Source organism: Leuresthes tenuis, unplaced genomic scaffold (assembly GCF_036924035.1).
Source record: "Leuresthes tenuis unplaced genomic scaffold, fLeuTen1.0.hap1 SCAF_2, whole genome shotgun sequence".
Taxonomy (NCBI): domain Eukaryota; kingdom Metazoa; phylum Chordata; class Actinopteri; order Atheriniformes; family Atherinopsidae; genus Leuresthes; species Leuresthes tenuis.
Genome location: NW_027325356.1, coordinates 7,294,464 through 7,345,341, shown reverse-complemented (window position 1 = coordinate 7,345,341; position 50,878 = coordinate 7,294,464). Strand labels below are relative to the sequence as shown.

Sequence of the window (50,878 nt, the reverse complement as noted above, 5' to 3'; positions counted from 1 at the left end):
CGACATTTAAAGCCACTAAACTATGAGGACACCATGTGACAAGGCCCTAAGATTCAGTGGATTGACCAAAAGTGAGGCCACAGGATGTCCATGTTTAATGACAAGGCAGCTGAGGATTTGTATAATCGTGACAGTGTCAACAGCATGGGATATTTTAAAACCATGCACAACTTAGACCAATATGAACAACCTCAGTCACTGTAGTCCAGCTTTGTAATGTTCCAGCAAGACTCTCACAACAGAGCATTGTAAACCATGGTGATGCTGCCACTGGAGAGGAGCATTTGTGGGGGATTGTGTTTCAGTTTATTGTGAGTTCTGTGGGCTTGTTAGCCAGTCAGCTGCTTATCCTTCATCCTCTGAGTGCTGACGTAAAAATTCTCAACAGCGTTTTTCTAAAGATTATTCACCCATGTGATTGCTGTAAGAATACAATTATTAATTAAGTAAATTAGGTATAATCAGTATATTCAAATGTTGATTATACTTTGCATTTAGCGCCTCAGTTAGTAACTTACTTAGAGCTGCTAACCACAGAGAAAGCCCTACATCAGCCACATTGTATGCATCTAATTTCTAGGAGTGGAAGTGTTGTGGCCAAAATTTGAAGATAACAGATGGAACTAATACTTCTGTGTCTTAGCAGGAATTATCTTGCCAAAGAAGGGCTGGAGATGAGAAAAACAAACTGAATATTTAACCTGCATGTGGGAGGATGTTCACAAGCGTAGGAAGAATATAGGGGCGATGGATTGGTTAATATACACGCAGTGCTTCCTTTTTCTTTCTTTTTCAATAACTTATGAAAACAGAGCATTATGCTGGCTTATTGCAGGTCAGATGTGTCTCATTCGTGGCATTTCGTAAAATCTACTTGCAAAAAATTGTCATAGGTCAGAAGTATAAATGTAACACAGTGTCGATACCAACCAAAATTTTAAACTTCTTAAACTGTGAATGTTTAAAAATCATCCAGAGGTTTCATTGCTGTACTGAGGTATAAAAAGCTAGCAGTTTTTTTAGTACTTATTCAGTCTACATCTTAAGCCTTTTGGTTCTAGAAAGATGATATTCTGTTGCTGCTCTGCAAGCACCACAGCCCCAGGGAATGACTCTATTCATTTGTTGATCTGTAAACATATATATATCGAGGTATGTCGGCATCTTTGCCATGTGGTCACCTCCAGGTTTATGTTCAACCATTTGTGTGCTCTATGTCTGATTGGTGTTGTACCATTAAATGACCATTCCTGAGACTGATTTCCCTTTTTTACCATCTCTCCCTCTCAATGGGCCTGGCCTTTACATGAAAACAACAGGGAAAATACCAGGCTATAAAAGGCTGTGAAGAATTACTCTTCGTGAAGACCATTGTCCTGAAATGTCTGTAATTTGCATTCTGCCAGAGAGACAAATTCCTAATAGTCTACATAAAAGGTGTTGTACTGTATTTCTTATGTGTGCAATGTTTTGGCATGAGCTTTACAAAAACTACATATCATCACAGATTCTTCCTGGCAATTTTTCTTTTAAAAAAAAAAATTAAAATGTTGCATCCATCAAAACACAAACATGTTTTTATCTAATCTCAGTGTTTCTTGCAGATACTGCCTTTCCATTTGCAAAGAAAAGAACATTAGTCCAACTTTGAGTTTCAATTCTGAAATGTAAAAGTAAAAAAAAAAAAACAGATAGAAACCTGGAATACTCTCTCACACATTAATACACAAACAAGTTAAATGGAGAATTGGGAAAGACAGTATGTTTTAATGCATGTGATATTAATCTAAACATCCACTTTGCTCTGAAATGCATGTTGGTAGAGCTATTGTAAGAATAAAAATAACTGAAGTTCTCAAGTTTGCCAAGTAATTACTATGGCATCTTAATACTGTTGTGTTATTACATGGATCAGTATCCTTAATACATTATTTTAGAAGGGGAGGAACTGTGAAGTATTATAAGAACACAAACGGAAATGTCTGATGCAGTAGAACCAACAAATCTTATAATTCACAGACAACCTGCTTTTCAAACTCACTGGTGGATTTTCACTGCCACCCTGAGGTAACACATCAAACTGCAAGTCATCTCAAGGCTGAACACACTAACAAACCTTTGAAAGAAAATTCCACTGTTGTAATAGAATTTTAAAAAGGAGCAGTATGACGACAAGTTAAGGGACAAATAAGCTCTTTTGAAAACAAAAATGGGCCAACATTGGGCCAAAAATACATTTGTGAATTTTGTTAATATTGCCGATTTCCAAACTGCTGATCCATCTGAAAGTGGACGTGAGGCATCTTAAAGGCCCCACAGTGTTGTCTCTGTTGCACAGCTGCTGCCTGACCTGGATAAACAAGATGCTGCAAACAGCAGCACGAACAGCAAACTACTGTTATGTCATGTTATGTTATGTCTGCCAAGGACAAGAAAACAAACTGTAAAATGTATTGAAACAATCATCTTTTCACAGAAGTTTCATTGACTGTTATTTGCCAACTCAAAATTAGACCACACAGTTAATGGCATTAACTGGACTGAGATGTCAGTGCCTTTTGTATAGTAATACACACAACGCCATACTATATAAAAATAGATTATATTTGTCTTCTGTTTTCTCATTTTGTGGACAAAATCCAGAAAAGTCACATTGTGGTTAATAAATCGTGGAAATGGAAACTGAAAATGTTAACAAACTGTATACTGTAGCTGGCCAAGCTTGAATTTGTATTTTTCTACATCATTAAGCACAATATCTCAAAGACAACAGTTACAAAAAAGGGTAGAACTTGTTTAAATGACTTCTGAATGGCCAGATTAAAAATCCATGAATACATAGTGAACAATAAAAAGAACAAGAAATAAAGGTGTAAATAAAAAAGGCCTAACTCAGCAGCTATTGTATGCAGGAGGTAAAGGCAACGTAGTGGGATGCACAATTAATATGGGATTCACATAAAAAACTGCAGAGAGAGCTCAGGATGCATCATACACACATACCTCCATTCAATCACCTGCAGCACAAACCAGGAGGACACAGATGTGCAACTTTATCTGTGCATCTTTGACACAGCTGCATCACTTGACAAAATGATGAAGGCCAACCAAGTACAGCTGTGCTGCCAGCAGGGAAGATAAAAGACTGAACTAATGGGAGCCAACAGTTTTAACCAGCAGAACCAAGGTAACATGCTACAGTGACTTTAACTTGTGATTATTTTTGTCAGATCCTGTGTCAGTGGCAGCAAGGAGGGGATGTTGAGTGTGTTTAGTGTGAGCTTTCTTCAAAGACAAAAAAAAATCCTTTTGGGATCAAGAGGGTTCATCACTGAATAACTTTCCCCACAACCTAATCTCTGTTTCGAATATGGCTCGCAGTCTAATATAACATCCACCAGGTGTTCCAGCACAGAAGCTGGTTATTGGAGCAATGTGTGAAAGTTAATTTTCTAACCCTAAACAAATGCAGAAATGACCTAAATCTGGCTGCTGCTGTGTGAAATCTTGGCAGAGGAGATGACATACAGCACACTAATAAGATGCTCCATCCTCACTCAAAGCCTCTACAGTTTGGGTGTGTTTTGGAGTCCATAGAAAAAAAAATGTGTTGGTATCTGACATTGTAATAACCCAAATAATTAATACTAAAGTTAACTACCCAATTAACAATACTGTGACACTTGATAAGCCAACTTTGCCCATTTTGACAGGAATTTAGCTGTTCATTGTTACTTGTTAATTGTGTTACATTTACACTCTGCAGTGAACAGTTTAAAATACAATATCCTGTAGAGGATTTGTTGCAAAAATCCGTTGTCTCATTATTGAGGGAGTTGGATGTAAGTGGACAGAGTGTGAGGAAAATAGTGAAGGAAGTGTCAGATGAGGCAGTAAAGTCCAGTCAGTGGATTTGGATTAGAATAAGCAATAGTAGCTGGGGGCCCAACAGGGGGAGCACTTAGGGTAAACACTCTTGGAAGAAGCAAGGAAGAAATCCAGGATGTATTTGAGTGGAGGGTGTGTTTGTTGGGATTTTTAGTGATTGTAGGACTGTTTAGGTGTTTAGCATTCAATACCGTCGTCCCTCAGCGGCTGGTGGAAGAACTTGGAGACAACACAACATTGGTGGGCCTCATCAGGGACAATGATAACATGGCCTACAGAGAGTAGGTGGAGAAGCTGGTGGACTGGTGCAGGGTGAACGTGCACAAGACCAAAGAGATCATAGTCGACTTCAGGAGGAACCAGCCAGCCACGCTAATCTCCTTATCAACAACACGGCTGTGGAGGTGGTCAACTGCACCAAGTTTATGGGGATGTACATTACAGACACCCTCAGCTGATCTGTGAACACTGCAGCACTGGTGAAGCGGGCACAGCAGCGCCTGCTATGAATGAGGAGATCCCATCTGCCCCCACCCATCCTCACCACTTTCTACAGAAGCACCATAGAGAGCATCCTGACCAGCTGCATCTCTGTGTGGTGTGGAGACTGCAGGGCCTCTGACTGCAGAAACTTGAAGAGGGTGGTGAGGATGGCAGAGAAGATCATAGGGACTTCTCTTCCTCCCATTCAGGACATTGCATGGAGGTAATGTGATGCTTAACCAATCTGTCGAAGCACTTTATCATTGAGCCGAGCGAGGAACATCATCTGTGATGCCTCACACCCCCACCAGAGAGTGTTTACCCTGCTGGTCTCTGGAAAAAGGTTTGGGAGCATTCGTTGCAAGACCGCCAGGTTCCGAAATAGCTTTTTGCCCCATGCCACCAGACTGTTTAACATTAAATAATAAAGAAACACTACCTCACTGCACTCACCTCACGAAACTTTAAATTTTTTTTACACTGCTGTCATCGTCACTTTGACCTCTAGTTTTTCTTCTTATCTTCTGTTTATACACATTTTTACATTTTAAATTATTTTATGTTTATTCTGTAAAATAAACCATGTACCAACAACACTTCTCAACATTGCCTGTTGCTGTTTCTTTATACCGTTATTTTTATTATCTTTATGCTGTCTGAGCCATACATTGAAATTTCATTCTATATACTCGTATACCTGAATGACAATAAAACCTGTATATGTCTATGTCCAGGGTGCGATTTGCCGGTGGGGATGGTGGGGATACCCCCCCTTTCTGGTTTACACGTCCTACCCTCTGCTGAATTATTCTTATCCTCGGTAGGGAAAAGATTCACCCCCCCACCTAAAGTTGGGTACCATTAGACTGGTGTGCAGTTGGTGAGAGGCTGGGGTAGCTTGTGGTTGTGGAGGAAAAGATGGTTGTTGTGGTGTGAGGAGCAGTGATGGCTGGCATTAGGGGAGTGACTCTGGGACGCCAGTGATCACTGTCTAGCCTCCTGGAGATGCCATGGGGCCAACTAGACGAAACAGCTAGAGGATAGGATAGAACAAACCGTATCTCTGGAAAACTGACCTTATTTTTCTTTTTCTTTTTTATCTATGATAGCATTTGCCGATATAGTGATATAAATCCTATAACATCACTGAGTCTCATCAGTTGATGTGCTCATTTGGTCTCATATAATCTTTGCCAGAGTTAGCAGCTGTTCCAGCTCAGTTTGTCCACCAAATCCTGTTGATAGTTTGTTTACAGTTCGCAAACCAACAGGAGGGGACTCGTAATGCTACTTTAAAGATGGGTATTGCTTACAAAAGGTGGGAAGTACAAACAGGAGATTCACATGCAATTGCAATTATACAAATGTACGTTTCTGTCATAATGCAAAGACTGCAGAAAAAATGTGAAGCTTCTGATTTACTGTACCATCAAATGATCAACCCATGTTCATAATCTTCACCAGCTGACTAAGAAAAAGGATTATGGATAGAAGTGGTTGCAGTGGGCTTCCTCTAAAGGGTATCTGGGTTAAGCCACAGAAACGGGATGAGCTCACTACCTTGTTTCTGTGAGGAAGGGTTGATGTATTTGCTCTTTACGTATTCCTTTCTTATTAAATAAATTTGATAAAGCAATATTTTTCTACCACTCTCTGATAAAGGAACACATTATTTGGACATGCTTCCAAATTCTACCTAAAAAAAAACTGTGATCAAAGCTTATCTTGGTGTCATAGGTTGAATTAGGGTTTTATTTTCCCTGCTTGTATTTAGTTTTTCTCAGTTAGATTAAATAAATACATAACAGAAAAGCTTTTCATTGTTTTTTCGAATAAAATTATCTTCGCTTTAAAAATAACTCTCATTATTCCACCGTTTATTATGCCAAAATAAGCTTTGGATCTTAGTCTCTGCATGGATTCGATCTCAAATAAATCTTAATTCTTCCATAACTTATCACCTTTTAAACTGTAATACACGGTGTGTATCTTTTATGCTTCCATGTTGCATGAATCATGAAAAAATAAGTCTGGTTCTTTATCTAGCATTTTTTTTACATTAATTAAACCAGTCAGTTATCAGTGGTTCATTTCAGATGGCCCCTTCATAGCAAATAATGACTAAAGCGAACAGCAAAGAGAAAATAGTACAGATGTAACTGAAAAGCTGTTCATGTTTTTACACCAGTTATGTCGCAATTTAGGTTTGATTCATGTCTTGTCTCATCATTTCCTGTTTTATTTTGAATTCTCTAACTTCCCTCTCGTTTCAGGTATCTTGCTCTTCCTCCTGTGTCAAGTGTCTGATTGTCTTCCCTGATTCCCAAAGTGTTTCCACCTGTTCCTCAAGTGCTCAAATAGTCTGCGTCTCCCTTGTCTTGTGCCAGTGTGTTGTACTCTGTCCTGAGCCTCACTCTAGCATCCTTGATCCACAGAAAGCCACAGCCACAGAATCCTCGAGCCTGCAGTGCAGCGCTCCTCCTGCAGAGCATATCCTTTGTTTTGATAATTTATTCTTTACCTCTAGCTTAAAATCACGGTAAATTTCATAGTCTTTTGTTCCTCAGTTTTGGGAGTGATTTTGATTTGTAATCTTTTCATAAACACCTCCATTAGAGGAGCGTTGCGTTCGGTTTTGATTAATGTTTCATAGTGCCTCCACTAGCGGAGTGATTTTGTGTTTTGTTTTAGAGCTCTAGTCACGCCTTCGTTAAAGGAGAGCTTATAGTTAATTGTTAAAGTTTCATAGAGCCTCTGTTTTCGAGAGAGCTTCTTTTGTTTAAGTCCGCCTCATTTGGAGAGCGTGAAAGTTTATTTTGTTATTTTTTCATAGCCTGTTCTGTTTCTCTCCAAGAGTGGAGAGAGTTTTTGTTTTGGATAACTTTCATAGCTGCACCCTCCATATCCATAGTTATTGAGAAGAGTGCGTCAGGAGTTTTACAGCCTTTTTATTTGTTCTGTCTGGAGATCCTCAACCTGCTGATTATTACTAATAAACACTCTTACCTTGAAACTGACCCTGCATCTGTGTCCTGAGGCCCTGACAAGTTATTAGACAGTGACCTGTGTTGAGCCACTGTAAATGAAGGGTGGACATGAGATTTTCGCTACTAACTGTTGCAGCAGCATAATTTGGCATAAATTTTCTTGCTCTCAGGTTTATTATAAGCATAAACAAAACAAGTATGTGACATATAGCTACAGCCATGCATTATCAAAACAACCAATAAACCAACATCTTGAAACAGAAAACTTAAAAAATGTTTCTCATCCTGTTCCTTTCAGTGCCCCTCAACAGGAAGGGAATTCAATTTCTTATTAAAGAAATGTGGAGGACATTGAAGTATGGCTCTGGCAGTCCTCATATCTGCTGCTGTTTGGCTGTGACAGGTCCCAGTAAATCTGAGCTTGGCCCTTCAGGGTCCCTCATAACCTAAGTGTTGTGAAGTCAATCAGGTCCCCACAGTAGCTCTCTTTAGTGGTCAAAGGCCCATTTGCTGATATGGGGAAGGTAATACTTCAGCCAAGTAGCCTGGAGCAGTTATCATGCATTCAGCTGGTGTCAGATATGGATGATGCTTTGTGAGCACCATTCAGCCATGCTTTTTCTCAGTGCAATGAGGCAGAAAACACAAGTCCTTTGTTCCAACTAAGTAGACAGAAAAGAGGCAGTCAGCAGTCCTGCCCTCTTCATCAGCACACTCACACACAAATATGTTTAATCTTAATTCAGGCCATGGCTCATCAGCCACCACTTTGTTGACTTCCTACAACAACACGTTTGGTGTGTAATTTTCTACTCAATATTCTCTGTACAGGGAGAGGCCTATCATTCAGTTAATCCATAATTTAACTTAGGCTATAGTCACATTAACTCAGTGTATCCCACATAAAGTTTGGATGCTCAAAAAGTGAACATCATTTAAAAGCAATGCCAACAAAAGTTATATTTCATTTTCTACAAAATGCAGTAAATAGAATAAAAGCACAAACATAATGTTTGGTCTGACCATCCTTGAACTGCTGGGCTGTCCCAGGCATTTTTGAGAGCTATCCACAGCTCTGATATCCTCATATAATCCCTTTCTGACATGATGCTGAGATCTGAGCTCGAGAAACGACCTAGACCATCTGTTGCAGGACTCCTTGTTCTTGTAGCTAAATACATGTATATACCTAACTCTCTAGCTATATGTTTTAAGTTGTTATCATGCAAAAGAATTACTTTGAATACATTAAAATGGCTCCCTTTGGCATGTTGTTTTCATGATTATAAATCTAATTTTAAGATTATCACCTGCCCATTAAGGTCAATTCACCTATAACAATGTGGAGCTCATATTGACCATATATATACGAAGGTCCTTCCAAGTATAGTCCATGATTATCCAATAAAGCTTCTTCAGAAAACATGGCTGACAAGTAGGAAAAGCAGTATAAATTGTTCTAGTTTTCAAAGTTGAAAGTGCAGCTGATTATAATTTTACCTTTGCTGTCCCTTTTTGTTCTCTAGCACCACTGTAAGATTGAGATTTGATTTTTTTTTTTTGTAAAAAAGGTTGCCATGAATTCTAGTTCAAACAAATTTGTTGATGTTGGCATCCAACTCAAAACACCACTGCGTTTAGATTCAGCCTCACAGACTCAATAGCATGAGCATAGACTTGTTTTCCTCATTTTTTTCATTAGGGCTTCTTTATTCTGTATAGATGTTCTCTTAAGTTTACCTTTAAAGAAAACAAGCCAAAAACATTCTAATAGAATTCAGAGGAAACCACAAAGCTTCACAACAACTAAATAAAACCTCACAAAACAGAAAATAGTTTCTCATTTAAATGTTTACAGCACCATAGTTCTTTATTGTCTGCTGCCTCTTTAGCATTAATGAGTCTTTTGTGATAGTTTTCTTGTAAGATTTTCTTGTAAGATGGTTGAGCTGCCCAGGCTTGACAAAAAAAAAAGAATTAAAATTACCCAAGGATATAAAATTTCTCTACATTTGTGATCTCCCCAAAGTGACAATGATGAGGTCAACAGACCAGACTGCCTATTCAGAACCTTCACTAATCCTTTCACATGGTTATGTTGGAAAGTCCAAGTTTGTCATGTAAAGCTTGCAGGGTGATTAGTGCAAAACTCCTCTGATAACACGGTGCATTCCTGTTGCAATCAATCAATTGCAATCAATCGATTATCTATAGATCCTTTTTAACTTTTTAGACAGACAGTGTGGTGTACAGCACCAGCCACAAGGGTACAAAACAGGCATCAATTATCACAACTGAATGTCAACTCCCTCCCCGTTTCCTATCCCCCACCCACTGACCCCCAGGCCAACTCCACAAAGTCCAAACAAAAAGGAAGAAACAGAAAGGGAGAAAAAAAAAACCTCAAGCTTGTACTAATAGGCAGAATAAAGTCTTGAACTGTTGACATAAATTTTGACTAAATTCTCAGTGCCTTTGTCTGATCAAGGTACATAAAATTTGAAAATACTTCCGAAGATAACTACGATCAAAGCTTAATGGAGGAATATTTCAAAGTAATGATTGGTGTCATAGGCTGAATTAGAGTCACCGTGTGTAGCATCGCTGCATGCCATCACACACATGCGTAACTGGGAAGTACATTTTTTTTACAGTGTACAGTAAGAGATTCCTGTATGAGTCACACAAAACGTATCTTGATACTCTTACAGTCCTGTTCCTCATGACTGATTACACTGAAATGTGTCATCTACCATTCAAGCTTGTCTAATTTGTGAGTTTATGCAATTTCTGCCATCGTCTTTTTTTCTTTAATTTGAGAAACTGTTGGAAACATTGATATCAACTTACTTGTAATTGTTGTAAGGCTACTCTTGTCCTCACTAGAGGACAAAACTGCCATGATATCCTATTCAAACTATAATAACACTGTCAAGGAGACTAATGGGAATCATTATGTCTCTGATTACTCGGAGCGCTCATTTTAGCTACAGACCGAATGGACATTTTAAAGGGCCACACTCACCATATGCGGCACATACTGTCATTTTTCCTGCAATAAAAGAAAGTTAGATTATTTCCCAGACTGCCAAAATTCTCTATGTTAAAGTCCTTAAAACACACTGCCGAGTAAAATCTTCAGGCATGTTAGTTGTCTTGATTCTATATAAAAATAAAAAATAAAAAATGCAGTTTGTTTCATTAAAGAAATATCTTCAAAGAGAAGTCCTGAAACAGATGGTACAACCCCCACAGAACTCTGATCTCAACATCACTGAGTCAGTCAGTGGCTATTTTAAGAGACAGAAGTAAATAAGATGACCTGAATTGACCACACAAGAACTATAGAATGTTCACCAGGGACTGGATAGTCCGATGGTATGATTGCCACCTTTCATGTGGGAGATCTAGGTTCAAATCCCCTGCATGAAAGGTACTGTCTCCAGTAGGGGTCCTTAGGCAAGACCCCCTCACTCTGTCTGCCGATCTGTAAGTCGCTTTGGATAAAAGTGTCTGCTTTTTTTTTTTATGTTTATGTTTTTTTAAACATAAACAACCTTCCTGCCAAACATATTTTTAAAAAATGCACACACACATATGTGAAGTTTTTTATGAAATCCAGCTGAGAAAAGTTGTTGCAGTAATCTTAAACACCTTTTCTATGTTTAAAACTCAAGTTCAGAATTTTCTCTAATCTCCACTTTTAAAACAACAACAAATAACATAAAAACAAGAATATTCTTTTTTTGTGATTTTTGTCCAGCAGTTTCTTGCTTTTTTTCTCAATGTAAACTATCCAGATGGAGAATGAATGAACAATAACGGTTAAAATCACCCTCATTCTAACTATTACCAGGTGTGTGTTCCAGAAAGCAGGTTCAACACACTCCAAGCCTCTGTATTTCCCTTGCCTGTGCCTTATAACCCTCCCCAGATTGCTTGGCAGCTTCTCTGAGATCATTGCTGATGTCTTTCCTCCTTGTTACTGTGTTAACACACACCTGGATGCTCCAGACTAACAAACTGACAAGAGTTCTACTTTATAGAGGTGCTCACACTTCAGTTAATCAGTTGATCAGTTAATGTAAAAGCACTTTTTAGCACTACCAACACTCTTAATTCCTGTAAAAGCTGTTAGAATTAATTCTAAAAGAATAATGACATAATGCAATATATCATGTTGTCTGACGTTGTACTTGTCTAATTGTAGGACCTGATAAGGACCAGATGATTTTTTTCCTTCAGTCCTGATAGGTAAATCTTAGAATTAAAAGAACTTTGTTTTTCACATGGCTGCATCTCTAGGAGCTCAAGAGAGTTACAGATGTCAAGGTGTGGAATGAAATGTAAAGGCTGTTATTTGTTACAGAAAATCAAATAAGGTTGTTTTCTCTAAACAAGTTTACTGAGGTGGCTGCCTATTACTTCTCTGGCTACGGTAGATTTGTATCTTTCTAATGTAACAGACCAGTGACAATCTTTTTTTTTAGAACAGCATCAAATTTAAAAATATTGCTGACTCATTTGTGTGTTGCTGTTATCTACTCTCAAATTTGCAGTTCTGATGAAGCAGGGGTAAAAGTCCATTTTTGCTGGAGTTCTTCAAATCTAACTTTGGACACGAGGCCAAGGGACTCACTGCATTTCAAATTGATCTCTTATCTATTGACCCAAAGGCTATTCAGTTTCGCCCTGCAGTTGTGGAGCTGTTACTGGTTGATGATGAGGACAAAAAGACTTTCTGTAGTTCAGTAATTTCTCAAGTGTTTTTAAACCATTGAGCTCCAAGGTCTTTCAGTTTGGCCTTAAAAATTGTGGCGCTACAGCTCACTGAATTTTAGTATGTTTTTCATGTGAAAGTTTTAAATAGTTTTAAACTAGACAAATACCTTAGGATTTAGACATACTGCACAGAAAACTGTAATACATTCTCAGTATAGTTTTACTAGAGAGCACATTGAGTAAATCTAGACAAAATCAAATGGATTCTCTCCTATAAAGCAAGGTCATAGGAAATGGTGCATGACTGCCAAGCGTGGAAGGTGGACATGCTTCATGGCTAACACAATTATGGTCTCTAGACAATGAATGCTCACTGACATTCTCTGTAATTTTAGAGACAAGTGTTCTCTTTGTTCTCACTGCAGCAGAAAATGGAAAAAATAGTCTTCAGCAGATACATCATGCTCAAGTAGCGCACACATCGGCTGTTCTCTGACACGCTCCAAGCGTAGTCAGCATCATGCCAGGGGATTTGGTTTGTTTTTGCTGTTCTGAGGGTTATTCACTGAATAACACTGCACGTGTCTCTGCAAAATCTCTCAGCTGTATGTGATCATATCAGCTGAAATGTGGCTTTCAGGTCTGTGTTTGACTGTGCAGCTGGTATGATTATTTCCAATAATCAGTTCTAAAAAAAATCCCTGCGAGTGTCCTGTAATTGAAATATTTTTGGCATAATGATCATAAGGAAGCACTCAGCAATAAGTTGTAGACAATATTGTCTGTCTTGGATGTAATAGTTCTCATAATGCTTCAGGCAAATAACAGCTGCAGATAAATTGACTTATTCACATAAATAACCATCTAATTGTGCTTGAAGAAATATAGAAATCATACATAGTAAAACTGTCATTACTGCTCTGGTCCACATGGTGGTGGTCTTTCATAAAAGTTAGGGCAAAAACTGGGTCTCGTCACTTAGTATTAGTAGGTAGTATTTCTGTCCTCATGTTGATGATTATCAATGGAGTAAACCAACTCTTAAAAGTTACAAAACATATCCAAATGGAAACATCTGTCTCGTGTTCTTTCCTTTGTTAAAAGAGAAATGTGTTTTGGTTGTTATTTTACTCTTAATGAGGAAAAACAACAGATAGAATTAAGCTGTAGTTTACCTGATAAATGGTGCGTTGCTCAGCGAATCACAGGCAATTTCCCAATGACGATCAAGAGTGAAGACAGAGCAGAACTGAGAGGATAATAGGAAATTGTAAGCAGATGTAAATTTTCACCAGATCAATTTCAGCAAACAGTTATATTCAAAAGATGATGAGTTTGAAATCTCTGCCCTTTAATTTGAATAAACATCATCATGGCAGTCATCAGTTTCTGTGCTCCCTTGTCAAAGGTGCCTGCTGATAAATATCTGCTGCACTCGTGTTATGGTAAAACTGTGACAGCTAATTAGATATAAATCTGACAGATCAGCTGGGGACAAATGTGTTCATCTCGGAAAAAAAACTCTCAGGAATACTAAATGTTAAAGAACAGAATGCAGATATTCTGGCAGTCCACAAAAACCTTCACACTTCAGTAGGAAAGTGTACACTTTAATGATCATAGCTATGAGAATTTCTTGTGATAAAGATAATTAATGCTGGAAAACATTTGCCGTGTTATGCCGGGTCTCTGATTGCCAATAATCTCTTATCCTTTTATCCTGCTGCGTCGTAGCTATTCTTCACACAGTCTTAGTCACCATCTGTCAAAAACTGAATAATGGAGCATCGCAACTACTGCTGTTTAACAATTGCTTCACCCAAATACAGACAAAGTCCCTCGAGGGCTGTCCCAGTGATTTTTATTTTTCTTCTTATTTTTCTGCTCACATTAGCAGCCACGGCAGAAAAACTGTGCTGGTGCTAAATTTAGATTCTGTATCGAACATTTGAATATTTACCTTCCGTTCACTTTATGGTTCTTAAAACTGCTTTTAACCTACTTTGCAGTTCTGCACAACATTGTTAGTCCACTACACTAAATTAATCGTCAATCCTCTTTGACACTGTTAAAAACATGCAGCTTCGTGATTAATGTCAACCTTTGTTCTTTGTCAGTGCATTCAGTTCCTCATTTTAACCTGTAAAATATCAATACCATGTCAGAATTTCAGATTTATACACAACAAATTTTAATGTGATTACACATTGATATCAGATGAGTTCTGATAAGTTCAATGAGATGGTGAATTTTTGTGTTCTGTTTGTATATGATGCTTATATAAGTTCTTATATGTCGCTTTGATGTGCAATTGGTTAAAGAGCTACAGAAAATCCACACAACTAACCAAAGGCAAAGTCTAAATGCAAATCATCAGTCACTGATTATAGTTTAAAAAAGAATTGAAACATTGACACAAAATGAGCTTGTTATGAAATATGCACACTGCAATAATTTTTATTTTTAAGTGCATAAGCTAAAAAGCTAGAAAAGGATATTTTTAAGTGCATAAGCTGTAACAATTCACAGACGTTATTTTGTCTTAGAGGTGATGGCATTATGGCCGATGCCACATCACCATGTTATCATATCATAAAAAACGTGCTTATTACACATCACCAAAGATGAAACAGTAACAAAATTCCTTTTGATGCAAATACAAATACGATATTGACTCCTAAACATTCTGTATGCAGGAGCTTCAAAGATTTTATTATCAACTTTGTTATCAGCTTACCTTTCTAGGAAATCCATATTGACAAGCTTCAGTCGATGCTTTTGTAGCATTTAGTGGCTTTCCTTTTATATCAGAGGCCTCTGTGTCCAACTCCCCAGATGTTTTTGTGTAACAAACCATCTGGACAGCATGGTTATTCCTTAAGGAAATAATATTAAGTAAGAGTGAGTAAAAGATTGCACTATATACTTTTTATTTTTATCTGTTTTTTAATTTGGTTTTGCAGTTGGTGGGGGTGGATCAAGGAGTTCAGTGGTCAGTAAAGATGGGGAGGCTGAGTATGACAAAGTCCGACTTGATTTCATTCAAGCTTCAGAAAAAGTCTTTAATGCTATGAGACTCTGCTCCTCCAGTCAATAATAGACATAAATAGACCTCATGCTGTGTATGTGGGTGCATTTCATTTATATTTTAGCTGATGCATCCTGCATGATAATTTGTGTTCTCTCATTTTTTTCTATATTCTAACTAACAAAAGAAATACGAGATACCTATGTAATCCACTCATTTAACTTGTTCTCTAAGGCTCTGTGGTGTGGAACAATGGGAGTGACATAAAAAAGAATATATCCATTAAAGATTAAGGAAACAAAATATGAGCAGAAACAAATAAATGAATATGGAAATAATAAGACAAATGACAATGGTGTGTGAGTATATTGAACTGGTCAATCACCTTGTGGCATGGTGTGAGAACAATCACTTCAAATAAAACAGAAGAGATGATTGTGGATTTTTGGTGGACCAGGAATAACCCAAACACTGTCTCCAATCCAAGTTCTCCATTCTAAGAGGTGGAGGTGGTTTATTTCATTGTCCTTGCTTTACCTTCAACTTTGTTCCATGCTTAACTAGTGTGCTATCATTTCTTCATCATCATGATTTAACATGACATAAATTACTCTAAATGACTCTTAAAAGTGTTCAATCCCACAAGTGCAGAGCTGAGTGCAAGCAGCAGAAGCCTCTTTACAGCTGGCCACTTGTAATGACAAGAAGTGACTTCCTAATCTGGATGTGGCAGTTTCCCTGAAGAGACAGACTTAAGGGGATACTGATGATTATATTTTGGGAAAACCCGGCCACATGTTAGCTACTGAGAGGCTTGATGGAAACATCTACCATAGAAAACTTTAAACCAATCATCAGTGGCTATGTCCCTCAACTTCCTTATTTTAGGCATCCTGTGGTACAGAATAAGTTTTTTTTTCTAGACATATCTGTATATATATGTATTTGCCGTAATTGCTATGACATTCGAAAGTATGTCAACAGTTTCAGGGAAGGAATTAAAGAAAAACCCTCCTCTGCATTGAAATATTTTGACCACAAAGCATTTGTAACTACTATGACTGCTAATCGTTAGGAAATTTACCAATCAGATGGAACCAAATATCAGGAAAGGGAATGAGTATCATCTATTTGTGGCTAGTTGGAATGGCTGGGTAAGATGCAGCTTAATTGTGATTAAATGAAAGGCAGCAATGGCCTTCCAGGTTGTAGTTCCACAGCCTTCAGTGCCGAAAGACACTTTCAGACTAAACAGTTCAACGAGGGGCTCTCAGAAGGTAATGGAGACAGAGCAGCCCTCTGGCAACATAACCTTTTCTTTAGTGGCATTTTTAGCACATACAGGACATAAACTGACACAAAAGCCAACCTGATAAATGTTTGTTTCCATCTACCTTGTCTCACCACAAACTGTCTAACAAGGAGATTCGTTGACAGGTTCAAAATGTAGCAGTATCACAATCCACAGTGAAAAATCATACGATGGCAATATATCTCTTGGCTGTTTTGTAAATGTACAACAGTAAACATCATATGAAGTGAGCCACAAGTCATAATCGTTAGGCAAAAGATTAAACAACTAAGCCTTATCAATTCACAGATGAGAGCGAAAAGCAATGTAAAACTGGGTTGGAAGATGTTGCAGATGAAAATACTGCAACATGTGGCAGTTCAACAACATGCCTTATAGAGAATATGGTTTGACACTGGATCTATACGTCATCATGTATGCATCATGCATGAGTCTTTTTTACTGACAAGCGGGAATTAGGGTGGAAAACATGGTCATGCTTGTAGCTGTTTTTTGAAAAACTAATATTTTCACTGTGAATAAGCATAGTTCTGTCGTGAAATATGTTTTAGTCCACATAAGGAAATTAAGCATTAAATATATTTTATTGCAATGAAAAACTTTTCATGACTTGCATGATAGCGGTAATTTACTTCATGAAAACACATTTTATTAGCCAGAGCACCTAAAATGCTCATATGTTAAGGGTTACAAGCTTACCAGTACAACTATGTCATATCCGCGCATGATGATAACTAAAAATGTGAAGTAAATATGTGGCTTTATCATTTGACACCAATCCTCAATAACAGACCCAATGTGTGCAGTAACTTTGATAGCGGTCAAACTCTGGGTCTTCTGACACCATTAACTTAAGAAAAAGGGTTTGTCATACACATAAAAACTGTAAGAGAAAAGTCATGATCCTAACACACATTTCTAAAGCTATTATTTGGACGGGTATTTACTTCACTTCTCCCCTGACTGCAACTGCTCTGCACAAGCAATGGTGGTCAAACCACTTCTGATACGCAACAAAAGTTTTCTTTTAAACAATCAATTTGATAATTAAAAACATGCAAATGGTTATTATCTAGGGAAACAAAAAACATAAATACAGACTTGATGTGACTTTTTGCCTCAAACAAGCAGTTTCAGCTTTAGTCTTTGAGCACAACTTGATGTGTGTAGTCACATCAAAACCCCATTTCACTGGGTTCTCTTATCAGAATGAGCAGCTGGAAACAGTCAGCTAGAGACACTGTTTTAATAAACACATGAAGTCGGCTTCATTAGTGAGCCAGATGCAGCAGATAAAATCCGCCATCAGCATTTCAAACAGGAAAACCAATGATCTCTTGCTGCAAATGGTTAGTCTGTTTCTGTTTGCCTCTATCTTAAAGGGCGCAGCAACACATACAATTGCAAAAAATACTGGGACTTCACCAGCTGAACTCTTGTTTATCCCCTAACCGCTTTAGGGACCTGATCAAGTCACCATTGCAAAGCCACATACAGACACAAATGTCCACTACTTCTGTCTACTTTTTTTGCCATGGCGATCATAATGAATGAATGGCCAGCCAACTTGCTACACCCACTGTGAACAGGCTCATTTCTATACATGTAACTTATATCTCTGTGTAAGTTCTTTGCTCCCTCAAAAAAAAGAAAAAAAACCTGCATGTTGTTCGAAAGTAATTGCATATGTACAGACATTAATTTCAGGAAAGAGAGAGCTCTAATATCTTAATTAGAGAAAAAAAAGATATACTCACACTTTTCCAAATGTCTTGGGGACATTGTGAGTCACATGGTTCTGCTAGGAGATAAAAATTCTAAGTATAATTGAATGTGAAAGTTATGTAATGTGTTAGTTGTAAAATATTTGGCCCAAAAGGTGGACACAGTGGGCAGAGTCCTATTCCACACATAAAAATATGAGATGTTACACATACATCTTCGCGTCCCTGGATTTTTATCCCCAAATGTCAACCAGATTTCCTCAGCAGAACCTTTCATCTATTTTCATTTTTTTACGAGGGTGCATAACTCATTTCTTTTAGATTAGCTTGTAGTTGGCATACATTTCTTTTATGCTGTGTTGGTGCAGAGTGCGTCGCGTTTTTTAACTGTCTAAATAACTCTCCCGTCTATGTGTTTTATTGTCCAGCAGAGTCGTGCCACCATTGGCTGTCTTTTACTCTGCATAGTGCTATTTGTCGAATAGATTTAGTACAAAAGTGGGATGGACTTTCCTGTTCAGGTTAGATGTCACAAGTTAATGAGATGAAATTGAAAATACATCACTTTAATATACACTAAAGAATATGCAAGCAAATGTATAACATAAAATATAGATTTCTTTTTATGTCAGTGAGCTTTTTTCACATATCATTCAGTGGCCAAGAGCCCTTCATTTCCACCAACTCTCAACTAAATCCTCTGCTCTCTAATCTCCAGTAAACACTTCCTGACTGTGGAACCACCTTGGCACTGCCAGAGTGTTAGTGCCAGCCCCATAAAACCGTTAGCACAGTTAAGGCACATTTTCTCTCCACTATACCTCACCCCTCGCAGCAAAGGTAAGTTCTTCTGATTATTTCTTCACTTTGCACCGTGGGTGGCAATAATCCTAGTCTGGCAACATCATTTAAAAAGAGAAAGGTCGTCCGTCCAATCCACATATGTCTTAAAGTGTCTGTCTTTAGCAGAAAAGCTTTGCATACTGTAAGTGGTTTTTTTTATGTGTTTTTTCTGTTTTTTGGCCTGTTCCTTCTTCTTTTGTCCTTCACTTGTCAAGACACACCACCTAGATATGTCCAGTTCGCAGTTAATGGCTCTTTGGGATGCACGTTTGGTGCACAAATACCATCTTACGCCTGTCAACCTGTGTCTTTTTAAAATCTAACTGTGATAGAAGACACTATTTGAAATTTATTCTTTGCTAACTTGTGGTATGCATAGACGCAACACCAGTTCATCCCTTGAGCTACTTACGTGGCACTTTTTTTGCTTGAATACGTCAGTATCAAGCAGCTGAACAAACAAAAAACACATTCATCTGAAATTGGGTAGAAAAAGTAGCAGCCAATGAAAAAAAATAAATAAATGAAAAATGTTCAGAAAGCAGAAAGAGGAACTATTGTTAAGAACTACTCCAATTCTTGGAGGCAACATGTTAAGAAATGAGGGGAGGCTCAAGACTTTTGCGCATATATGTATACATATATATATGTACTGTATATTCTTGTAATTTCTTTCCTCCTCTCCATAACTGAATATATTTAGATGTGCGGCAGTGTCATGTTTATGGTTGGATATCTGGAGCACACTTGTCATGAGTTTGAACATATTCTGCTTTCAATAACAGAAAAAAAAGTTGTATTCTCCATCAGAGAGATCAGGATATGGAGTACTATACGAGAAAGCAGACATGTTTCTAGGTGTCTGAACATTTAAAGATGGTAGACAAACACACTTTTTTATTTCCCTCAGTTTACTTTCTCCCTCACTGGCCTCCTTTTCTTTCAGCATAATTTCCCTCTACTGCTGCAGCATAGACCCCTTTTAAGCAGACCATTCAAATAAATATATAGGAGAAGAAAGTACATTGAACAAATGTCAAAAGAAGATGCTGCCAATGCAATCAGAGAACATTTCTCTCCATTTCTTTTCAACTCCCCTCACTGCCTATGCTCTGTGCCTCTCATTCTCCCAGAGCACTGCAGCTCCTCCCTCCGCCTCTCATCAGCTGCCCCTCCCTCTTCCTCTCTTTCTCTGCTAGGTGTAGCATGTATGTGAGCGTGTGTGAGCCAGCAGTGCCGCCTGTGTGTTTACATGTCAGCCTATCAGTGCTGCCGGATTTAGCGCATCTGGAGAGGACGAAGGCATTTCTCAAATGCCCCTCAGACAAGGGATTCTCATCTCGGCATATATCCCTCTTACCCATTTGAATCTAGCCTGCCCTGAATCCCGCATCCCTGACTCCATGCTTTCGGAGGCATTTTGAATTTCCTTGGCAACATGGAGCTGCCTGAATTAGAATTCTCTGCATGACAGTCCTGGTAAGTACTCTGTCTCTATGGTGGGCTTTGAGCACTGAGTCACTGGATCAGATTTATTATGGTGCAGTGGTGGGGCCAAGGGATCGCCAGGGAGCAAATTAATGTCAGGAATAAAATTGTGCACCCCAGGCAAATGGAGGGGATGTAAAGAAAGGGAATTATTCTAAGATGATAGCTCCAGATTTATATTGTGCATTGTCATCCAGATGGGTTTCATTTAGCTCTTCTGCTCTGCAATCTGGGATTATACTGAGGGACCACATATCAATGATGTGGCATCTGAATGAACAGTATGTGGGTTAGATATTTTCCAAGGTGTTCATACACATACATTTGTACTGTAACTACTATATTGTATGTGTTTGTGGCATCCATGCAAAAACACCTATGTTCTACTCTTTTAAATCACAGATAAATGTGAAACAATGAGGACTATCATTTCAGTTTTATGGTTTCCCCCAGGTGTTTTGCCATGGTGGTTTGTTTTTGCTCTCTAATCTGCTCATTAACATTCCTGTTCCTTCAAATGGCAATAAACTTATCAAGACTGACACACATCCTCAGCAAGCATTTGCTGTTGGCCATTTCCAGAGGCGATGAGGGATGCTGGTGCAGGTGTTTGATTTGCCACAGGTTAGACAGATGGATGGCGGCAGTGTTGATGGCGAGGGTGGGCGTGGGGGCGCGACTTTGTTTGATTATTTATGCAGGCCAATTGAACAATATCTCATGATTTAATTTTTATTGCCTGTTGTGTTTGCATCCTTATAATCATGGCTGCAACGCTCCAGCAGGCAGACAGCTATGAAGGGACTCATCCTCTCTGTTTTCAACAGTGCAGTAACGACCACTGCGAGTAATAGACCCCCAACAGTCTCCGAGGATAGGGTTTTCTCTTCATATCGAGGTTTTATGGACTAGAGACAGCTTTTAATTGGAAGCCACTAATCAGGTTATGATGGCTGTGTGGAGTCTCATTCTTCTGGCGTTATTTATGCGTCACTGTGAGCACATCTGCAGCTCCAAAGTTGTCAACAAAAAAACTTGAATTTGCAACCCACGTTTATGACTTGAATTTCTGATTGGTAAAAAAATTAATAATTTAAATCCTCAATGTTACTGTGCAAACACTTTTTCAGAAATCCATGCAATCATTTTTGCAATATATATTACATGCTGTTAGTAGGACCCACTACCCGATTAACGGATTGACGGTATAGAAAATGGATGGATGGATGGATGCTGTTAGTAGGAGTTTGTTGTGTTTGTCTGGTCTGCATGCTTAAGTACTCCAACATTTAAGACTTCAAATGCAATATCAGCAAAGTTTCTGATTATACAGCTTGGACTTCATTTTTCCCCATAGGGCTGTATAAGAAGGCACTTTATACTACCCTGTAATTCAACAAAATGTTCTTCACTGTATTATGACTCTGTATTTGTTAAAGGCATAAGATGACAGTCACATTTTTACAGAGTAATATTACCATTGACTTGACTTTGCCTCCTGAACATCTGGCTCCTTAGCTGCCACCTTTACCCATCTGCAATTTGATGTAAGAGTAAGCAATACAAAAAATGTGTTTGATCTATTTGAAAAAGTCTTTAGCACAACATGAAAATCCCAAACCCTTGATATCTGCCTGCTCTGCTGTCTCACAAACCACCAGCTCAAACACAAGCTACAGCAATGAGAAAGATCCCTGGAGTCATGGTAACTTCAACTGTTAATTTGAAGGCACCTTTACTTGTCAGCTTTGCTAAACAAACACACTTGATTAATAGCAGCTGGAACAAACGACAACAAAAACAAAGCCACAGAAATGGAAATTGTATACTCGTAAAATCAAATTGTATAATAACCAAAGTATATAAAAGACTCTACTCAAACTAGTGTAATGGGAGCAAAGTGTGACTCTTGGAGAATCAGGCATGATTTAAAAATCTGTCTTCATTATAACTCTTTAATTTTCAAGTATGACAAGATAGCACACTAGTGAAGGGAAGCACTGGCATTCTTATATTCTCAAAGACACAGTTAAGTAATAGCAGTAGAAAGTCCCTTGTGTTGCCAATTTCCCACTGGGGTAAAGCAAATAGTTTGAATAAAGAAAATGAGCTTTTCTTCATGTTTTGTCTTAAGTCTATGTAGAAAGACACAAACTGTGCTGCAGTGTTATACTAACGGTGAACAACCATCCATGGCTGGCCACCCTCTGTCGAACAAGTTGATAACAATGGCTTTTTCTGTGCTTTTTTACTAAAAAACAGCTGCCTACTGCAGCTTTACAGAGGGAAGTCAGCAGTGAGACTGAACAAAACATGTGACTGTGTCAGCTGTGAAACCATTACAATGGATAAAAGCCCCTAAACTGCATGGGGGATTTGCAGTCAATTGAAGATTATCTGTAAGTTATTTATTATCTATTATCCATTATTAAATGGATAATTAAAAGCAAGTGGTCATTCAATGAGTAGAAAACTATTCATTCATGCATTATCCATGGATTTAAATAAATATCCAAGTTGTTGAGATCTCAACTTATAATATTCTACCAACGGTATTTCTGAGTGTCTATTGACATTATTTAGGTGTAAAGTCAAACACCAAAGCACTGCCACTGGCACATTTTGGATTTAAACTATCCTAAAACTACCAATGGCATGAACAGAAAATGGCAACTAGATTTTTAATTGCATTTATTAGTATGTCAATTCAATTGTGTTAGCCCTACACACAAGCAAACCTTTTGAGTAAGTTGTTATTAGGTGTTTGTTTATGATGAGACTTTGTTAATTAGATTCATCGCTAACTACAATACTGCCTGAATGACTGTTTTGTTGTTCGGACAAGACACTACCACAAACTCAGTGAGACGGACAGCAATCTAGTTGGTGAAATGGCAGACATGCTTAAAGATAATACTTTTCTTCAATCACAGCCACACAAATCAGTAGCTATTTTACCAATAAACTAGGTGCCTTTGACTTCAGGGCCCCAATCCATGGTCCATGTCAACATATCTAAAAACACCTCATATATCTCATATGGTAAAGTTTGGTTTCAAAGAATTGCTTCTTCTCAAAGTCAATCTGTAATCTTTTTCTAATGCAGTATAAGTGAAATAAAGTTAGATAACAGAGTAGACGACAAACTCCCTTTACTGAGACATCTCAGGAAAGAACGAAGCTGCTTCCCTGCTATGGTCCAATCATTTTCAACTGTTTAGGAAACAAAATCTCTTTGGTTAAGAAATGTAAATGTTTTGATAATTCACCTTTGAACTTGTTTGCGTATATTAAACCAAATTAATTAATCTTGCATATACTGAAATATGAACACATTTATAAGCAGACATCTTTTCACTTGTTTGTTAATCTCTGTAGAAAATAATAGTTGATATGATCAGTGCCATATAATAACATTTCTTCCTAATGCCAATAAAATTCATTATCTTGTCTGTGTTATTTATCTTCAAAATATTATTGCTGTTTCAAATCATACATATTTTATTGTATGTATGCATGATGATATAGGGTATGTAATGTCTAAGAAAATGATAGACGTGTAACTAGGATCAAATCAATAAACAAACAAACAAACATGTTACAGTACAAAAAGCTATAGAATACAAGCAGGTAGACACTAGCAAAGCAGTTCAGCCATTTTTATTCAAAGTGCTTTGTTCCATGCTGCCACCATATGCTTAATATTCTAAGATGCAGTAGTTTACATAATAACAAAAACATGCCAATTTCCTCACAGTAAATATAGGATCATCAAAGTGAAGGTAGCTCAAATGAAAAAGGAGGGAAGCTGACAAGTCACATATTTGTGGAAGTAAGGGGGAAAAATATTTGAGGAAAATATAAACAAATATATTGAAATAAAAGCCACACATAGCCACATGCTGTGAGAGTTAACTGTACATGCAGTGTGAGGGGGACTGTTACAGGATGAAAAATGTTACTTTCATCTCAAGTTTAATGGTCATTTTTCTCAAGCCTGATATTGGGTTCTAATTATAGACCATTTTATTTACAGCTAAAACCAGGGCACTTCTGCACATAACAGTTCACTTGTGCTGGCCCAGAAATGAGCAATGGCTAAACTAGCCAGAAAACATCTAGGATGTTACTATGAAAGCTTTTTCTGTAACAAGATCCATCTCAGATAAAGATGCAGCAACATGATGGGTAACATCAAAGGATACAGTGAAAGTGATTGTGGTGAAAGCTCTCAGACTATGTGTTTATACAGTGTCTCCAGGATGGATAGGTGACAGACAGAGGCAGATCTGTCACAGGATACTCAAATTTGCGTTCTACAAATGTATTCAGAAGGTCACAGTCCTGCAGCTCTGCAGCAGCTCTCCTCATATAAATTTAATTATAACAGCTTTATGCTAAATATGAGACGGTCAGAGGCAGCAGTCGTCGGAATGAGAACTGAGGCTGCCTGATCTTTGTGTGCTTGGGTGGCTTCAAAGTCAACACAGCACGACTTATAATTATATAATATGGAGCTGATCACAGTGGACATTTTGCAAAGGCCATCTCTTTCCATTTACCTGTCTTTACGTCATTCTTCAATTTTACTCATATGTCTAAAAAGTTGTAAAACAAGTGGTCTGTTTTCTATGTATTTTACAGATGTATGGAAAGTTTGTACATTGAATTTATGCTTTACTGACAGCCCACACTCGAAAGAACACATTTAATAGGTAGATAGTTTTTTAAAGTCGCAAAAATAAGTGTCACAATGAAGACATAAATTAGGTGAAATTTTCATTTTGTATTTCATGTTATGCAGAGTCGTGTTTAAGTAACATGGTGCAAATCTGTAACCATGCATTAATGAATTATCAAAGCTGAACCATGTCTTTTTCATAGCTGATCCTGACCAAATACAACTGACAGCGAAGTAGAAAAATGAATAGTTGTTGGTCAATAGTGGGTCAGGTGTGTCTCGTTCTCTGTTGTGAAAGTTTATATTGTAACGTCACCATCCATCTCCTCCTTCCTCCTTATTAGTGCTTTTGAACATTTATTAGCTGTGCAAAATCAAAATCTGTGAACCTTTCACATAAAGCATAAAATAGGCGTGTTACAATTTGCAAAAGGAAATGTTAGCATGTAAAGTTCCGGAGGCCTTTAAAACATAGTGATTGTATAATTTCTTAAGATGTTTGGTAGTTTCATCTAATGTAAAAACATAGATATGTTATAATTTTGAAAGGCAGATGCAGGATGTAGATATACAACTACTCTGTATCCCAGAATTATCGCCTACCACTAATTGTCAATGACTGAAATTCTATATTTAACTGTCTTGCTTTAATTTTAAAAAAAAATTCTTATAACTCTTTTTTCATGTTTTACCTATACAAATAGTCTCTTTTTATTCAGCTAAAGCACATCACATTAACATCTAATGAACTGTGTGATCTAAAAAAAATTGCATTACACTAAAAGATAGAAAGGACAATAATTCATTCCTCTTCATGTCTTTATCCTTAAAGCTATGATAACTGTGGAAGTAAGCAGTTACTACTCTGGGATTTGTATGCTGCATTTCTAATTCAAACACCACAAGCTGATGCATTCCTTGAAAAGGACTCAAGGAGCTAAAAAAAAATCAAAACTCTGAGAAAGCATTTTGAAAACACTATTCATAGCTAAAAGTCTTATTGCATCAGAAAAAAATGGCAAGGCACTCCGGCGTACTTATTCCGCTGCTAGTTAATTGATTAAAAGAACTCAAATTTCTCTTTGTACCTTTTAGGAAGAGTTATAAGAGGCTTGACAGAAGTTAAATATTCTTTAGTTAGCATTCAATCCTTTCTTTTCAATTACAGCTCAAAACATCTTATATTATATTCCCTGATGGTGAGTAAAGGATAAAGGTTAGTGTAATTTCCAGCTTATCCTACTTGACTTTCAGAAGGAATGGGTTTAATGAAGAATGAGCCTCTTCTTTTTAGACTGTCAATGAACAAAGAAACATCTGCATGGCGATACTGAAACAGTTGTACAGGAGTACAGAAAGAATAATTTGTGGAAAAGTTCCTTGGATACATTGGTCATGGGGATGGAAATCCGACTGGCATTTTACATTTTGAGCCAGTACAAATTTAGCAGAATGCAAATATCTCAACTTTATGCCTTCAAGTAGACCTCAATTCAGTAAAATACTAATCAAGGCAGCATGTTAAAGCCATAAAAAGATTTTATTTTTAAAAAGTTCTATGGTAAATTACATTTCCCCAAACAATTTTTTCATATCAACACAAAATCAAACGGACATCCGCAGGAGGACAAAAAAATCGCCTTGGCTCTGTGCCGCCTTCAGACATCTCTCGTTACTTGTTTTGGTTCACTAGTCTGGTATAGTCCCTATGGCTCTCACTGACCCCGCACATAAAGCTGTGGGTAACAGCTCCCAGCTCAAAAGCTTCCGACTCAGAGGTTCCCACACACTGCTTGTATGCTGCCTGACTGGTTTGAAATGGCAGAGCAGGAGCTAGTAGCTTCTGGAGAGTCGAGAGCCTGGTAAAGACAGTGAAACATATAGGCGCCCAATGAGACACAATAAATAAAAGGCCAAACAAGCTCCGAAATGAAAGTAATTACCAGACCATTTCTCAAGCAACCTGGCAGTTCAGAGTCCAGAAGAATGTGTAGAATCCAAATGCATACTGAATGAGTAAGTAACCATGAGTCAGCCTTAGGCCATTTTCTATTGGCTCTCATTACTCACAAGAACACCATAGTACTCGCAGGCTCTTAAGCTATGGCTTTGTTTTCAAGTGCACTGTCTGATTCTATTTAGCTGCTCACCGTAGCCTTGAATATAAACTAAGACGAACAATTCAGCAAAAATATTTTTGTCTTTAAGATCTTTAACAAATAACAGCTAGAGAGTTTACAATGTTGGAAGACACCACTATTTATTTTTCTGTTTAATAAGCAGAGATTTTATGACGCTAGGTGGCAAGGTGAAGAATGGGCAAAGGAAGAACTTATCAACTTCTTGCATAAGACCTGAATTTGAGTCACTTTTCTCAAGTTTGAAAACAGGAATTTGAGTCCACATACATAAGGAAAAGCCAGAAGTTAACAATTAAAGCTTAATCTCTTAATGGGCTTTAATAAATGTATAGTTTCTTCAGAGGCTGAAAAAAACAAAGGATTTAGAGGACAAAAAATTTTGTAAGGTTTTTATAAAAAAAAACAATGTTTGAAGAGGTTTTCTCCAAAAGAGCAAATGACAGCCATTCCGGCTTTTCACTGCCAGCATGTTATTGAGTGAAGCAATACTATAACTGATTTATCACAGAAAGTCAGTATAAAGACAGTGTTTAGGGCGTGTGAAAAATATAAGCTGGGTTTGCACTTTTCATTCATATATTTGAAGTTCCACACACATCTTTTTAAGAGCTCTGGTCGTTGGCACATTTCGCTCATTTGTACACCATTAGCATCTAAGCTCACAGCAACACACAAATTTTATTGAGCCCGGCACTGGTGAAGCATTCTTCTGTTGGTATTTCATGACGATTGACAAACAGATCAGTGCATCACGGCCACAGTGGTAGTAACGTTAATACTAGGTACTGATTTAAATAAGTTAGTCAAAGATCAAGATCATAGTAGCATAAACAACTTGATTTCTTATGATTTAATGATAACTACATTTTCACTAAATTTCACACATATTCAGCAAGGGTGTTTTCAGAGCATGGCATGCTAAAGAACAATGTGCATAATTTACATTCAACCCAGTACGGTGCTCTTCAGTTGCATATCAAAATTTCTTCCTAGAGAGGTTCCATGAAAATTATTTTGAGCATCCCTGACAAATATCAGTGATGGCTCAAGATGCTTTAAATGCCAAGTTATCTTAAATCGAAATGGAAATGTTGAATTGATGTTTATCAACAGTTCATGACACAATGAGCGGTTTACACTACCTTGAAGTCTTAGTTGCACTATGGACGATCAGAAATTATATGCAGGTCTCATCCACTGACCACACAGGAGGTGAGGGCACTCTGATAGTGAATCTGATTATTTCCCGACTGACAGCGCAGGAGAGGAACATGTCAGATAGATGCAATTATTACTGACTTTCTATTGGCGAGACCTATTGGAATGCCTTGGTCCTACTGGTCCTACGGAGGTGTGTACACAGTCTGTAGCCTTAACTTGACGGGGCAATGAAGCATGAAAATGTTTGTTTCAAAAACACATATTATATGCATTAGGGTGAACTGTTAAATGCATTGCAGCATTCAGTGTTAAAAGTCTATCATTTATTGATTTGGTGTACAAAAAAGAGAAAGTGTTTTTATATTTTGTTACACCAGCTTTACAAGTGATTACACCACAGTGTGAGATTGTAGAAAGATTTGTGCTAAAATAAGTAATTTATCTGGAAGCTTAGAACCTACTTGGCCAACCTCAATCACTACCATCTACAATCCTTGATAACTGGATAAAGGTTTTTTTAGTCCAAGTTAAAGGCTCTGTGAGATGGACAAAGAAAATGTAAAGTAATTTGTCTTTGTTTCACTAACCAAAGCTGCTGCTGCTGATGTTGTTTAGGTAGAGAACAGGCAGCCGTGATCATTTCATGTTCCTTGCCAGCTCCAAAGCCATTCATCTCCAGTGTCACCTGTCAAACTGATAACTATTCACTATGAATAAAATGGATTTTAATACACTTGTATCTCCCTGACTTTGTTTCAAAAGCAAAAGCGCGAAAGGCTTAAGTCCTTTGTTGTGTTTTTCTTTGGGGTTTTTTGCAATAAACTTGTAGACCTGTGCTCAAAAGCCACCCGAAAAACTTTAGTTATTCCTTCATAATTTAGTGTACTAGTGTTTCTAAAGTCCTTGAATGACTTTTTTTTGGCCAATGTAATGTTTACAATAACATGGGAAAAAGCTTTTTTATTCCAAAAAAGGAAATAATCTGAAAACTCATCGCAATAATTTTGTGTGAATATCATTTGGCTTCTGGTCACTTACCAGAAGCCAAATGATATCTGGGTTTTCTGGGGAGGTCTTCGGAAACTTAAGCCCTTCTGAAATTTGAAATTATGAATACCAAGCTCTTTATTTTAGAGAAAAACTATAACAGAGCTACAGTATTATTATTTATGTTGTGTTATAGACACACAGAAGCCAGGTCAGTTAAACACTTACTGCATGAAACATAACTTCAAAAAGAACCCCTCTACATTTGCACAGCCTGCACAACCTTCATTATAATTATCCTGACTCCTATTGCCATTTTCCTTCTCCTTCCAAAATAAACGTAGACACGGTGTCTTGACTGCAGCAACTTCTGAGAAAAAAGTTTGTGCGTCTCTGGCTGAAAGCCCGAGAGCCTATAGGACACATCTGTCGCAAAGAGAAAGATTGAGAACTTGATGACCCCATGCAGGTGTGCTTCTGCATCTCAACAGGGGTAGTTCCATACACTGAAACATTTTGTTCTGTCTAAGCATCTAATCCTGGCTGATGGATCATCAATCCATGCACTTTCCTTTTAGGTTTGCAAAGGTTATTAACTTAAACGTTGACTTACATGGAGGATTGGCTTTCATGGGATTTTTCTTATCTAGCTGCTCATTCTGGTGGAGGGTGAGGATAAACTAAATCCTAAATACAGATTTGAAGTGTTTGTTCTCATCGAGGATTTATTCTAGTATTTGGCCATATACATTTGTAAAGGTACATTGCCAGGCTGTTTGCACATAATGTACATCTCCAGGTCAGTCATGAAAAGCACAAACATTGTGACACATTGTAGGTATAGATCAGCCTTTAAATGTCCTGTGAGACCTGTCCACTTCAAAATCATGCAGCCCATAAGGTTCTGATTCTTGTTTTTAGTCGTTTGCTCAGTTGAAGTGAAATCATGCCTTGAACACAAACATACCAGTGAAGGCAATCTTCATCACTTAAATCCTTTACATATTTATTGTGGTACATTTCAGCAGTACCCTCACTTCCTTTCATCCTCACTATTCTCTAAACAGCTGCAGAGTAACTAAAGCTTGTTTGGGATATGTTTGCTGCTCAACAACAAATTATGTCTAACAAGCAAGTTCATACTAAAAATGAGAAAAACTGAAGCTTCAGTTGGATAGTAATACATTTAAAATCATGTAATAAAGCATGACTGGCAAAAATACGCAGGGTGTGCAAGTCAAATTATTCATTGTTTTCCTAAAGGATACCATTTTTGCTGTGTATACTGTGAAAAAAAAACTAAACAATGAAGTTAAAGCTTTTTAACTTCAATCAATGCTCATGATCAAAGAATGAATGCATTGATGGTAAAAGTACACATGAAAGACAAGCAGAAGGAAAAAAATTAAGATCACTACAAAGGTGCATCAACAGGCAGCACTGCTCAGCAAATAACAAAAGGCAAAATTATTTAAATAAAGATGCAAGACAGTGGTGATATGTTGAGACAGGCGACTGTTCAATGGGGGACAGTGTATAGTTTATAGTATCATAACAAAAGCTGATTGCAATAAATGAGAAAGCTTGCAATCACAATTTGGTTAGCTTGCAGTAGTTTTTCATAAACATTTTTTCCTGCCTCCAGCAGAGAAGATTGAATAATCTTTCCTTAGAGGGCCCTGTTACCCTTCTAATGTAAATATCCTAATAGCCTTTCCAATTTTCTGCAGCACAACAAAGGTATTTAATAACTGAAAACAGCCGAAAGGTATATATGCACTGATGCATAGAGCTAATTTGTCTGTAGACTGCTTGCAGACATTCATTGACCCATGAAGTGCACACCTTTCTCTCAGTTTGACCAGCATCAAACCACACAAAACTGTGCAGCCAGTCGGGGCAACAAGGGACTAATGTTGAACAAAGACTTTCTTTTGAGACACGACTATGACAGGGTGAGAAGTCCACAGAGGCAATGCAAGCAGTCATAAAAGGGCAGAAAAAAAAAAGGCTTGTCCACTCATATTGTTCCCCTGCACAATGCTATCAAAAGATGAAAGGAGACAATCAAAGTGGGCACATTTACTGTGGCAAAATAGATCAAGGCAAATATTCCCTCACGTGACAAAAGTCTTTCAAGCCTCTCATGTAAAAACTTTAAACTGCATTTGAGGACAGTCCGATAGATGATAGGCAGTTACCAAGTGCCAGAGTGGAGGTGGTGCTATTTTCACCTTGTGAGTCTGTCTGTGTGTGTATATTTAAAAAAAATAAACATTACATATTGAAAAATCGGGTGTGTTGCGATACCATTTCATTGTAATAACCGATATCAAAGATCTGTTTCTGTCAAATAAACATATTTTCAAGAATAGTTGTGGTGTGAGAGTTTAGTGGCATGTAGGTGCTGTGATTCCATTATAAGGTGGCCTCTACAGTAATGCTTTCCTCAAGGTCAAAACAAAATGGTTAAGAAGCAGTAGACATGCACCATAAGGCCCGATTACATCAACAGTACTTCTTCTCTTACCACATTCTGAATCATGAATCATGCATCATGCATTCTGCATCAAACAGATAATGTCTCCTACATGTTTCCTACATTTAATTCTTAGTAATCTTTCAGTATACTGAGGTTCAGAACCTGTCACCAGCAATCAATCTTAAGCGTGTGCTTACCCTGCAAATTTAACTAATTGTTCAAATGCACTTAAACATTTTTACACAATAAGCCATATTATTATGACCACAAAACTACTTTTAATTCTGGACCTCTTAAGGCCTCAAAAAAAGCTCTGACCAACGTGTTGGGGGGAAGGCGTTAACAGTAGATCTTTTGGGCTCTATAAGTGGTGGGGTGGCGTCACCTCGGATTGGTCTTGCTTCCTATATAAATGTAGATCATTTTAGACACACAGAGTTTGTACGCAGGGGAACATCTCAAACTCAACTACAGTGACAGAGTGCTGTTGCCATGGGTGTGACAGCTCTGCAGATTTGTTTAGAACATTGCATTGAAAGAAGATGGCCAGTGTAACTAACATTACATGTCAGTGGTTGTCATGTTATGCCCAGTCAGTGTAAAGTCAGTCCATTTTAGAATATATTTCATCATCCAATTGGAAAAGCCTGAAAACATGCTAACCATTTAGAAATGTGCGTCATTACTGAAATAATAGTGAGAAGTCAAATGAGACCTTTCCAGCTGTCATTCTGTTAGTATGCTTCTTTCATACACACACACCTGACTGATACCTAAAGTATCTGACATATGCAGCCAACGGAAATAAATGGTTCCAGAAGAAGTGAAAATGCAAGCTGCCATTATTGTTCCACTAGGACTCCTCAGACCTCAATCCAAGCAGCTTCAGCATCACAACCTTAATTTACTACGAGTGTATACTTTGTATTGCTGCAATAGAATAGAATAGAATAGAAATAGAAATAGAATAGAAAAATACTTTATTTATCCCCCAGAGGGGGAAATTCAAATAACAATAACATAATTACTCTACTCTTCCTTATCGCATTCAAATTTTTTTTTCAAAGGTACAACTGCATGGTAGACAGCCAAACAGGTTCTAAAACACGCTACACTAAAATCTGAAGCACTCTTCTAAAACATTAGAACTGATGAAAGGCCCTGCAGAGCCTGTTCAGCTCCCACACATTCTGACACCATAATGAATATTTGGACAGAGTGTGCATCAACATCTCATCATGGACTTTTTTTCCCCTTTGAAAACTAAACGATATATTATCAAAAATAACAAGTCAACAGATTTCAGGATAACATGGGAATTCAAGTACCCGTTTGTGTTTTTTTACAACCCTAAAAGTCACATTTATCAAAAAAATTTAAATTTAAATAAATATATGAAGCTCTCTTGTGAGACCATACCACAGATATAAGTCATATTTAATCGTATGATTGATGTGAGAAGCAGAGCTGAAGTGCCCCTGAGTCAAAATCAAATAAGGGTTCCAATTCCTCTGACAAGCTACCTCTCTATCCATCTATCACAGCTTGGTAGTAAACAGTACATTATATCACTGCAAGGTCAATAGCTAGGCAGTGGCATGGGATGTTTTTAAGTTTTTAAATGTTAAAGGAGCCATAAGATGTACACTGACATGTTTGGCTGCCAATTAAAAATCGTTTTTTACAAGCAGACACAATGTGTCAGCAGTATTGACAGTAACTGTTTTCAGCACGTTCAGAAGCGCAGTATGATGCTTACTTTGTGTGACCATGACCAAGCCCTTTTATTGATTGGCTGATTCCATTACTTCTGGGGGAAAGTCACCGTAATGAAATTCTATGCAGGGAAAGGGAGAATACAACTAAAATATTTGCCAAGTTGTGGAGTTGAAAGCATTTTTACTGATTATTATTTTGTACAGAAACTACAAGAGTTAAGATAATATTTTTGCAAATGTGAGCTGAAATGTATTCAGCTCTACTGAATGTTATATCTAGAAAAATGACACAATCGATTTGTGACTCGGAGAAAATCATTTCTATGTTTTATTATGAAACTTGTAAAATGGGTTGGAATTTCAAGAAACAGTCACAGATTTAATATATATTCAAATTAAACTATTGATTTTAGTGTTACATGTTGTTTAACATTTAAGTCACAATATATTCTTGTTTATTTTATTTCTTTTTTATAAATTTGAATGATGTTTCCATATTAGTCTACTCATAGAAACCTCTTAATATCAAAGCTTTTGTTTCTTAAAATCAACTAAATGTAAAAACCCTATATTTTTCCATGTCTCGACAGGTAAACACTAGGATGGTGTCCGGAGAGGCAGGAGGGCACAGCTACTTGGTGGCGTGCTGGCAGCCCATCCTGATCCTGATGCTGGGCACCGTCCTTTCTGGTTCCACCACTGGCTGCCCCTCTCGATGTGACTGCAACGCCCAGGAGCGTTCAGTTGTGTGCCATCGACGGAGACTGGCAGCTCTTCCCGAGGGCATACCCACTGAAACGAGGCTATTAGACCTTAGCAAGAACCGTCTGAAAACTCTTGGGCCTGAGGAGTTCATTAATTACCCTCAGCTGGAGGAGCTGCAACTCAACGAAAACACTATTTCATCCATCGAGCCTGGGGCTTTTAGCAACCTCATGAATCTTCGAATTCTAGGTTTGCGCACCAACCAGCTGAAACTCATTCAGCTGGGAGTATTCACAGGCCTGACCAATCTCACACAGCTGGATATAAGTGAGAATAAAATTGTCATTCTGCTCGACTACATGTTCCAAGAGCTATACAACCTGAGGGCTTTGGAAGTTGGTGACAATGACCTCGTTTTCATCTCACCACGATCATTTCATGGCCTCAGCAACCTTGAAAGCCTCAACATAGAAGGATACAAACTGGCCTCGGTGCCAACTGATGCCCTTAGCCATCTGCATAACCTGTTGTCACTTCGATTACGCTACCTGAATGTCACTGTCATAAGGGATTACTCTTTTAAGAGGCTGTATCGACTGAGAGCGCTGGAGATCTCTCATATGCCTGCCCTTGATACCATGACACCAAAATGCTTGTTTGGACTTAACCTCACATCTTTGTCCATTACAAACTGTAATCTCACTGTCATCCCCTACCAAGCCATCAGCCACCTCAGGTACCTTCGGTTTCTGAATCTGTCTTTCAATCCTATTCATTCTGTGGAAGGGAACCAATTATTCAATCTCCAGAAGCTCCAGGCTTTTCATTTGGCAGGTGGAAGATTGGTGGCCATTGAGCCCTATTCTTTCCGAGGACTCAACCACCTCCGTGTTTTCAATGTATCAAGCAATAGCTTGAGTACCCTGGAAGAGTCCGTCTTTCACTCAGTGGGAAACCTGGAGACCCTGGCTTTGTATGACAACCCTTTGGCCTGTGACTGTCGCTTGCTGTGGGTCTTCCGCCGGCGATGGAGACTCAATTTTAACAAACAGCAGCCCATGTGTGCTTCACCTGAGGTTGTGCAAGGAAAAGAGTTCAAAGATTTCCCAGATGTTCTCCCTCCTAACTATTTCATCTGCCAGAAATCAAAAATTGTGGATCACAACATTCAAGAAAGCCATGTAGATGAAGGAACAACAGTTCATTTTGTATGCCAGGCTGAGGGTGATCCAGTTCCTGTGATAATGTGGCTGTCCCCTAAAAAGGAATTCATCACTCCTAAGACTATGGGGTCAAGACTTTCTGTGTCAAGTGAGGGTACACTTGAGGTGCGCTACGCACAAATCCAGGACAATGGCACCTACTTATGTATTGCAAGTAATGCAGCAGGTAATGACACCAAAGCTGCTCACCTTTTTGTGCATAGTTACTCCCCGAATTGGCCCCACCAGCCAAACAAGACATTTGCTTTCATTTCCAACCAACCAAGCGATGAAGGTGCTAATGTGACCCGGGCCACAGTTCCATTTCCATTTGATGTAAAGACACTTATCATTGCAACCACAATGGGATTTATATCTTTCCTTGGAGTCGTCCTCTTCTGTCTTGTAATATTATTCCTCTGGAGTCGAGGGAAAGACAATACCAAGTCAAGTATTGAGGTTGAATATGTGCCACGTAAAGAGGAAACGGAGGAAGCCAGTCCAACTGAGGCATCTGTACAATTCAATATGAAAATAATGTGAACAACAAAAGGAGGAAAGGAGGCCATGTAAGCTTACAAACTGCAGTCAGGATGCATACTATCCGTAATTATCATATGTACTCATTTTATGAGCGATAGAAATTGCACAGCAGCAAATGCATCTTGACACTATACCCTCCAAATTATTATTTTTTTTTTACTTCAGGGACGGAATCTTTCAACGCAAATGTTGAATTTCAAATACCAAGATTTCTGTAAATTTCTATTGGTGGTTCTCAGTATGTTAACATGCACTCAACAACCTAATTAGAGTACAGAACCAAATAAGGGGAACAAGGGAAACAAATGAATAAAGCACACTATACATTATGACGAAGTTCATATTTACAAGGATTTAGATATTAGCAGATACTTTTTTTTAGGCAAAAAAAAGATATTCTTGTTGTTTCATTTGTCTATTTTTTGCGCTGATAGACATACAAAGCACAAGGACACAACATAAGTGTCCATGTTCTGGTGCCTATAATACTTAGATAAAAGCAGCTGACAAGTGTGACAACTGCTTTTAGATAAATTGATAAGAAACAGAAAAGAGTTATATTTTCGCAGAAAAAAATGTGCTTTCTAAAAGATACACTTAAAAGATAAAAATCAAAAGAGGGTAATCGGGCTCAACATTAACGGCCGTACACTTGCCAAAGGCAAATAAACTGTGAGTTTGGGCAAGTGAAAAGCCTCATGAAGTTGTCCAATGAGGCAAGTAAAAGCAAATACAATGTAGTTTTACCATTGTTAGCCATACACTAGCCATCAATGCTGCTTTGTGTCAAATCTGTCCACCAATCACAAGCTGCGTTCGCAATTTGTGGACCAATCAGACTCTGTTGGATTTACAATCTCAAACACACAGTTACAGAGGCCACCTGGATTTGGGTTTATGATGGTCTTTTAACCATGTAGGTTTATTCAAATTGATGAAAAAAAGCCAATAAAACTAAACAAAAACAAGCAAAAAAGAAACATAACATGCCACAAAGTGAATGAAATGAGTGAATCAAGAGAACAGCATGAAGTCAGTTGTTATTCTTCAGAAGATCTCAAAGAAAGTAGACATGTACGTTTGAATTAAAATCAGTGACCAACTAATATTGGGGCTTATCTGTTAAATGATAATTGTTACGTTTACACCATAGTAGCAAGGTAGCATTAAAAAGGTATGATAGACTGAGAAGTTCCCATAAACTTGGACAAGTGCTGGCCCATGATGTTAATACAAAAACTGAACCTGTCAACACTTAGAAATAAGTTTTACAAATGTACTATTTCACATCAACAAGAAAAACCATCTGGGTCAATTGTGTAATATCAATGTTGTTATTAAACATATTAATTTGCTGACAGTTTCCGTTATTACTGTGGGAGCACCAATGTAAGATTACTACAATTATTTTTGATAGTTTAACTTTACTGGCATTTCAGCAGTCTTTAAAATGTAAGTTTTTTATTTTTACACTAAAATTTCATATTTTTCACTTTGGTGAAAAAATTTATCTTGCTGACATCCATAACAATGTTGATACTGTACAGGTTTTCTTTTTTATGGTATAATATAGATGAACGTAGAAATAAACCTAAAATGGTACTAATAGTGAAAGAACAGTTTCTTAAAAACATTTAACAAAAATGACAGATTTTAGCTAGCTGATACTTGTCAACAAATTTTTGTTCATAAAGTTAAAAGAAAAGAAAAACAGCCCCTCCCTAGCAAATCATTTTCTTTTTAGTGTAATGTCATCCTTGGCAGATACAGGATTTATAAATAGCAAAATACTCATGTTGATGATCCTAAATACAGCACACTGTACTTGCACAAATGGTCACAGCCAAGGTTAGGTTTTGTATATAACTACTTATAATAACTGACTAAATCCCTGTTGAATTTTTTTTCTTCTTTTTTTTTTTTATTTTACTGTCTCACGTTCTTCATTTTGGAAAAGTAAGTTTGGCTTCTGGGCAACTATAATATATAAGCTTAATGTCAAGGCCTGGTAATATTAGGAAAATATTAGTTATCAAATATAAAAAAATTGTTTTATCTTGTCAGTGAATTAGATACAGATGCATAGCTGTACCTCACAACCAATTCCGCAAATCAGCGGCCTTTCTACTACTTTCCAACATCAATAAATTGTGTTACATAAGTTTTCTCTTGGCACTCTAATACTGTTGTCCTTAAGAATCCAAAACTTCAAATAGTAAATATCTTCACAGGCAAGTAATTTTGTCAACCAAGTTTCAAGTTTACTGTATCTACAACTCAATGGTTTGAGTATTTCCTTAACATGGTAATGGTCCAATTAAAAGTGTGCATGTTAACACACTGAACAAGGATAAAGTCACAGTTTGTGCTCCTTTCAGCCAGAAAAGGACAGTTGACATTAAATGTGTTAAAATGTTGCGATATACATTTTTTTCTGTATTTTCTTCTTCCTTGTACATTACGCTATGGCACAATAGTATTGCTTTTGATGGCTGTGGGTTTTGAACATACTGCAATCCAAAGAGCAGATTAATTATCTAGTAAACATGTTTTTGATGTAACCAAACTGAAGGAGAGTGTTATTGCTTTTCATGGTGCATAACTACTGAGTAACAACTTATTAAGTACAACAAAGTGGATTTGTTTACCTATGTGGCAGCTCAATAAGCGTGAGCACTCTGTTCAAGTCCTGAAGTTATGTCACTTTACATTTCAAAAGTAGTGAAATTTATGAAATTGTTGCCTTAAGAACCCAATTTCCAGCTTTATGCTGAGCAATACTCAATATTTATATGTAATATGGAGTTTCATGCCACATAAGGATTTTATGTTGTCCAATTAATTTCACAGTTGAGGTCTGCTCTGAAGATTATGTGTTCATTAACTCTTAAAATACCTGTTAAAAAAGGAACGGGAAATGGAAATTCTATTAAAATAAAGAGCATTTTATACTACAGGGTATGTATTTTATGCTAAATGAATGGAGTTGAATGATCTCTTGAACTGCAAGTAATTTTCACAAAGCTAATTGCTTTATTTAGGAGGCATAGAGTAAAGTGAACTTTAACAGAACCTCTGCAGTACTTTTCTAAATACAGTACTCGATGCTGTTACATGCCAATGAGCTTGTAAACTCCTTTAGTGCTTTCAGAAGTGGTGGTGATATCACATATATACACTTTCAAGGGAACATTTGTCCATCTGTGTAAACAAGACCATATAAGACCACTGTATCCTTACTTATCTGTCAGAACTGTCTCTTTTCTTATTTCATTCAACTTAATGTTAACTTAGGCTTAGTGCAAGCATGGTTGTGGTTCACACAGCTGTGAAAGTCTAGTTCAATACAACGATATCTTACAGCGTGCTTTCTACTCAACAATTTCATTCATGGTTATTTGCACTAGAACAGAATGCCTGTCAACTGTTCTGTGGTCCTTGTTCATCCTGTCACTCACAGAACAGACTGCAGTTGTGTAGTCAGCTGCCTCATTTACAGCATGTCTGTATTCTTAAAATATTAAATAATGTCTCGCTATCCATGCTTGAAGCAGCTAGGAGGAGCTTTAGGGACAGACAGTCTTGCACAGAAAGTAAATAAGGTTTGTCAAAAAGGTTGCTACAATGTGAAAATTAAAACACATGAGTGGGTTGTTAGATATATTTGGGTGGTTGGCCCAAGTCTTAACATTGTGTGGGAAACCCTGCAAAATTTTATTGATTCAAACTTTGAATTGCAAGTTGGCATTCCAAAAACATCTCAATAATTGTAAGCTATCATATGAGGTAGTTCACAATCTAGATTAGCATTTTTATTTGACAGAAGGTTACATTATATAAAAAAGAATAATACATTTAAAAATTTGCAATTTGTAAAATTTAAATGAGAGAATCCATCCAAAAGCCATCAAGATTAGCGGATTAATAGTCTGGAGTTCTTGCATACACTGAAACAAATTTTCTGTAGAATAAACATGAAAAAAACCATGGAGCAAATTTCAACACCCATAAAAAGTATACTGATTAATTCAACAACAAATGTAAGTTTAGTATTTGAACCTACCCAATTAAGTTGAAACCACACCCCACAAAATAAGTTTAATTAACTCTAGTAGATGGTGTTGAAACATCATATTTTGATAAAGCAGAATTGCTTAAATAAAATTAAGAAATTGTTCCATGTTTCTTTTTCTTTTCAACATTTATCAAACTAGTTATTCTAAGTGCGTGGGTTACATACAACAAAACCAAATGATTTAACAAACCTAGACTCAATGCATTTATGTTTTGTGAGAATATTTCTGTTTAGTCAATAGAGCTCTGCTGCTGTCATGCTGTCTGCAGAGAGAAATCTCACTTCTACCTAAATGAAAAATGTTCCCTGATTATTCAGTACTGATTTAAGTTCAAACAGTGTGTTTGTAATTCATTTTTGATAAGCTCACACAAATATTGCACATCTACTATGATTTATAGGGATTCTATTCCACTTCCACATTCTACTTCAGCTGCACCAGAAACATGGCAGCTACTGGAAAGCTTCCAGTAGGTAGTCTGTACCCGTGTTTGAAGACTGAATTTTTATTTATACCTCAATTTCAAGCAAGAGAAACTTGCAGTCCACACTCCACAGAATTACGACTGGCTTATAAAAACAGACAAGCGGTAAACAGCCTGACACTGCTGAACCAAGTAATCACTGAAACTCTCACATCAGTTTGCTACAATATCCAGTCTAGAGAAACAGGGAAAGGGATAACGTGGAAAAACACATTGCAATTATTTTGTATCAATAGCAAGCAACTTATTAGCAGACAAATTGGTCGGAACCTCGCCTTAATAAAAAGACAAACACTATATTACTGTAAAAACATTGAAAAAAAAAGGGCATTGTGATTTTTGGACCAACCATAAAGAACGGTAAGAACATTTCATTTTCATTTGGTCAATGCTGATGTACTGCTACAGAGATGGAAATCAATTCTATAGAAAGGGAGTGTGGTTGTAAAGAGAGGGTGTGTGTTAATCTAAATGTAAAATATGAATATTTCTTCCGTAAATAACACAGAAATAACCTAAGGGGAGAACACGAAAGGTACACTGAAGATAAATTATGAAGTATTATGACAGCTAAGATGGGAGTTATATTACTGAGATAAACTAGAGAGCATGTGTTGGTGATGTGGAACTTTAAAAGTGCTGGAACAGTCCATGTAATCAGAAATCCCCCCATAGAATCATTTGGCAAACTGTTTGATCTATTATAGGATCACTTGTAATATTATTTGTCTTAAATCCCAAAACATGTAGTTCATGTATATTAATATGTCACCTGACACCTACACCAGAAAAACAAAAACAAAGAAAACTTAACACCTTTTTATGACCCTTCAAAATCTAGTTGTTGTTGTTTATAACAACTGGAGATCTACAAAGAAGTTGCAGGCTGCTTATTATTTTTGGATGATTTGTGCTTTAAACTGTTTAATTTGCTGGTTAACAGCCAACTCACATGGATGAACTCACAGGTGACTCACTTGGATGTACTCAAAGGGAGGTAAATGCTTTGTTCACCCCTTGGGCACTCACTATCTGAGTGTGATTCACAAAGACAACACATAAACAATGAAATACAGACACAGTTACAGCGTTCAAAAACATGCATATTTTGTAGATAGATAATTATCTACAGTCACTAGATAATTTAAAAGCTGCCATTAAGGACATGACCCTGAAAGTGGCTTCTCCCACACACCACTTACTAATGTAGTTACAGCTGTGAGAAGTAAAGGTCGCAGAGTACATCAAACTACAATGATTTCAACCACCTCAGCTTGCAAGGGCCTTCTAACTGTTTTCTGGACATTTATAATGGGTTTTTAAACATCAGTCTGAATGAAATATGCTTTGTTTACTTCCTCATAACAATGTTTATTTATATATTAATTTTCTTTTGTGAAAAAAACTCAAAAATAATTGCTAATAACATCAACAAACTAATATTGTTACAGTTCTTTGCACAGCACTAAAATGCACTCAAAGCTACTTTACATACACAAACTAAGCATATGGTTATAAAAATCTAATACCAATTTTAACATTATTGTTCTTACAACTCATTACTGTCTATAAGATAATTATTTTGACAGAATTAGGTCAAACACTAAAATAAAATGATGGCAGTAATTAGAAGTTTCATTGTTTCATTTAATAGCTTTCATGAAGATATTAAATGAAACATCACCTCAAAGAACTGAATATCATTAATATGTACAGAGAAACATGATTTTTTCCCAATGACCTTGGGCACTTTGTATTTATAAAAAGCAGAGTGTGGAGTAGCAGTTAAGTGCACTCAGCATGCTTTGGTCAATCAGTAAGAAGTCATCTCATTACACCTCACCTGAGTAAGTGATGTAGCACATGGTAAACATGCTTGACACCTATAATTATAAGGACAATGTGACAGAGAGGCTTTAGGTTTGTGAGCAAAAGGCAGTGGAAAATGTATGTACATATGTGCCAATATGTTTGAGCATAATTAATTGGTTATCTGGAGTTGTAGGACTGTAGTTTACAGTCACAGCTGTCACACTTGGAGCCAAATGTACATCCCTACTGATGACATTTGCAATAAGAGCCAGCTGGTGCAGGTCTGCCTTTTCAGGCAACTTTACATCCATCAATGTGGCAGTATAGAGACACAGATGGTCCCATATGCAGGGTGATTGCTGCAGTAGTTAGGAAAGCTGAGAAATACAACACAGATCTGTGGAGGAACATATGCTATAGTTTTGTACTTCCTGTACATTACCTCCTATATTGTTAATTCAGTGATTAAACCTTGCTTTCCATAGATGTGACACCTATCGTGTGGGATATGGCTACAACAAGTTGGACACACCTAGAAACAGCTTATGGCTGTGCTTACGTCTCATTTCACATGTTAACCTGTGTAGCATAATAATGACTTTAGACTGATTGCACTATGAGCCTTTTGTTCCCCTTTCAATGATGAAAAAATTTGCATGTCTGCATTATTTTAGCAGACATGGTTAAACACACAGCTGGATCCCATCTTGAATCTGAGCATACACTATGGCAATTGACATATTTAAAGTGGATATGAAAGACTTTTAAAACATGAAGCAATAATAAGTTTTCTGGACATCTTTTTAAAATGTCTTAAATTATATGAGTTGTTATGGCTTTGTTGATTAGTGGGTGGAAATGTGTCAATTCCTATTCAGCACAATGTGGTTGTGCACACGTTAAAAACTGCATAAATTAAAAGTAAGAACATGATGGTGAGTGTGCACCCCACACAGTGTTATCGTATCCAACCATAAACTGATAAATTTTTGGCAATGGTGAAAAAAAAAATGTTTTTTCATAGTTATATGACTAATCAACATAAAGAAAAATAATAGGCTACATTACATATTTATCTTGCATTAAATTGTGTGTGGAATATCATGCCAATGTTATGGGGATATGCTGGGCTACGCAAAGGCTTAAAATGCCAAAAACACTGTTTGAAAGCAGACATTTGGACAAATTTTGGATTAAATTAATGTACTGAAATGTATTAAATATTTAAAATGGAAAAATTAAATATTTGGTATTCAATGATGGCAATATGTCTAGTAATACAAGCCATTGGAGTAACCACAGTAACCTTTATATCAGAAAAGAAGGAGACTCACTGAATCTGTGGCAACACTCATAGCTGATGATCTGCTGCTTTATGTTGTTGCAAAGAATCAGTATTATTCCAGAGGTTGAGTACCCTGATATTACCATAAATAGCTAAAGCCTGGGTGAGAAAAGCTAGTCGAGTAATCATTATATGTGATTTGTGGATTTCTGAGGTGAAAAACTTAAATGTGATATGTAGTTTTCATCATCCCGCTCCCGCTGAATTCCTGACCACTCCCACCCGCAAAACTAGAAATGCATTGATTTCGTGTCTTCTCCCGTCCCGCAGGAGATAACACGTCATTTTATAGGCTATTAATAAAGAGATTCACTGACAATTGAGAAACTTCTCCAAATGTCAGACTTGCCTTGCTTTGTCTTTGTTCTTTAAAAACCTTCTTTGAGCTTCCTTTCCACATCATTTATTGACATCCTGTCGCTAGGATACGTCCCGTTCCCGCAGTGTCTTTTTTTAGCCGCCCGCTCCCGCCATCAGCAAAGTTCATACCGCCCGCTCCCGCGAGATTTGAGTTTCCCGCAGGACCCAATCCCAATGCAGCCCTCTAAAATGTAGTATGTCCAAGGCTGCAGTGATTGATTCAATCACTGGTACCGAAAAGGTACTTTATTACAAAAATACACTTTTTATATTGAAGGCAATTCAACAGTTTGAATTGTGACATAAATAAAAAAAAAATTATTCAGATTAGTCTTTCAGTTTGTATTCATTAATGATAAGCATGCAATTATATAACCTTTAAAAAAAAAACATATGATAAATCTTAATACATTAAATTTTATACAATAGTTGACCCACCTTGAACAAAAATTAACAAGATATGCATATGTCAGTGCTTTACCTTTTAGCACTCAAAAGTACACTTCAGTTACCTTTTGTTTTTAATAAGAAATTACTTTTCCTTCTCAAATGTGCACTCATTACAAAAAAAGCATCCAGTGTGTTTGATATCGAGCAGTAACGTAGAGAGAATATAATTTGAGTCTCTCTTATTGGCTTGTGAATGCAGTAGCTTTAACACCTGTAGGTGCAATCCGATTTTATCCTCAAAGATTTCACTTTCATAAAGAGATGTGAATATACTCTTACCTGTTTGTGGATTAAATAAAATTCATATCAAAGATTATTACTTCTCACAAGAACTGAATAATCTAAACCATATTTCTTGGGTTCGAGTTTCATTTTTTGCCAAAGTACAAATCCACTGCATGTAAGAAACCAGGGAATGAAAATTTGATCTGAGAGAAGCAGAGCATGTGTGGGTGTTTGAGGAGGCTGGGCTGCCTGTGGACTAATCTGTTATGACATGGGAATGGCCATCTCTGGTTGCTTTACTTTCACACCTCTTTCTGGTATAGCACAATAATATGGCACAGGAGTAAGATTTGTTCAAGCACTATGTTTTCTTGTTTCATCTATTTACTGAGATAAATGTGAATACTGTTGTATGCTTTGCCAGAGTCAGATATAATGGAGTGCAGCACTACAGCCAAAACATAATCTTAGCTAGTAGTTTATTGAATACACATTATTCAAAAGTGTAATAATGGTAAGGATATTACAGTCATAGTAAAAGTTCCAACTTAAAAATGAGGTGAGATACTACATAAAACACATGCAGATCTTAAACTAATTAATATTCAACTAAAGTACACTGGTGACCTTCTAACTGTGTCTGACATTTCTGTAGGGCACTGATATTTTACAGTTTTTCTGATTTCCAAACAGTTTTAAATCATCCAGTGACTGCTAATGAGACTGAACTAATCATGAGTTGTTATCTCAAATGTGTTTGCATATCTATTTTGTTACTTCATCACATAAATGAATATTATGGCCCTCTGGCAAAGTCTTCTATGTTGTTTAGCTTTTTAAACATCTCATAACAGAATGTTACATAAAATATCTCAATGAGCATATCAGTCATGGTTCAAATGTAAATTCAAAATGATCACATGATGGGTTTTTTTAATCGACCAGAGGCTGTTGAAGTGACTTCATGCCCAGCCGTTTACTCTCACTCTGTTCATAGTATGACAGTGTCGCCTCTAAATAACATGACAGCAAAACTTCCAACAGACATTGCGCCCCCCATCGGTTTATGGGCTCAACATAAAGCTGAAACTAACTTTATTAGAACTTAATCTCAACTAACAATTACATAGGCCTTCTTCTCCTGTTATCTATAAACAGGAGCAGAGTGAGAGTGGTTAGCTCAATCCACTTTGTGGCCCCATCAACAGCATGTGAATGAAACACAGCATTTTCCCTACTAAATTGAATGTTCATGAATGAAACAGTGTAAAAATAGCTCAACATTCCTTAAGTCATCTAGGGTCTCGAAAAGAAGGGGCTATTACAGACCACTTAACTGCTCTCACTCTGTTTATATCTCTTTGAAACTCATCAGCATACCTTACCTTGACAGGGTTTCAGCACAGGCAGAAAGATCATTCATTCCAATCAGTGAGAAATTATCAGAATGAGTGTCTATACGGTAAACTTTTTTCACTTGTCAGATTACTGGAAGTTTAAATACCCTTCTTGATCTGATTAAAAATAATTCTGATTGAGCCAGATCGGATCAGCTTGATCTGATTAAGGTGTTAAAATGGAATATTTTCACTCTGATAGGACTGCGAATCTTATTACAAGGGGTCTGTAAAGCACAGCTACTGAAACCAATACCCAACCCAAACATTCTTGCAGATGCCACTGTAAGGCAAAAAATCATTTCTAAATACAAAATGCATGAACTGTTAAGCCTTAAATCTTGATTAGTATTGCCCGATAGAGGAAATGAATAAAAGATTCAACTACAAGAGGTAGCTAAAAAAATTAAAGCAACAATGCTAAAACTTCAAGGGAAGGTGAGGTGCACACTGTTTCAGTTTATTTTTATCTCAGTAATTAGCAAATGAGGGCTGCTCTTCAACTCCACAACAATGTTTTTTTTCTTTGCTTTGCTTTATGATGTATTCCTGTAAGGAATCTAAGTTGGAAGGGTATTTCCAATAAATTCTGCAGCAAGATGAGCAATCTGAAACTGACAGACAGCATCTGTCTGTAGGATCATAGTCCCAGAATGACAGTGACGGAATCCATTAATCATTAGGCACCAGCAGGCATGTGACCCACACCCAATATGCCTGCTGTGAAGCCTGTAAAACTGAGCCAGTCAACTAATGCCTTCACACATGAATGCAGAGATTATTGGGTTATACAAATATAGATCTGCCAAGTGGAGGAAAATGCTATCATTAGTTTTCAGGTTTGCACATATCTTACATTTTTCTTCTCCATCAGACCCACATGTGTTGCTTCAATGTGCCATCCTTCACTTCCCCTTGGCACATGATAATGTGTGGCACAATTTGTGAAATGAGTGGCCCGATTAAGAGCAGCAGAGCAGGGTCCAAGAGGGGGAAACAATTTATATGAAACTGACTTGCCCTCTAGCAGGCTCCATAATTGAGAATGATAAGAAATTATTAAACTCAGACATTATGGGAAAAATACTTCATTTGTCCTGGTTTTTTTTTTTCTTTGTCGTTTTCAATCAAGTGGAAATGCTGTGAGTGGGTTTTGTTAGCTCACATTTACATAGCATTTGACAATCTGCTTTCGTGAATAAAAAAAACAAACAATGGAATTAGAAGTGATCATGGTGCATTCTGAGTAAGACACATCATTCTCTCCTTTGGTTGCCATGCTACTGTGCCTCAGACATTGAAAAGACAGCCTCACAAAAGATCCCTCGAGTTTTCAGTATAACTGAACAGCGTTTAAGAGAAAAGGTCTCTCAAAATTATCCCCCCTCTGTTTTTTTCACAAATCGCACCCTGCTTCTGGTGTACTATATCTTGAGAAATCCAAATATTAGCTTAAAACTACAGGGGGCTTCAATGAATTTTCTCTCTGACACCAAAAGTCCTCACATACCTACATAGCAATTTATTGTTTGCTGTTAACATTTATTAATAGCTGCAACTTCACAGGTTGCTAATACATTTTAAGATGTCAATAATCAGGGTCAGATAGAACTGTAATATCAATTTCCAGTTCAATGTGGCCTTGACCTTAATTGATCTAGATTATAGAAAAAAAGGAAAAAAAATAACAGAGCCGCTTGAAGGAAACCAAGACAGACAGCTTGTACAAGCGTAAAGGAAATACCAAGGTCAGCTTCTTGTGGCACAGCATATCATATCAAGCCAAATCAGATGACCACTTATTACTACCTGACACAGGAATAACATCATATACAAATAAATTACACATAAAATGTACCTGTGGTGAAGTGTACTTTATATACACTGCAGTCAGATCGCATCAACATGAGACATATTTGAGCCTAAGACGTTTTTATGCTAGGTCCTATGCTAGGTGCTAGGAGTTTGGCCAAATATTTTTGATACTAGCGTCAATAACACCTGCGTGTCAGTGATGATACTAAAAATTACCATGCGAATATTTGCCAAGAAGTTTCAAGTTTATTTGTTATGAACAAGTTTTGAAGGCTGATTTGGTGCACTGCTAAGTATTCTGTACAAAGAAAAGAATATTGCCCAGGTTAATCATGATGTGGGACAAATGTCACCTAACAACGCACACTGACATGTTTTGAATAGTTTTTGGACAACAACAAAAGTATAATGCTCAAACAAATAAGGCATACAAGACACTTATTTTAGCCTTTTATAGGATTCATTTTAAAGATGAAAAATAATAGACTTGTGTTTTAAAGTTGTCTTTATTGAAAGTGAGTCCATTTGTAAAACAGAAATGCTTCTAGTACTACTACAACTACTTTTATGTTTTCCCCTGTCTGTTAACTCAAGTGTAACATTTGGAGGCTGCTCTGCTAGTGATCATGACATTGACTGCATTCAGTGGCAGTGCTGTACTATTAGGTGCCACATTCATTCACATTCAGCCATGGTGTTTGCCCCTCGAGTAGAACATAACAGGTTGAAATCTACTATGCAATTGAGGCGTGGTTAAGTGGAGTTTCATGTAGCGGTTGTCCCTCTCATACACACGTTTGTAAGCACATGTTAGACTAAATTCTAACTGATTTTTATCCATTAAAACGCTCACCTTTATGTTAGGCCGCCACTCTGTGTTTTCAAGGCTGTGGTTAAGTGCTCTGTTTTCAAATATCTCCACACCAACATAGAAACACACATTCAGAAGCAAGAAGTAACACATAATCAACAAAGAATGTTGTGTTTCAGTGGTCAATTTGCATAACCACGTACATGCTCTGGATCAAGGTTTACAATGAATTAGAATGCAGTGAGATTGAACCCCACCAGATTTTGTCAAGCTGTGTCTGAGGTTAAGAGCAGATGGCGGTGCATATGAAATCACCTTGAAATAACAGCTTTTTTTGAGTGAAAACATCTGTCAAACTCTCCCAATTCTGTTCCTTCTGTAAGTTAAATGACCTTGGCCAGAGCCCACCACAGTGCTGCAAAAATAACAAACCCTGCTTTTAAATGAGAGCAGGGCTGCACTCGAAAGTTACAAGAAACCTTGGACTACGATTCCCTGGATATTTTATTAAGGCCTTGGCATCAGGCAGGAAGCTAAACTAATTAACCAAATACATTTAATTAATGGACTGTCACTATCTTTTAGATTTCTAGATGGTGCCTGGCTGCTTCAGAAAGCCATAACTGCCAACAAAAAATACAGCTGAGAGTGAAAAGCCAAAATGATATATATGTACCCATGCATCTAAATTCTTACTCGCAGAGGACATGTCCAAAGGATTTATTCAGCAGTATGACCATTACAGTTGCAACAGGAATTAATTAAGTCTGGGTTTGTCAGAGTAACAACTCAGGTTCACTTCACAAATTCTATTTCCATGGACTTTGTGGATGCTATTAGCACCAGAGGTAGAGGATGAATGATGATAATTCCCGCAAAATTTTCATCTCATCATAATCATGCCTAAACTAAGAAACTTGATAAGTGTTTGCTATTTATAGTGGTGTTTATATGCCATCACAGTGAGAAATACAAGAAAACACAGTTGTTTGCTTTTTTGTTTTTATGCCTGTGTCTAGATTTTTTACTGGCCTCATCATGCCTACAATGACTGATTCAAATGTACTATAAAATGCTGGTAGAAAAAAAATAACAGCAACAAAAACATTTCATGCTTTGACTCAATTCCCATTGCAACATGTACAGAATACCAGAACTCACTAACGTTTAGTCCATGTTAATAAGCCCCAAGACTCAACACAGATGTGTTTCAGCCAATAAGCCAGTGTACAGCAAGATGTCAGGTTCAACAATATAAGAAAAACAAATAAGTTAAAACACCAATCAGCACAAAGCATTCCTGATTATCGAGAAGGACATATTTGTAAAGGAACACAGTTGTCTGTCTATCGATGTGTCTCACTTCTGCTCTAGTGGAGAGGATCATTGGAGTCCCGCTGTCACCATTGGGGGTCATTTACAAGAAAAGATGCACACGCAGAGGGGAGTGCATCTCATACCTCTCAGTCTCTTTTACCTACTGCCGTCAGGAAGGAGATACAGGAGCGCCCGAACGAGGACATCTTGACTTTAAAATAGTTTCTTCTCATCTGCTGTGAGAAAAAAGAATTACTGGCCGTCTGTCCCCACTATGCACTGTATTGTTTTATCAATTTTACCTGATAATTGCCAAGTTGTGGAGGTACTATTTCAATTCCTTGAAATTTTAAGTGCAAACACCACAGCAAAACTGTTGAAATGTCTGTTGTTCTAATATTACTTTTATGTTCAGAAATTCAAATTCTTAGATACCTTTTAGTTTTACCTACTTACACAAACATACATGGATATTTCAGTAAACAGACCACATATTAGTTCTACAGGATATTCTATTTTTAATGTGGAAGCTCCTACCAGTAATGGGGGGAGGAAAACAACACCTTTGATCACGGCAATGCACTTTAGCACGATTAGAGCATGGGAAATTGCCGCCTGGTAGCTGTGATGAAAAAACGAGATGTACAACAGTCGGCCAACAAGTGAATCATTTTAATCTTGTTTCTTAGCA

At 37.3% G+C, this 50,878-nt stretch overlaps 1 protein-coding gene across 1 annotated transcript; it reads left to right on the top strand.

The window, feature by feature from the left end:
• Positions 1-20,196: 20,196 nt before the first annotated feature.
• lingo1b (leucine rich repeat and Ig domain containing 1b) lies at positions 20,197-39,588 on the top strand. The gene is made up of 2 exons (XM_072380006.1): positions 20,197-20,466; positions 34,236-39,588. The coding sequence occupies exons 1-2, from the start codon at positions 20,455-20,457 to the stop codon at positions 36,093-36,095; spliced, it is 1,872 nt and encodes a 623-aa protein (XP_072236107.1). The 5' UTR covers positions 20,197-20,454; the 3' UTR covers positions 36,096-39,588.
• Positions 39,589-50,878: the final 11,290 nt, after the last annotated feature.